Here is a 72,089-nt window from a genome sequence, read left to right on the forward strand (position 1 = left end):
GGCTGCACATGCTTTTTTGTTGGTTCTTTTTTTTTTGCTTTTGTTCAACAGACATACTGTAGGTATGAGAAATGACTCATAGTCAGTGGTAACCTGCTGTAGGGCAGAGTAATGGGACACTGCACAAAAAGTCAAACAAGCTCTCATTACCTTTTATCCAAGCAGAACATAGGGACCACCGCTGAAATTGGTCCTACAAAATGGTAAGGGGAAATATAATGTGTGCTGGAAAGCAATAGCTGAGAGAGTGTCCATTTACTAGCAAGAGCGTGTGCAGAGCATGAAGGGAAGATAGTTCTCTTACTGAGTCAGTGTGGCGAGGCGCAAAATGTCTATTTCAGGGCTTGTTTTAAGTAGGGTGAGTCACCAGGCCTTTTCACTAAAGGCTGCATATGTGTGTGTGTGTGTGTCTGTGTGTGCGTCTGTGTGTGCATGTATTTTCATTTGAAACCACCCTGCCTTTCTCACTCTCCCTCTATCTCCGTCACACATACGCAAAGACACACACACACGTGCCTGCCTGGAGGGTGCAGGTCTGTGACAGGTTAGGCGTTTTGGGAACGGGCCATCCTCTCCCTGTCTTCCCCACAGCTCCAAGCAGTGAGCTGGCTCTCGCACGAGGGACAGAGAGCGACTTCAATCTGTTTGGTAAATACTGGGATAAGGAAGGCCCACCCATCACCACGGCAGAAAATAGCCCAGGCCAGACCTGCGAGTACAAAGATAGCATGCTATGCTGAAGGCACGGAGAGGATGTACCTTCCGGAGAGAAGAATGTCATTGGCGTGAATTTGCTATTTTAAGAAATTAGAGGGTGTGAGGGAAGTCAGAGTGGCAGACAGACAATGAGAGAAAGGGAAATGGACAGACAGAGGGAGAAAAGCAAATGAGAGATGGGGGCCGCCTCCCGCTGCCAGCAAAATGTCAATGGAACCCCGGGGATGCATTGATTAACCTCTCTACTCCTAATCTGCCTTCGCCCCCGCCACCTCGCACTGAAGGCAAACACACAGACTGGTGGCACACAGATGAACCTGCAAGCCAGCTTTGCATAAACCTGCACAGAGTACTTCAATGGACCAGGCTATTAAAGCTGTTTTCAGCTGAAAACCGTCTTATTTTGATTTTTTAAATTTAGTTTGCTCAGTTGTAATTCAATATAAAGTATAGGGTAACCTGACTTTTCGCTACTCTTCTTCTTCTTCTTCTTCTTCTTCTTGCAGTTCCCATTCATGAAAAATCACCAAACTTTGCACAAAGGTCCAGTCCCATGCCAGATTTGCTCAGATGCAAACACATGCCAATATTCATCATTGATTTCCTAACAAATCAACTGTACATGCTACAGTTTTGCAACTTTGACCAAAATGTTTCCCCAATACCTTAGCAACTTTTGGACGATTAAATCTAGTGCAAATTATGAAGTCCATTACTCTGTTTTTTTTTTCCAAAACTGTAAAACATATTAAACCATTCTCCTCCCACAATTTTTGTTCAATTGAGACCACATTTGCTACACTGCATCTTCAGACTGTCCTCCACAAAAATACCACCTGGCTTTTTGATATTTGAAAAACTGAGCCTACACTGCATGAAAACGTTCGATTGTAAACAGTACCAGCCAATTCTTGCTAAATACATTTTCAATCTTCCTGAAAAAAAAGACAATATTTTGGATTCATGATAGATGAAGTTTGGCAAATATCAGAATTTTATCTCAAAATCTGAATTTTTGAAAACATTCAAACATTCAAAACATTTTGAAATCTACTCTGATGGGAACAATTGCAGTCAATGTAAGAGTGGCATTTTTATATATTATTTTTTCACATATGGAGCAAAACACTTGTTAAAAACAGGTGACCAACATTTTCATGCTGTCAAGATGGATTATTAGTATTTTCAGATTTTTGTCTTGATAACAGAATTTTGGACATTTTGACAATTTTTTAATTCTGCCTTGACACCCTGGTGACTGGTTTAGTCCATTTGTATAGCCACACACCAATTAGCTCAATGAGATGGTTCTCAGTGTTGCAGGTTGTGTGTTCAAGCCTCAGCTAGGGCAAAATGGATGTTGTAATGCTGATGTTCTCTTTGTCTCTTGTTGCTCAGAATTGCATACATTTGGCTAAAATTGCCTGGCCCTGACCACTGCTGTGAGGCAACTTTAATTAGATGATTGTTTTTTCTATGAATAAGTTCATTGTTTAGTCCATAAATCATGAGCCAAAGCTGATGTCTTTTAGTACTTAAAACCAAATAACTCTTAGTCAATACATATTTGATTCGCTTGCTGGCATTGGCATGCACCACACTAGCAAGTCCCCACTTGATTAAAAGTTTTTCCTTCATTTTTACTTACTATAATTGCCTTGGCCTTTGCTTTCAGTTTCTCTGTTTAATACAAATGTTCCCAAATCCTCTAATAAAGAAAGTCCAGAGACTAACTATCCTCTTTCTCCCCTTCTCTCTCTTTTCTTCTCTCTCGTTCACAGTTTGCTCCCAGTTCTCCAAAGGTGTGTATGCCATCATTGGTCTCTATGACAGGAAGACGGTCAACATGCTCATGTCCTTCTGCGGAGCACTGCATGTTTGCTTCGTCACACCGTCCTTCCCCATTGAGACGGCCAACCAGTTTGTCATTCAGCTGAGGCCTGAGCTGCAGGACGCTCTGGTGGGAGTGATCGACCACTATGGATGGACCAAGTTTGTCTACATGTACAGTTCTGATTCAGGTAGGAAACTTATAGTTTAAATCACCTTTTATTTGTTTTCATACATCTTTACCATACAATTGTGGCTCTCTAGGGTAGTGGAAGTTTTATTTTTACACTTATTACATTTCATATCATTTTTATTTATCTTTTAGCAACAAGTTTTACCATAGATGTCTTAAATATAAGTTAAATGTATAGCTCTGCTAAATGCACATGAAGAAAGTCAGAACCAGAACCAGTTGTTAAACCAACCCCCATTAGTCGTCTTCATGTTGTCATGGTGACAGCAGTGGGGTCAGCTGAAGCTAATGTGCAGAAATGAGCAGCCATCAGACCATTCATTGTAGTCCGACGTCTATACAGACAGCAAACACTGAAAAGAATCATTGACCTGCACTGACTAGCAGATAAACGTCACAATGGAACAAAAGATTAAGCTTTTCATCGAGCAGTCTGCCACAATAATCCATGTCACAACAGTCACTCTTACAGTGGAACACTGAGAAAGAAAGGAAAAAAATGAAAGAATGAAACAAAAAAGTGCTGTAGCGTTCAATTTAAACATCTTAAAAGCACCACCGCTGAGGCAGACTGAAATAAAGTAGCGCACCTGTCAGCCTCCTGTTTCCTCCTCTCAAGCCAATCAGCTGTACCCTTCCCATAATTCCACGCCATCTGTCCCAGGTGTTGTGGGTTTTTGGAGCATGACCATGAGTGTATTTTTGTGTGCTTGTGTCCCAAAAGCTTACAGATTTTGTATTTGTATGTGCTTTTTTCAGATGCAAATTTGCATATGACAACATGAGGGCTTACTGCAACTTTTATCTGCTGATGTTTTTGACTTGTGTGGGAGAAATAAACAGGCTTAAGTCAGCTTTAAAGGACAGATGCCATCATGTCGCTCTGCGCAGCGCACAATCAAGCATTGACAGGGGAAATTTCACGGCGGACTTCAGTCTCATTGATGTATGACGGCCGTAGCGCCACAAATGTCTCACAGATTTTTATTTTTTTCATCCTCTGAGATCCATTCATTAGCCACTCACAAACTGTTGAGCAGTGTATATGTGTGTGCGGGGTCACCCCTGTGTGATTGAGTCGTGGGATGGAGCCATATCAGTAGTCCTCTGTTGCCTGGATACTATGCTGCAGTCACCCTTCCTAAGGGGTTATTTTAAGCCTTTAAGAAAAATCATATTTAGTTGTGAGGAATTTGTCTTGTGTGTGTGTGTTCATGTTTGTGTTTTTACATATCAGTATCTCCCCATGGTGATATTGGCTTCATATTTCTAGTTTCTTATTCCCTTTTCTAGTAACATCTGTCTTGCTGTCTTTTACCTCAGCATCTGCTAATAAAGTGCCTCTCATTTTTATTTTCAAAAGCCAAGAACCTGAAAACAAATTTTATAGCCCATTAAACCTATCATAAACAATATTCAGGAAATGGTTTCCCAAAGTGTTATTTTCTCTTCTCTCAATTGCCTGGTTGCCATGTCTCCGTGTAGTGCCTGTGGCCAAAAGGGTGCTTACGACAACCAGATTCTATTATGATATTATTCTCTTCCGGATGCCTTTGGAGGGCCATTTTACCTTGGCTAGTCCAATGAGCCTCGCTGTCAGGCTGGCTCTGATTTATAAGGGAGTATTAGAGCACATAGCTACATTTAAAGAGGCAAGAAGATATTCAATGCAAACACAATGAGCCAAAAAAAAAGAAAGGGAGTGAAGCAGGGGAGGAATGAGGACCAGAGAAAAATTATGGAAATGGTTCAGTCGCAAAGATAACACTAAGGGAAAGCTGACTGCAGGTCTCTTTGTAATGCATTACAGCACAGAACATTGTCAACAGCGCTAATGAGATTCAAGCACTAGTTTTAGCGCATCTTGACTGCTGCCCAGCTGTATGCTCAAGTGCTGGAACATTGTGTACATAATGTAGAACCAGATTCATAAAACACATAAACACATAAAGAGAAAGATGAGCTATGATTAAAGGGGGAGGAACAGAAGCATGAAAAGACAGAGAGAAGTGCTTTAGACACAGCCCGGCTTTGTGGTGCTGTCCATGGTGCTGAAACGTCCAGGACTCAGCTGCAGTTGTCCATTCTCATCATGACACACTGACTATATACATGGCCTGCATTCTCATGCCTATCATCAGCTTCAAAGCTACTATTAAACCTGTCAACAACAAGGAACCATTTTTTCTCTCATCAACAACAGTGAAAGAAAGCAAAACCTTAGAAAATGTCTCATCTAGATTTGCTGTAAGACTGTGTTTCATTTCCATTTCAACATCCCTGCATTTTTCTGGTTGTCTAATTTATTTACATACAGTATTGCGGTCATATGTGCAGGTGAGACACCATCCATCTTTTTATTCTTAATGACCTGGTGTCAAATAGGCAGCATGAATTGCCTGGAGAGCAGCTGGTGTGCATTCTAATAAGGCCGGGCAATCACCTTTCAGCGGCTGTGACTGCATTTTTCATTCTTCTGTTGACAAGCTTTGTTGTTGTTGTACTGAATAAGCCCTTTTTACATTTGCTCATTGTGCATAAAATGCCTGTATGAACATGAACAAACAAGCATGGAGGATATGCAAAACACAGCAAGTACAGGCCCACGGTGGCTTTAGTACTGTTTGCCAGCTTAGAGGGGGGAAAGAAAACAATTGCAGCTACATCATGTATTAGTTTACATTTCTAAATTTTGTAATTGCTATAATTCATTTGGGTAATGGCTGCCAGTCTGCTGCTGGTGAAATTACTTTATTTACTCTCTGGAACTACAGTGGCTGCCAGCTCTAGAGGAATCTGATTGGTCTACTGCCAGCAGCAAAAGAGTACAACAGTGAGTCACATTGTAAATCAGAGCTCAAGATCAATGTGTTCTCTAATCGCCTTTTATTTCCTGTCTTAGCATGAGCCACTAACTCACTGGCTGCTCTGCCTCCTTCTCCGTGATGCTCAAGAGTCCCGGCAGCGTATCGGTGACAATGTAATTGAGTAGCACCACCTGTAATTGGTGCTTGGTCGGTGTAAAGCAGGCTGTGAGCGTGTCGTCTGTGATGATGCACGGGCTGATTATTTGTTAGTGCGAAAGTGGTGATTATTTAGGCCGGCGCTGTACGAGCTGGAAAAGCACACCTGTACATGTCAGTGTGTTTAATGGACTGTCCCACTCATTACACTTTATCACTGAAGCTACAGGGGAGATTCTGATGGATAAGCTTATCATGAGCCGTTTGGTTTTCCGCATGACTTCTGTTTTGTTCTCAAGTTGTTTTAATTTATCTCTCAGCTGATAACATAACTACCTGCAGTATGAGAGTAGCCCACACATAATTTATGTCTCATACAGCCTTAATAAAATACAGCAAATGAACACCAGCTATCATTCATCAATTCATTCATCTTCTTTGCAGAACTCTTGGTGTAAAGGCCCATACATCTAGACACATTTAGAGCTTCTCTTCTTCGGTCAAAGCTGTAGCCTACATTTCCCGGAGAGTTTCACCCCCTTTCTTTTCCTCTCACCAGGCCTGTCAGTGCTGCAGAAGGTTCTGGATACAGCGGCAGAGAGGAACTGGCTGGTGACCTCGGTTAATGTGGAGACCATGACAGAGGCTTCTTTCTTGAAAGTGTTCCAGGATTTGGACAAGAGAAAGGAGGGCCAGATCATCATTGACTGTGAGACTGAGAGGCTGACTGGCATCCTTAAAAAGGTAAAGAGCTTTTCTCTGTTTTCAGAGTGATAGGGGATTATATTGGAATTTAAAGCAGCCTATACACAGTGCTCTCCAGTAGGAGTGGTTACATGTAATCAGTGAATTTTCTTGTAAACACATACAATCTTATATATCCCAGTCATAAAGCCGGTACATTAAGTTTAAACACCCTCTTCAGGGAAAGTACCTTGGACACACAGTAAAGATCAAGGCTTTGCTTGTTTTAATCACATGAGCAAAGGAGAGAGTCAGTGGGGGTCGGCTGGGGGTCTGCCGTGGTGTTTGGTCTCTGGAGCATCAAGGACAGGAGCAATAAATAACACAGCATTGGCATTTGGAGCCGACGGGTCTTCTGTGATAGCATCATCACTTACTCAACTGTCCTGAAAGAAAAGCGTCCTCCCCTGAGCAGACACTGTCCAATCACAGCTTAGCAACAGTAACTAGGGATCGTTGGACGATGGAGCTTGGGATTTCACCGCATGTTAAAGAGGTTTCCATGGGGCTGTGGTAGAATAAATCAGTATCTAAACAACATGGACATTTTTTTGTAGCTTTCCCAAAACCAAAAGCGGAAGAGAATAGATGGAAACTAACAGCCTGTAGGCTCCACATTTGATCAGCGTGTCTGGCTGTCAAGGATCATTAGTTTATTGAGTAATCACAATCATTGTCCAATTTTCAAGACACCTGAGAGAAGTATCAGAAAACACAGAGTCATGAATATGAAAGCAAAATATTAAAGTGACGGGGTGGCAGTGGCTCAGGTGGTAGGGCGGGTCGTCCAATGATCAGAGGGTTGGCGGTTTGAATCCCGCTCTGTCCCGGTTGCTGCCGTAGTGTCCTTGGGCAAGACACCTTACTCACCTTGCTCCTGATGGGTCGTGGTTAGCGCCTTGCTTGGCAGCTTCCGCCATCAGTGTGTGAATGTGTGTGTGAATGGATGAATGCGATGTACTGTAAAGCGCTTTGGGTATCATTCAGGTATAGTAAAAGCGCTATATAAATACAGACCATTTACCATATTCACCACATGGTGAAGTTGCTAGTTTTTTTTGTTGGGTATTTTAGCCTTCACCTTTAGCTTCAGTCTTCTGCATGATTGCATAAAGTGCATTTGTAAGACTGCTACAGAGGATTTTTTCAACCACCTCATGTAGCTAATGCTAGCTGGCTAAGTGCAGCTCTTTTGGTTATTTTCAGTGGGCTATAAATATAAAACCCTCTTTTTAAATCTAAAATCAAGAGCCTCTTGCTTATTAACAAAAATGACTACAAACTAACAAGCACAAATGTAATTTTAGTAACATGTGTTTTTGCCACCTCTGCAAACTAGCCCGAGGGCTCTGGTATTTTCTATGCTGGTTCACCGGGCAGTTGTTTGGCAGCCGCTTGGATGACTATGACATGATAAAAATGTCTGTTGGGAGAAAAGTGTTATAAATTGCATATATGCTGTGTTCTGACTAAAGGATTTAACACAAAAACATATTGTAAATATTAGACAATTGTTGTATTTTTGCTTGTTGATGATGCTACTTGTATGATTTGTGATTTTCAGTCAGGATGTAATCTTTTTTTTTTTGCACAAGCACACACACACACACACATTACACAGAGAGAGCGAGAGTAGAGGGATAGTCGACTGTATGTGTACTCTACGCTCTGTGTGAACGTTATTGATGGCCCGGTGTCCACAGTTAAGGTTATTGCATGGGTTCTCACCACTTTACAGGAGCCGAGCCTGAGAAGTTCTCCATTCCGACGGCCTCCATCAATCACCCACATCTGCTCCCTGCCGCCACGCTGCCCTGCCCGTGCACCCAAACAGTGGTGCACACACACACACACAAACACACACAGCACTTCTGCCTCTTACGCCCTTTAAGCTCACTCCTGTATTCATCTCACTCTACTCGTACATTACGCAGATTCTACTATGACAATGTCAGTGACAGTATCCTTAGGGCGACTTCTCATGTAGGCTGAATGTTGATGAAGTCTCCTCTGAGAACATTTGCTGTGACAGAACATGGATCTCAGAATCTGGTTTTCCTACACTGAGACAAAATATGACCCATTCTCTTGGGCCTAAACTCTGAATGACTCTTCAAATCTGCATGTATAATTAAAAATCCACTCTCTTCCAAAACATTTCCATTTGACAGTCCACTGTGGCAGTAATGTGTGTGTTTTTCCCGGGTGTAGGATGTATTGATGTCAGTATGTGTGCATGTCTCTCCTCCCTCCCTCTAGATTTTCCTTGCCCGGGGCGCGGCTGTGGGGCCCGCCTTGTGCTGGGGTCACCATTAATAACAAATGCCACCTTCTGTCATGACCTACAGCATCATTAGACACCCACACGTAACACACAAAGAATACACTTGTTCAAGAATGTATAGGGAAAGTGCTCACAGAGAGGAAGAGGAGTGAGGTCATACATAGTGCCTCAATGAAAACTTCTCGCTTTATCCTCCATGTGAGGACTATTAACTGGATGGTGCGTGATTTTAAATTAGTGCCGCCCACTCAGCCTTATGTTATGTGATTGCCCAGTGTGTTGTGATGACACATTCGCTCTGACGTGCAGTTGTTGCACAGCACAACAGCCTCTTAATTTAGGTGCAGGAGGTGATTTTAGACATTCATCTAGAGTGCCACCAGCTTGAAACGTCCACTTCATTTATTAAAAAAATGGTTCTGGCACTACACTACACACCTCTCACTGTGATATTCAAACTGCCTTGACCCTAGGTGCTCGACCAACCTGCGACACCCGCCGTTAGAAAGTGACAGCAGTGTAGGCAGAAGAGAGATGGAGTGTGTATTAGTCGTGGGAGAGGGGCTTGTGCACAGTTCAGTCCTGACAGACCGCATTATTTGATGATATTGTTAGCCAGCAAAGGAGATCCTGGGAAGTAGAGTATCGTAAGTTATTTAATATTAGATCAAAGATCAAATCGGAGCTCTCGGGGGAACCACACTGGAAGTAGAGAAAAGAGTCGGAGAGGGAGGGAAGCAAATGTAGTAGTGTTCACGGTATTTACAAACTGACGAATAATTGCAATTTTTAGGACAGGTTGAATTGGCAATTTACTTGCATTAAAAATTAATTTGTTTATTCGTTCATTTTCTGCTGTCTTTGAAACCTGTGACAGCAGGAGACTGAAATCAGACAGAAAACTGTGCAGTCAATTAACCCAGTCTCCCATTTCATTTAATTGTTTACTTTGTGGTAAAAATTGCTATTCATTCTTTATGTGCAGAATTGGTTGTTTAAGGGTGTGGCTGCTTTTACTTGTGGTTTTGCATTATAAATGTGGTTGTTAATCATTGTGTCCACTTGTAGTGGGTTTCTAGCCAAAGTCAACAAACTCAGAGGAGAGGAGAGTAGGCTAGGAGAGGAGAGGCCATTTTCATTATAGCTGTTTCTAACTGACTTCAGAACTGTAATTTTCTTTCAGATACTTTCATAACTGTTGTGACGTTGATAATATGTTAATATGTTGCCTTTTTACACAAAGATTAAAGCTGACATTTATGAAGTTAGCCACCCTTTTATAAAGTGGTTCTTTCAATGTTCAGTGTCTCGTTGCACTGATTTCCTATGAACTTACTATGTCTGCGTTGTACAAGGTCAAGTACTATACAGCGCACCAGGCTCGCTGCTGAGATGCTGTCAACCCCCCCAACCCTCTTAGCTGTGCACACACACAAACCGACTTTATGTTTTTGTATCACAGGCATTTGATTCTCCCCTCTACTCTTGTCTTCCAGATTGTTGACCAAGGCAAGAATGCAAAGAGCTACCACTACATCCTGGCTAATCTGGTAAGGGCACAGCACTGTATTTTTGTGTATTTAGATTTCTGTGTCGTCTGTTTTCCACATGCTCGTCTGCATACTTTCAAACCTTATTTGCATGTTGAATATGGCGCTGTACTCATGATTTCCTCCATCCAGCACTTTATTACCATTTTAATAGATTTGTAAGGGCCTAAGAAGCCCTTAAACAATCAGGTTTTGTGTCTCTTATGCTTTTTCATCCCATTTTCCTCTCCAGCTATATCATATGCTTTCCCTACACTGTCAAACCTGCAGACATAACAACAGCACAGTAGCAGACTTACAGTGAGGCACAGCTGGGAAACCTGTGACAGCCGGAGACAGAAATCAATGCTCACAGTGACAGAAAAAGGTCACAGAGCCAATGTATGCAAGCTTATATCCATTAACTCTCTTTGTCTGCTGCCATTTTCTCAGTGCAAATTGTATGTAGACCCCTACAGCAATGAGCAGACTCACTAAATGCAGTCAAATGAAGAGAAAATTGACATAAACAGAAGCTGTAGTAATAACAGTATTAATATGCAGCTGCTGGCTTGAACAATTTCTCACTGCTGGGGTTTTTAGATTGGCTCAATCTCTCTTGTCTGGCCAGTTTGCCAGATTTAATTTTAAATGATAAGATTTGGACGGTAATAACAGCTGATACGCAAAGTGGCCACCATCATTTATAATGGACCCATTATAAGGTGTGTGAAAAAAAAATATATATTTTTTTTTTCTACATCCCTGCACCTTTTCATATTTTAACTACTTTACTTACTTGTGTGTAGGTCGGACTGAGTTCCTGCACGTCTGAAAAGAAACAGACCCCAGTGCAGTAGAGAGAAGAAAGAATTTGAATAAATTCTTACATGTAGTATCTGTCTAAAATATCTGTCTGAACCCCCCCCTCCATGTCCAGTGTTAGAAAGGCTAGTTTCTATAGTAACCTCTTCAGCTCACTGCACTGCATTAGCGCACACATGGAGAGGAAAAAAAAGACAACTCTGTCTGCTCAGCTGAGAAATATGGACACCTGGCAACACACACAGGTACAGTACAGTACGTTAGGGAGAAGCCAGTGAAAGGAGAGTGAGTGTGTGTGGGTGTGGGTGAGGTGTGGGGGGGGGGGGGGGGGGGGGGGGGGGGGGGGTTGAACGCCACCCCTCTTCCTTGCCTCCATTTGTCTCCTGAAGCTTGACCTAGCCTTCGTTTTGTACCAGTCCAACCTTTGGAGAAAGATAAAGGGCATCAAACAATTCAAATATTGTGCTACTTAACAGCCCGTCACTTCTTTTTGACTTCATTGGTTCTTACTGTATGGGTATGAAGATCAGAGAGAGTAAACAAGGGAGAGTTTGAGACAGACATATGGCCAAGAGAGAGCTGAACATCAAATGGCTTGAGACAAATAACATCAGAGCAGGGAAGAAATGAGAAAGGATAGAGAGGCACGCTTTGTCAGACGGATGCCTGGTGAGCAGGAGACAATCCAGTGAGGCACCTTTCCTTCTCATCAGTCAAAACTTTGCTCTTAAATCACAGCCAAATCCTCTCATCCCCTCTCCCACTCTGTCTCTCCTCCCACCCCATTCCCACTTGTCTGCCTCTTCTTCCCCCCACGCTAACAGTCGGCCTACGGAGAGACTGAAGCTGCCTCTCTTCCTCTGCTGCCTCTCTGAAAAACAGTCTCCTGCACATTATAGTCAGGGGAAAAATACAAGTAGGAGATACCATTACAGTAAATCACTTCCTCTCGCCATGCTGCTCTGCCTGAGGCATCCCATGCATTGTTCACAGTAGCCCATAAGGGTTTGATCCTGCCACTGTTAACAGTAGCCTATGAGGACAGAGTCTATCAGAGATTAGGCTGCACTTGCCATGAAATGAGGTTTTCTATTTTCTTTCTCACTACTCATGTCCCTCAGGAAACACAAGGATGGAGTCTGCTTCATGGGATAACTTCTCTAAGTGAAAAAAAAATCATTTTCATTATGCAATTAACCCTCACATTTTTGATGACTGGGTTTAAACTATTACCACAATGCACTCTCCAGAAGTATGACCCTCATAGGATTGTCTGTTTGTGTCCCCTTACCATCACTTTCATTTGTTGAGTGTTTTTTCTTTAAGAAAATCACCAAGAGGAAACAAAAGCAACAATTAAAGGAAAGGTGCAATAAACTAATATTAGTCAGTCTAGCGGGAATGTGTTCATTTCTTATCCATTTAAACATTTAGCACAGTGGTTCCCAGCTTGAGGATTGGGACCCCCTAAAGGCTCCAGTGAAAAATCAGAGGGGCTCAAATGAAATTTTTCTGGCATCTTTCTAATTTGGCTGTTTTTTTTTGTTTGTTTGTATTTTTTGGTAAACTGGATACCATGACAACTTCCTTCTGAAAATCCTGAAGAAAAAAAAACTCAAAAGATTTTTTTTACTTAGACTTTCTCTTTGAAGTGCTCACCGCTGAAGTCCACTTTGAAGCACAACCTGTGACCAGAGGTTGTAAGTAGCTATTGATTTTCTTCGTGGGGTCACAAACCAGTAAGTGGGATTGTCACTGCAGCTGACATCAAGACAGAAATCATGGTCACTCTTCATGGTGAGCATGGCTAATTGTCCCCGGTTCCCTTTTGGATTAATTCTCTCAGGAATCACGAACTAACCAACGAACCACATTGTAAATCTTACAAACTTTTCCTGCCTGTCTTTTTCTCTCTGTCTCAGGGTTTCCTGGACATCGACCTGACAGACCTGAGGAAAGGTGGGGCGAACATCACTGGCTTCCAGCTTGTCAACAACTCGGAGCCCAGCGTCAGCCGTATTGTCCAGCAGTGGATGGAGTTTGACAATAAAGACTCCAAAGTGCTCAAAGCTGGACTCAAAGTATTTACATCTCTCTTCTTTTCTTCTTTTATCTTCCCTAGTCTGTCTTTAAAGAAGAAGGACTTGGAAATAAGTACTGCCATGTTGTCGGAGTAAATTCAACCATGTTCTTTGGCGTTGTAACCACTGATTTTCTGTGTGAGTTTAGGGTTACCTCAACCTAGAAGGCTGTTATTTCCCCTGTCAGATGTTTGTTTGACTGTCAGCAGCATATTGGGAAAAGTTATGAAAGGGTTTTCATTAAATTTGGTGGGCAGATAGCCCCTGATCCTATCTACCCTTGAGTTTGTTGAATCAGATCGGGGATTTCTGCTATTAAATGATTATTGATTTTTCGCCATAACAACTGTGCAACCAGCTGAGATAGAGCATTGATTCCAAATCCAAACATTTGTGTGTTTACAGAGCCAAAAAATTAACTCAAAATGCTTTGCCTCTCTTCCTCTTCTGGACCTTCATCTTTTTTTATTAGTGTTGCTTTTGTTTGAATCGTCTGCTCTGTCGTTGCAGTACACGGGCGCTCTAACATATGACGGGGTGAAAGTCATGTCCACGGCCTTCCAGAATCTAAGGCGACAGAGGATAGACATTTCGCGCAGGGGCAACGCTGGAGAGTGCCTTGCCAACCCACCAGCTCCCTGGGGACAGGGCATAGATATCCAGAGAGCCCTGCAGCAGGTCAGCACACATGCATAGAAACCCGCCACTACACGTACACACATGCTCATGCATGGACTGGTGCGCACAAATTCTTGAGTGGCACATTGGCTAACGGCTCCTGAGCCGGGGCTGGCTGAACAAATTAGGTCTCATTCTGTCGTGTAAAGTTCACATTAAGTCGTGGGAGAGCTCTCCGGTATCAAATGTGACATCATGGGTAGTAAACAAAACCTGCGGGCAATAACACTGGGCTGTGATCATCATGGAATATGACATCAGCAATTGAGTTTAGAGATGTAATATTTGGCAGTGGAAATGGAAATACTGCACTGGCTGTGAGACTTCTTGACGGATCTAAACCAAGTATATCGGGGACGAGGGGCACTTTATGGTTTAAAGTCTGGTCTTTGCAGAAAAACAACAAAATTGAATGTATGAAATTAAAAGCCAAATATGTTGTTTATTTATTCTGAAAACCCATTTACACAGACAATGAATAGTATATAATAAATGCACTATGCATACATGTAATTGCATGTGAGTGTGTGTGTGTGTGTGTGTGTGTGTGTGTGTGTGTGTGTGTGTGTGTGTGTGTGTGTGTGTGTGTGTGTGTGTGTGTGTGTGTGCGCGCGTGTGTGTGTGTGCAGCCTGAGGCTCCGTCTGCAGAGTGGCTGTGCAGAGGCCTGCTCAGAGTCAATCTAGCCATCTGCCTGCGGATAGACTGGAGATTGAAGCCGTGTTCGCTCAATTAACTCCATCACACAGCCAAGACAAACACACTGCACTGTACAGTACACATACACGCACACAGTCTGTCACTCACCTCCGTGGGGACCCAGGCACCGTGGGTTTTCACGAATGAATACTACACAAACATGTGCAAACTACGCTCGACATGCATTGCGTGTAAGTGTGGCATGCAAACGCTCGCTGCCAGAGCAGACGTGAAGAAGATAACTTGTATGAAAATGCTTCACGGCAGCTATTATTTACCCATCTGCCAGGCAAGTCTGAGCCTCTGAGTTGCTTATACGCTGTCTGTGACTCCATTACAGGTCCGTATAGATGGATTAACTGGTCACATTCAGTTCAATGAGAAGGGCCGCAGAACTAACTACACCGTGAGCGTCATGGAACTGGCTCCATCTGGACCCAAGAAGGTAAGACTGTTGCCTGAGGCTCCAGACTCAGATATTTATCCCTGCTCCAGGACCCTGCTTAAAAACTCTGCCTGCAAGCTTATTATTATTGTTTGCTCTTCATGCAGTATTCAATATGTCCTGGAAAGGTCTGGGCCTCTCTCTATCAAATATCCAAGAATCCCTCTTAAGAATGTCTTACAGCGGCAAAGACTGCAGAAAAGGAAAGAGGGAAGATTAAGACACGTTTAACAAGCGATTTACTGCTTCTTACTGTGAAGTATAAGAGTAACCTTTTACAGCAGCTCTCCAGTGATCTCATGATTATTCATGTAAATGGCACAGATAAGGTCTTGTTACATTTGCACTATGTTCATTCTTTTAAAAAATCCTTATAATTAATTCACTTGTATGGTTTTCTTTCAAATAATAAAAAATCCGTAATACCTCTAGTGGCAGTGAAAATGTGCATTAATTTAATATTCGTATAATATGCCATATAAATGTATGAAATAAGGGAAGTGTTGTTGAAATGCAAAGCACCAGAGCAAGATAGAAGTTAAAGAGAAGGTGCATGAGAGAGAAACCTGAGTATGACTGACAATTATCTTATTCTAAACTATTCCCACAAATATCATTTTAAATATAATTTAATATAGCCATTGATATTGTATACAATTGATGTACATCTCTCTCAGTTCCTGTACTTAATTCTTCAAGCATCTGATCAAGAGACCTTCCAAAGTCTTTAATATTTTACTAAAAAATTAAATAAAAGATTGTATTCACAGACATGTGAATAGAAGAAATAGCAAAGGATTTCAATCCAAATCTTCACTTTTAACACTTAAGTAAATAGAGGTCCTGGATTGTAATTTTCTTTCGCTCTTAGGTCGGCTACTGGAACGAAGATGAGAAATACGTGACTACCGCCAGCTTCATGAGAGGCAGCAACGAGACTTACGGCCTGCAGAACAGAACCTACATAGTCACCACGATCTTGGTAAGTCTGTGTGAAACAGAGTGGTTTGGGGAGGGAAGAGGCAAGGAGAGAGACACAGAGATGGAGAAAGTCAGAGTAACATTTTTCATTTTCTTTTATGATAGAGTTCCTAAAAGATCAGACCCCTGAAAGATTTCAGCAGACATCCATGATTGTATCTCGCTCCCCTCCTTCCTTTCCCTGCTCCGTTCTGCTAACTTTTAACCTAGTGCCCACTCAGCATCTGAATCAGATTCTCTTTATTTTTGCAAATAGAGTAAAGTGCAGAAACTAGTCTCGGGTTAATCGTCCTATACTGGCATGTTGATGACTTGCAGGCTCACCACTGTGTAGATTCATTCTACACATTAAAGACAACACAAGGACAGCACACATCTCCACATTTCATGTCAAGAAAAAACAAGTAGAGCAGGATCCAGTCATTCATCCCTCGTCATTTAAGTAGTTTAAATAGCACTGGAGAACACTTATTTCTAAGAAGTGTCAATGCGTCCTTCATTTCTCTCTCCTCCCATATTCTTTATTTGGCTCCAATGTCACCATCAGGCAGTTCTACATGACTTGGCCAGGCTGTGTTAAGTGTCCTGGCCTATATAACTGAGATGGAGCTGGCAGGGTCTGTGATGGAGGTTGGGTTTGAGGATAGAGAAGAAAAGATTGAATCTGACCATTTTTCACAGCGCCTAGTGTCCCCTGACAGTGTCACAAAAGAAAAGTACCCAGTTGGCAATGCCTGGCTTATATACAGTAGAGGATAATAAAGACAGCTGCATATCTCTGCAGGTACAGGATGTTCTCGGCGTCTGCATCTTGTTGAAAATTTAATATCAGAGAATACTCCATATGTGTGGATGCCTAGAGCCAAGCACTGCTTCTTTTTGTACTCATGGTGCATTTTTCAAGTGGGAATGTCTTTTATCTCTGGGCATTACTGCCGCCATGAAATTTTGGTTGAGTGAGAACAGGCGTAGCTTCTCAATGAATGGATGAAATGTGTTAAAAAATACACACACACACACTAGCCGATTTAAGATATTCTACTGGAGACCTCAGGTCTCGCGGAGCAGTGTGTTTGCAGCTGATCTCTACTGAGAGATGTTAACGGGATAAAGGGTTTCAACTATGTGCTTTCCTTCAGAGAGATTCACTGCTCACAAAATAAAGGCCCAGTGAAGCTGATGGAGCTGAGAGACAATGTAGAATAACAGGGAAAAGCATCGGTATGCTCCAGTCTGTGCTGTTTTAATTCATAGAGAGAAGTTGTCAGTCTGACACCTTGTAGGTGTAGCAGGAAACAGAGGAAGAGAAGAATATATAGTGGCATTACCAGAGATTCATCTGATAATGTTAATTCCAGCCATATCATACTCTATATACGAGCAGCCGATTGGGAGTATCTGCTCAGCCTGATCGGCCTCCAAGTCGTAATTAAGATAAGGGGAATTTCTGACTGCAGCTGTATCTCCCGAAAGGGGGAAAAGATTTAGTGAAGTGTCAACAAATTTGTGCCGAAATGGCTCTAAATAATAGTCCAGCGTTAAAACTAATACAATCAATTCACCCAATTAAAGAAGGAGCTACATTATCAGAGTTTGTATACCATAGCAAATAGACAGAACTATGTCAGGAAAAGGAGAAAAAGGAAACAGTTTGGGCAGCTGTTTTATCCATCCATCTACTCGAGAGTGACTCAATTACTTTGAGAAAATATGAATTATTCTTTGAGCTAAACGTTATGTGTATTATCAGTTGAATCTGCTGTAAAGTGAACACCGAGTTAGACTCAAGGGATGAAAGGTATAGATTTAGTATAGAGTGAAGAGAATAGAGTGCCTGCCACTCCAAGTTGTAGACTCAATCGAATCAATCACTGATTCATCACTGTGATCAAACACTAACAGTTAAATTGTAACCACTTTTATATATAAATGGTGTGGGATAATGTGTCAATAAATGACAGGAGGTAGAATATAATTTGAGTACTGTAATTGGTTTGTGAAGGTACGTTTGACAAAAAGGTTGGCAGCCACTGATGTAGAGCAATAGCTTTACTACATGTAGTCTATTGGCATCTAATTAAAAAATATATGAAAATCCTTATTTAAACCCCAAGGTTGCAGTCTCCCAAGAGTATGGACCTAAAATAACTCTCTCTGACATAATCTCCTATCAGTGTCCCCTTTTCTAAGAAGATAAATTGGTTTTCTGTCTTGGAACCAACGAGAAGAGATAAGGTGTCAACACTTATTGGGCTGCACGGCAGCAGTAGAGTTTCTGCACCTTATAACTTTTGTTATAAGGTGTTTTGCCAAAGTGAAGGTATCACTTCATGCTCTTGCCACAATCCCTGCTTTCCCTGCATGGACGCAAAGACTAAGTCTGGGTTAACAGGAGATTTGGAGACATGAAACTGGACATGTTCAGTGGAGCACTTTAGCCTGGTGTCTCCACGATCATGGCTTTACACTAACACCAGGCCATGACTGGGATTTTAGGGGTTAGTTTCAGTAGCTTGTTATAAATAGCTTTCTTAAATGAGTGCAGTTGTTCTAATAGGCTTTGAGTATGAAGTGGCAGAATTCAAGAGCAAATTGTGTCATTCTGTTGACAAAAAAAGTGATTGTTACTATTTTACAGATACAACTAATCAAGTAAAGTAATGGCCATGCATTTTGCTTAAGTTATTATATTTTTATCGGTGTGTGTGTTTTACATTCGTAAACATGACTAAAATACACGTTTTAGTGTGTGTGTGTCTGTATTGTGTCTAACACGGTTGAGTGACAGCGGATCTCAGTGGAACAGGTCGAGGTCGATGAGTCTGAGTCCGGGAGGAATGTCTGTATTCTGTGTCATATCTCTGTGTGCAGGCATGTGTGTCTGTGTTCGAGACTCAGTGCGTCTGTGTGTGTGTGAGGGTACACGTGCATGCCCACATGTGTCTGTGTGTGTGTGTGTGTGTCTCTGTTTTTGTCTGTCGGCATGTGCACAGCCTGTAGAAGCGTCGCATGCCAGACCTTTCTCCCCGCTGTCTCCCTGGGGTGCCGTTTTTCCACCAGTGTGCCTCGGGTTTCCATGTGTAACAATGATTACCTTCACCTCAACCATAAAGAGCAGGAGAACCCAGATAACTGTAACACAGAGGAAACCCCCCCACTCCACACCGTCTCCAGACCCTGATGAAATATGGTGGCAGGATTTGCTCAGCTCAGCACAGCCTTAGCTAAAAGCGGGCACACATAACAACTTGTGGGAATTGAGGCCCTGCTGATGCTGTGGTGGACAATGCAGACTGACTGGAATTCTATATGAAACACATTTTTCTGAAAACAAAGTGGGGCCCCAGGTGTCATGTCAGTTGTAATTTCTCAGGACACCCAATCAGAGTGAGATGTACAAATGCCAATGTGATACAATATAACAAGAAGAACAGCCTGCCCCCCGAGCAGAGGTCAGCAGTATCTGCTGCACTGTGTACATAGTTCGAACATACACACATGCACACGCACACACGCACACACTCACACTCACACATCCTTTTCCCTCTCAGATCCGATGTCTTCACAGCTTTAATAACCCTGTCCAATTCCTTCGCTTCCTCACAGCCTGCTGCATGTTATCAACACTCCTTTCAACGTGACACCACCGTTGTAATGATCATACTTAGGCACCTTTTGTATTTGAATTACACACCATACCTTCAAGGAACAAAGCTAAAATAATACCTTGTAATTTCATAGAATTATCTTTCCTCCAGACCTTTCACAGCAGCAATTATATTTTGGGCCAAGTAAGACTTTTATTTTTTTCAGAGCCTCAGCTCTGAATAAGGGTATGTGTAATAATGTGTGTTTTTTGAATTGCACTGTAATGTACTAAATGTATCCATATGGCTTCCCAAAATGTACACATTATTTAACTTAACTACGTATAAAGCTTTATTATTTGCAATAACAGTGTCTATGACTCAAATAGCTTAACAAATTGTCATGCTGTAAACGTTGTGTTATTTACAGTCACAACAGCTTGTGTCAAGAAATCCGTGTCAGCATAATCGCTTAAAAAAAACTTCACTCATTTCCCGTATGTGATATGAACACTTTATTTAATGAAGAGGGGGAAAAGATCCTGCTGTTACTCATGGTTACCCTATATCTGACAGGAGTCTCCGTATGTGATGCTGAAGAAGAACCACGAGCAGCTTGTGGGAAATGATAAGTATGAGGGCTACATCGTGGAGTTGGCTGCAGAGATAGCCAAACACGTGGGCTACCAGTACAAACTGAAGGTTGTCTCAGATGGCAAGTATGGAGCCAGGGATCCTGAAACCAAGATGTGGAATGGCATGGTGGGCGAACTGGTGTACGGGGTGAGTGGACATAATTGTGTTGGACTGGAAAATAGACATAACAGGTAGAGGTTTTAATATACTCCAGTGGCAATACAGTAACAGAAAGGCTGGGACACTGAAAATGACTAACTGCAACACTTTTCACCAGGAGTGTCTTTTGTTTTCTTCAACCAAAGACTTAACAGCATGGGAATAATAATAAATGTTACTATATCACTAAACAGTGAGAGTATCCAGCTATACTAGCAGCTCTGAGGTATGAGTGTTATTAACATGACAACATGGCCATTACAACAATAGTACTGATATCTGCGAACATTTAGCAGGTATCACTTGTGTCAGCATGTGTACATTTGCTAATTGGTTCTAAACATATTGACTGTTAGCATTCACAGAGTAATGCAGCTAACAGGGCTAAAACAAAACTTTCCAAAAGGTTTATTAACCAACTCTGATTTGTCCTGTGTTTTTACCATTAACAAACTTAAACGTAAAACATGAACAGATAGATGTTGCAGCGTATCCGTTTATAGTCCTGTGTGTTTTTGGTTTCTTCCACCAGAAAGCAGATGTTGCTGTGGCTCCTCTGACCATCACCCTGGTCCGTGAAGAAGTCATCGACTTCTCCAAGCCCTTCATGTCCCTTGGTATCTCCATCATGATTAAGAAACCCACCAAATCCAAACCTGGTGTGTTTTCGTTCCTGGACCCCCTGGCTTACGAGATCTGGATGTGCATTGTGTTTGCCTACATTGGCGTCAGCGTCGTCCTCTTCCTTGTCAGTCGGTTCAGCCCGTACGAGTGGCACGCCGAGGACTACGAGGAGGGAGGCGAGCCACAGTCTCCCACCCAAGCTGCAGCGTCTAACGGAGTGCAGCAGGGCCAGACGCCAACACAGCAAAACACCAACCCACAGAGTCCTGAGCAGACCAATGAGTTCGGCATCTTCAACTCCCTTTGGTTTTCACTGGGCGCCTTCATGCAGCAGGGATGTGATATCTCGCCACGGTAAGAAACTAAGGCCACAAATTTCCATGCATTGAATCCACAGTCCTATGAATCCCCTCATTTGTTTGCTGGTACACAAAGAGGCCCTTAGCGCCACCTACGTACAATGTATTTCTGTCTGTCACACCAACGCTTCAACATGCTGTGTTGCTTTTTTGTTCAACTCAGTCGAGTATTGTTTGTTGAGATTTTAGTTCCTTGCCAGTCACTTGTCAAACTGTGAAAGTTTGATGAAGCACAGCAGAGGGAGTTTAGGATGTAGTCATTATGTAGAGAGTTGTGTTTTCATTATCCTGCCTCCAGTCTGGAGACAAGTTGCCATGACCTTCTGGGACTATGACTGTTGCTACTGTCAGTAGATTAGTCCTGTCTGTCTATCTGTCCGTCCTTACATTCATCCAACCATCCATTGATCTGTCTATCTGTTGGTAAAGGTAAATACCAGACCCTTGAAAGGCTATTATGAAGGATCCTGGTGTGAGTATCGAGTGGTATGTGTTGGCTCCCCTCGAGTGCTCTCATGAGCTGTGGCATGAAACCATTCTCAAAAGGTCACCAATTAAAAATCTCATTAAGTGTCTGAAATTAGAGACACTGAGGTCGACTTTCTGAGCTTTCCAGGGGGACTTGGAGGAGAAGATGAGAGGATAATGTCAGTATTATCACTGTAAGAACCAGCAGAGACAGGTTAGGTCATGGGGAGAAACAGAGCTTTGGGTCTCTTTAAACATTAAACTACATATATTATGTATTTGCGTGCAATGTGGTGGTGCATGTACAGTCCTGTATGCATAATGCATCTACACTGTATTTACTATACCGTGAGGATACTGCCAGTCGTCCGTTTTTTATACAGATTAAACAAAATCGCTAAATGTTAGCTAGACAAAACACGTCCTGGCAGTAACTCCATATGGGATGGATAGATTTGAGAGTGGTATTGATTTTCACATCTAACACTCATCAGTGTTGGATTATGGCTTTAAAATAGCTTCCGCCAGCATACAAAAACAATACGAAACCTTTTCTTTCTTTTTTTTTTAGATATTCATCCTTCAAATGCTTTAAGATGTATGGTGGAAGGATGAGAGAGGAGGAGGAATCCAGTAGTCACGGTTGTTAACAGAAACAATGTATGGCCTCTGGATGGTCAGACATACACAGTGACGACTGCTGCTTATAGGATCTATAACCGAAATACTCCTTGTGAAGAAAGTGCAGCGTCACTGCATCACCTAAACTCATCAGTGCTGTGCAACATGCTGTGGTGTAAGGCTAATAGATTTGATTATCACTATGTGGTCAGAAGGGTAATGCGGAGAAATAGCAGTGGTGTTCAGTCAAGCTTCCCTGATTGAGTATCTGAAGGTTAAAGAAATCATAGCAATGTGCAGCACTCAATTTTGTTTATCTTAGCTCCCATCTTGTGACATTTACAGAATGTATTTCCACTTTGCTCTTACATTACACAAATATCAGGAGGGAGAAAATCTCTGCACCTACAGGTCTGCACGCGACACATAGGTGCTCAGCAGTACATGATGTAGCTACAGGATCCCTACTCCCACCTGATATTTACCATTTTCTGCCTGGAGACTCAACTGCGCCTAATGCATTGTGAAGCCTATTGTCCAAGCGTTCTTTTCTTACGGGCAGAAAATGCATCTCCAATAGCTATTGATCTCCTTGTGCGCCTTACAGAGAGAGAGACAGAATGGTCCATGTTTCAGCAAATTGTTCTTTCCCTCTTTGTATCCTCACACTTAACTTTTTCTGTGTGTCGGTTACTATATCTGTGCTTGACCACACATAGATTCACATTTTTTTGTATGGTAACGGCATTCGTTTTGCCCCGGGGGTGTGTGGAAATCTCTCCTGATGCAAGACCTTTCACTGTCTGTCTAAAAGGACAAAACAGATCACTGCTGTACTTGCAGCAATTCTGTTGATGCCGCCACTGACTGCAAAATTAACCAGCCCCAAGGCATATTTCATCATCGGTTGTAAAATAATCGTAGCAACAAGACTGTCGGCCTGAAGTTCCATTTACCCATTTACAAAGAGAGACGTGACATGCAGTCGTAGCAATGAAAGTATGTCAAGTTCTTTTCTGCCTGGTAACAGCAACAGTTCTCACTAGAAGTATTCTGGGATACTTAACCCACACCCAGACATGTACTGGTCTTTGTTCTCATTTAAATAGGTTTCAGGTAGAACAGAAGATTTCCTTAGTGTCATCAGTGACGGTGGCAGCTTCAAGGGCTCATATCCTCCATGGACTAGAGTGAGATATCTTCCTTTACGTACAGTGTCCTTTCAAGGTGACTTGTACTGTCCCTTTTTATGTTGTTAACAAAGTGCTGTTTGGTCGTCAGTCTTGCAGATTGAAAGAAACCGAAGAAAACAATAAAAAAAAGAAGAATTATAACAAGCACTAGTGCTCAGTTAGTGTGTGCAACAGTCCAGGGTGTAGCGATCAGCATGGTGGCGCTTGCTTGGTGTCTTGAAAACCAACACAGTGAATGTTTCACCCCACTGAGTTCTGCCCTGAAGCAAACATCCTCCCCTTGAAAATTCGGGTTACCTAGTTGCTCTAGTTAGCACAGTGCGTATTCACACGTCGAGGTGCGTGTTGATCCCCTAAAGCACCATCAGTGTCTCTGCTAGATTTAAAAAGACACGTGATATTAACGCTCGTGTTTTGTCAGATGAAAAGCAGTGGAACTTGTAACCTAACATACTTTGTTGTCATGGTCACATGGACACAGTGTGTCTGCTTATTGGGCTATTGAGGGTTTTTTTGTTGTTGTTTTTTTAAAATCCAGACAATCTTTTTGTTTGTGTGGAAGCAAGGTTGCTGTGTTGGCTCCGTTCTTTAGATTTGTTTGGTTTTAGCTCATACAATCTGTATTTACTGTACGTACTTTGTTTTTGTTAAATCTAATTCCTGGTTTGTAATTAGACTTGAAGAATTTGGTTTTACAGATGAATCGTACAAGATCTATCATACAATTATAGGTAGTTAGGAGGACGTGATTAAATTAAGATGCCTTCCCATTTAGATGTGTAACGCAGGGTCCTACAAGAAGCAACATCAGGTCTTTTCTGTTTTCTTCTTGTGTAACAACACACTACAAGAAATTCAGCAAAACATCCTACAGGTTACAGTGCTGGAAGAATTATTCAGTTGAAAGTGAGAGTCAGATGTAAAAGCAGAGACATATGAGCAGAATACTACGTATATAAAGTAAAAGGGTTGGATTGGTATAGTATTAGAATTATTGATGGATTAAGATGTAAGCAATACCTTATTGTTAGCTGATTATATGCTAAAAGGTAACAGCTGTTAGATAAATGTAGTGGAGTCAAGTAAATTCCCTTCTAAGATGCTAGATAAATTGCCTTGGTCTTCACTTTGATGATTTATAATAATCTTTTTTGTCCACAGTGTGGAAATTTGTCTTTGGCTTCACAAAAACACGCAGTAAATAAATAACACATCATTCGATACACATAACAATAAAAAGGGATGCGCATGGTTCTCAAATGGTCTGGAATGTGTTTATGAATTCATTAATGTAATTGCATTCGGCATGAATGACTTTTTATAAGCATGACACCTTACTAGTAGTAGCCACCCAGCTAGGTAGCATGTGTAGTAGTGTTCTGCTAAGCAATAGCTGTGGTTAATTACTGTGTGTTTATTAACAGCAGTAGCTACTTTGTCAGTGGTATTAGTTCGACATTATGACAGTTTTTTGCTAACAGGAGCTTAGTGTTGATTTGGTAGCAACTGTCTAAGCTTGAGCTTTGTGTTTTTGTCTGCTTATTGTGGCATGGAGCATAGGGGTGGCAAGAGACTGGCAGCCTAATTGTGACAGTACAACTAACAACATGAAATAAAAGAATCATCAGGTAAATGGCAGAATAAAAATGAGCTCCAATAATTATTATGGACATACTAATTATTAAAATAAAATATTGGTTTATTCATAAAGCTCTTATTTAATATTTAATTTAAACGTAATATTGAACACTTTGTGGCTACAGTGCGCACAGTGATTGGTAATTTATTGTCTTATTGTTGCAGAAATGAAAAATGCAAGGGCATTTAATGTGTGAAGTTGCTGGGATTTCTGAGCAGGTTCTTAAAAACCACTCATCATTGTGCCTTTACCACTAATATGTGAAAACAGAATGTTCTAGGTGCAGTCATCTCTGAGGTAGGCAGCCTGCAGCACTTCACGCTTTATGCTTCTCCATTTAATAAGAGACAAAAGGCCAAGGAACAACACTGACGATCTACTCTGTCCTGGATTAATCAGTGGGCGTGTTTAATATCCCCATCTGCGTGTATCAGTGCATGTGTGTGTGTGTGTGTTTCTATTAAAAGCAAGCACTTACTGCCATTTTCTCTATCTACTGCATAACAGTGTTTGATAGTGGTCTAAAGCTATATGGTATGCATGCCACTGTGTGTGTGTGTGTGTGTGTGTGTGTGTGTGTGTGTGTGTGTGTGTGTGTGTGTGTGTGTGTGTGTGTGTGTGTGTGTGTGTGTGTGTGTGTGTGCTTGTGTACGTGCTAGTATATCGTGTATACATGCTTGTAGGTGTGGTGGAAATTTACTGACATTAGTACATTCCACAACATAGGCATGCATTCATACATTGATGCAAAGCATTAATGTGTACAGTACTTATGTGTGTGCGCGTGCGTCTCCTGTCCCCTGCTATTTATTCTTTGTGAGACCTTGTTTACTGTGCTCTTTCTAAATGTCAGCACTGTCAGTCAGGCCCTCCCATAAGCCCCAGTCCGTGCTGTTGTACCCTCCCTGTGTTTATCTCTGCAGACAGGTGGACTCTGAGAGTGATGACCACCATCCGTCCGTCCGTCCATCCATCCATCCATCCATCCATCCATCCATCCATCCATCCATCCATCCTTTACAGATTTCTACTGCAGTGGTTGTGTTTGCTCAAGAAATTATCACGTGTGACAGTTCCCTCTCATGTCATGGTTTCAGTGATGCTTCCTCATCATGTGCCTAACACACAAACACATACACAGGAGGCTTAAGCGCAATAATGTTAAAAGCAATATCCTTTGTTAGAATCTGAATGGATACATAAATGGATGTATTATTACTGTGAGGTAGCCGCAGGACAAAATGTGGTGTTTTGTTGTAGATTTGAATGTGTCTCAGCTCTTTGCTTCTAAACATCATGGTGGGCGAGCTGCCTTTATATTGTTGTTGTTATAGCACCAACAAAATACAGCGAAGGGGATTAAGTTTAGGAAGCCGACAGCAGTCTGTTGAAAGCTAAAGAGGGTAGAATTAAGAATTTATTTTAAAAAATGAATATCAAACATGAACTTGACCTGACTTGGCTCTCATCGTCCATATGAAGCTTGCTAGGTGGGAGCTCTTGGTATGGAAGACAACTTGAGTAAAAGGCCATCAGTTCATGATGTTCCTCCAGTGAGTGTGTTTTGAGATGTTTGTGTCTGTGTCTGATGTCTGTGTGTGTACCAAGGTGTGTGTCTGAACTGCAGGGCCCCGTGGAGTTGTCTCCTCTCCTCAGTGCCTGTGTTGCTCCTGTTACATGATTGTAGACTGAAATAAATCAGCTCTGTCACTCACACCTGGCCTGCCACAGCAGCAATTTCTCAGTCTGGCGGTCAGAATCATTCAATAATGGATTGTGTATGTGGTGTATTATAGGTTCAGTATTTCTCAAACTGAGTTTTTTGTCATGCAACAGAAACACAGCAGCCTCAATATACATAGATCTACTCAAGAAAATGAGCAGTTCCTTTCTCCTAAGACTTCCACCCAGACACAGCAATAAGTGTGAAAAACAAAGACACTGGGCCCTAGTTTGCTGGCGCAGCGCAGGTGGCGCAAGGTAGCGCAGCCGGTCTAATGCAAGTTTCGACCAGCGCAGCCGAGCGCAAAGTCAGATTGGAAGATTGGCAGATCGCGCTGCGCTGAGATAGGCGTGGCCGCGCAGCAGGGGGAGGCGTCACAGATTCAGCTTGGTGCAGTGGAAGTTTCGTCCGAAAATGTCCCGCCGAAGTTGCGCTGAAAGCTCGCCACCTCCAACCAGGTCTAGTCTCAGCGCAGCGCGGAGCGCAGCAGGTGCAGTGGAAGTTTGGCTGACTGACCTGCAGTGCACACACGTCACCAAGACCTCACAGGCAGATCTCCACAGTTCCAGACACATTTCAATGCAATAAATATCCACAATAACCACTATTTAATGCAACTAACGGAATCAACACGTGAATTTATATCTATATAGATTGTCCCGTCACATCTGACGTCAGATCAAAGCAGAGATCAAAGGCTGTCGGTGCGTAAAGGAAACTCCACCTGAATTAACACAGCAGGGACGAACTGGCACTGAAAAGCAGCTGTGGATGTCCCAAGCAGGACTGAGGGTGGATGACTGCATGTCGCTGCCGTGTTGAGATACCACTCTGCCCTTGTGATGATCGCTGTATTTATTTATTTACTTATTCATTCATAAGCACGTGCGACCGCATCACGCAGCCGTAATGAAAAACAAAACACAAATCATCATCTCTCTTAGTCCACCACCACTGCCTCGGTATCAGATAGTCAGTATATAGCCTACTACAGTATATTCAGCATCTCTATCACAGAGAAAAAAAGAGAAAAAAAGAGACGGACAGAGAGAGAGAGAGAGGAGGACAGAGAGAGAGAGAGAGAGAGAGAGAGAGAGAGGGAGAGAGAGAGAGAGAGCGCGTCCTTGCTGATTTCATCCACATGGTGTGTGTTTATGTTGTGATTAGTGTAGCCTACACCTCTGATCTTATACACAGGGTTTTAATAAATGTGAGTTTCTTTATTAGTTTATTAGTTGTTGTTTCTTAGATTGCGTAGGGGTTCTCAGTGTATCAGATCAATCCTGGTTAAGTATATTAGTAAACTCATTATTGGTCACTCTGAGCTCGGACCTCCGGGGAAACAGCTGTTTCCTCCGGGGAGAGGTTCGGCCTCTGGCGTCGCTGTTTCCTCCGTCCATGTCAAAGTATAAAATGACAAACTTGCAGCGCGCATCACCCGCCGCGCAGTTAAAGGTGAGGAGAGGAGCTCCTTTGATTGGTGAAGATCTGACTCGGCTGTGTCAAACCCACTCCACGCCTTTCTCTCCTCCTCCTGTCTCCCTTCCGCCCTCTCTCCTCCCTCTTTGCCGTTTGCGCCGGTGGGAGGGACGAGGGGAGGGATTGCGCTGGCGTAAGTCTGACTGCGCGGCCCACGAATCTTGCGAAATGGACCTGGGCCACACCCCGTTGGCGTGGCGAAGCTGCGCTGACGTTAGACTTCACCTGGTCGACGAAACTAGGGCCCTGTGTGAAAGTGGATCTTCATGTGCTTGGCAATTAACTATATTTCATATAATTTTACATACTATATTAATCCTGAATATTTCCCAAAGATGCATACTTTATCATCTTGGTCAAAGTTACAATATTGGCTTGTGGTAATATTATTCAGTGGCTCATTTAAAAACTGTGAAATATTTTTAATGTCAGAGTGTCCTTGAACACAACCCAGCACAGAGAGCTTTCAAAATGGTCCCCACATGCAGCTCTATTATGGCTGGGTGATAATGGAATTTGGACAAATAAAGACAACAAAATGTTCACTGTGGGAAATAATTAATCTCAGTGAAGTTTTTAGCTCTTTACAATTTGATGTTCGCTACTCGGAGGGAATGGAAACCACTGGCTGCTTGCTGTCAGGTCTGAGACAGGGACTTGTGAAAGTCAAATGCACAAGATGACATGTAGTTAATGGGCTGAAGAGTGCAAAATCCTGCATGTCGTCCTGAAAGACTGAACTTGGCACTGCAATTGCTGCCACTGTTTTAATTGGGGTTGTCATGCAATTAAAACAAAATATATAATTAATTACACGTTGTGTGATTAATTAGTCGCATGTATCAGTGTTTGCCATGAGAAGCAAGTTGAAAAGTAACCAAATAATGAACTTAAAATGTAAACATGGTGCTGTTCCATCAGTGCATCTGTCCCTGTAGTTTTTTCTTTTGCTTTGTGCTGCTGCTTTTTCAGTGGTTGAGCCAATATCTCAGCCACATAAACTGCAAAAGCCTTCCAACACAAGATTTGTCGCTTGAATCGTCCTCATTGGAAACTTTTCATTGGAAAAAAATCATAACATGATGATTGCTTTTTTGATATCACAAATGAAAAGTGATGATGATGTGATGGGCTTTGTATGATATGTTGCTTCTGAAAAGAAATGCAGCTCCTCTGATTTGGACATTGCACTTTGATAATATATTGATTACTGTAGTTGTGCAGCCTTGATCATTTCTTTTTAGAAGTTAATGAGTAGTTTGTTCCTTTGTTACTAAAGGACTGAGCAAAACCTTGAGAACTAATGGACTGGATACAGGTGGATCCCTCACAGAGTTGTCCACATCCCATATAATATGGTATCACAGGACATCAGAGAGCTTTAGAATTTGTTTTTCCACTCTTTCCATAATTAATGATCAAAATCAACTCATTATTTTGTCATTCATTCCTAATTTAACTGCATTATATTTTTTGTGGTTTCCCCTTCTTGTCACTGTGTACTGTACATAATATTTGTGTGTTATTGAAGTCCTCACCTTGTTGCACAGTTAATTTATTTCTTCCTTCTACCCATATTTTACTTAGCTCTATACATATACATACTATATATATCACTGGAAACTGCTCTTCTCCATGCAGCCCAACGCTGCATCACAATGTTGATGAAGTCATAAATGTAATGTTGTTGGTATGCTGTATGCTGTAGATGCAAGTGGCTGTTTGGTTGCTAATCAAGCCCGCTGGGACGAACTAAGTGGATCCTTGTGATCAAGGAATTATTAACCTTGCACAGGGTTCAATTAGGTATAAGACTTCGTTATTCTTGTTTTTATCTAAACAACGAGAAATTAGATCGTGTTACACGCCACTGGGTTACGTAATTGTGTAGTTAGTAAGTTTCTGTCAAAGCAGTTGGGGAAGACTTGGTAGGAAAGAATGATTTATTCATAAGAGACGGTTCAGTCTAGTTCACGGCATCATTTATGTTTTATTTATCCGGGAATTGCATGAAGGCGACTTTTGATCATACATGCATGCACGTTCACTAACAGAAACAGAAAGGCACTTGCACAAATAAACACACACATACACACTCTCCCCTCAGGATTTCACTGGGGCATCACACTTTGTACACAGACAAAGCAACCATCCCCTCAGAGGCTTATTCTGTCAAATCTGCATCTAAAACACAGTCACACAGAGGCACACATGATTCCAGCAGCGGCGAGGGGCTTTTGCTGTAATCAAGCTGTGACAGTATATGAATGTCTTTCATGCCGCCATGAATTATACACCAGATCGTGAGCCACATGGGAAATCTACCTGGACCAAGAGGAAACACTGCCGTTAGTTTGACTGGAGAGATAGCCTCTTTGTGTCTGCCAGCCTGTAAGTTGAAAGGAGACCAAATGAGAGCTTTCCCTCGGTAATGGCAATCCTATCCTACTATAGGGATGGTTGCCCTTATAGAGAGAAACACTGAGAGAGAGAGAGAGAGGAAGAGGAGGTGGAGAGAGATGACTAAAGTCTCTCTCAGCTCAGCTGTACTGTTTGGAGTGCAGAGTGTGCTGCCATGGCAACCGTAAAGAGACAGATTTTTCTTTCAGAGCAGCGCAGCTTCTCATGAAGTGACCCCGGTCTCTGTGAGACTGCACTTGAGACTGCACACGGATGTCATGTCAGTCTTATAATGCAGCTGCATTAAATGTGCCGTAAGTCCGGCGGCTATGTGTGTGTGCTTATTGATTTTCAGTGTGAACAGTTGTGATGTTTGGATTCCTGTTTTCTTGCCTGAGTGACTAAGAGGCTGCGCGTATGTGTGTGGGCGTGAAGCGAGCATTCTCACAGCTCGCCAGCACAGACTTATCTCAGGTTACATGAGGGTAAGAGACAGCATCCATGATATCATTCGGCCAGCGTGTGCACACAGATCGGACGATTGCTGTCGTATCTCAAACACATCGATTCCTGAATAGCTGGGAGCTTCATTATTTTCTGTTTATGCTCCAACCTTTCCATCGTTCTCTGCAAAACAGCCACTTAACCCAGCTGCTTCTTAACGAAACGAAACAACATGCAATAAACAATCACATACTGTAGCATTTTGGATTGTAACGCTTTTGTCTGATTTTCCATAGCGTACTTGAATGAGTGTAATTACCAGCTTTTGGTGTGGTCGCTGCAGGCTGGTAACAGCATTATCATAATATTCTCTTTTCAACTCAATGGCATGGTAATATTGACCTTTAGATGGAGAGAGGGGGGTGAGGGAGGCGGTGGTGCTTTAATAAATAATTTTCTGCTCTTTGCTTAAAGCTTACATTGCAGTTTGGCCTTGAAGGATGAAAGTGAAAAACATGCAATCTAACAATCGTGAGGGCAACAAAACAAAAGCACAAGCACTTCAAATCAGAAGTAAAGCCGCCACTTTGGAACAATACTGGCCACAACATATTCTCATCCCTCGGAGCCTCATTTAGCAATGTCGAGACAATGAAGTGGTGGAAAGCTACAAAACACACTGTCAGTGTCAGATAAGTGCGTTTTGACAAACTGTCTGTTGTTTTCTGTGGCCTGGCGTGCACTAAAAGCATTGTGTGTTGCACATCCAACCAATTTGGCGTGTCTGCTGAGCTCAGTTTTGGAGCCACAGAGGAGGACCAAAATTGCCCTTTTGCGTGTGCTTTCAAGAACCACAGTGACCTATATGGAGGCAAGAGTTACATAAAAAACTAATCACATTTATAAATACTTTATTCTAGTTAATTACCCTGATGTGCCTGCATTATTATGCATGTGTTTAACAGGCTGTTTTTCACTGAGGAGGCTATAGGGAATCGAGGGGCTTAATGAAACTTTTATCAATTCATAATATTTACAAGCAGCTAAGGCAACACTAATTAACAAAAGCCCTGTGATATATGTAAGTCAGCAAATACAGACACTTTGTACACACAAAAACAACCACAGGTAACTAATGGAGTAGAGCTTTACGTGGTTGTCATCGTATGTAAGTAGAAGGCTTTTATTTTGGAGAAATACCCAATGGGACTTGATCTCTTTATTCACTCCTCCTCGTGTTTACACGGCTAAACCTATCTTTATGTCACTTTCTCTCCTCTGTGGTCTTGTGATGACAAGTGGATGCTGCCTGATGTGGTGTTGATATAAATAATTTCCTAGTGTGAGGTTTTTTTTTTCCTAACTCTGTCATAATTTTCACCTCCAGCGAGCCGCGGTTGCTAAGGACATTTCTTGCAATTCACCGCAGCAGTGGCCAATTACTCAGTACATACTCATTCACACTTGAGACTGACGTATATGTGTATTTGTGTATATACCTCTGCTGTCGCTGGGGTTTTTTCCTGCCTCTTGTGTTTCATGTTTTTTTTTACCCCTTGCCAGATTCACTTTTCCAGCCTCTGTCACTCTCACTTTGTCTTCTCGATAGATTGGCACGGAATCAATCTTGTCCAAGCAGATCTATCAGGAGTGGTTGCGCCAAGTCATTAAAACATACATCCATCCTGCTGATTTTCAAGAAGCAAAAAATAGCAGTGTAGCAGAAAACTCCTTTTCCATCCCTGATTTGTCTTAGAATCACACCATAATTAGAGACCATTTTCTTTCTCATTTAAACCTCTGTAATTCCTAATCCATTGTAATGTGGCCATTACTGGCTCATTTTTTACACTTGCTAAAGTCATTAGTCATTGCTAATTACCATATCGAATAGAGGAGGCCAGCCAGGGGAATTCTAATGAGAGTTTAGTGCTACAGCTGAATCTCGGGGAACTGTGGGTGGAGATCATATAACAAAGGATAAAGATCTGGATCTGACAGACAGGCGATGCACAATTAATTTGGTTCACCATCATTACAAAGCACACACCTGGAAAAGTGTTGGTCCCTGACTCCTGTTATGTAAAATAAAGTTTATTATTATTATTATTATTATGTGTGACTACACAAGTATGCACTACTGACAATGATATGTTGTATAGGTTATAGATCAATACAGTCACATTCTGTGTCAGGGGAGGATTTGCAAGTTGGAAAAACACCTGGATTCTTTAAAGCTGCTGTAATTAATATATGCAGAACCTCTCCTATGAAAGCACTTCCTCACCATTGTCAGTCATGCAGATAATTATCACCTGACTGCAACATTTCACTCAGCTCTCCGTGGTGTTTCAGAGTCTTTTAGCTCATTGTTTGCAGGTCAGTCTCGCTCACCCACCTCTGTTTCCAAATGCAACAGCAGCTGTTTGCTTTCATAGCTCTCATAGAGATGACTCACAACAGGATACACCCCACACAGTGAGACATGTTGCTCATGCTGCACAGGGTGGCCTCTGGCCTCGGTGCATGCAGGCCAGCGGCGAGAAACAGAGACCAACAAAGATTTAGAGACTTGCTGTTGAATGTAGTGGAGCTTTTAGCAGCCAGAGAGACAGATATCTCCCTCAGGGATTAGTGGAGACCAGACCTTAAAGGAGAGTGAACAGTGGACACATACACAGTTGGCTCTGTGGCTTCGTGCGCTGGATGTGTAACTAAGCAACTGTTTGCTAACACTCTTGCCTTATCAGCTTTAGGTGATGCAGAGGTTCAAGCTTTTAGGGTGGGATTATACTCGTGACTCGTCTATCAAAACTGTATCATATGACGTGCTGCTCAGCCACTGTGGAAATCCAAAGTGTTTGTAGTTGTTGTTCCAAATGGCCACACTGGGCTGTGCACTAAAAAAAAAACTACAGTAGCTGTGTAGGGAGTGGCTATGATGTGATGTTGTTGTAACATAGTGAACATTTGAGTTCAAAATCAACGCCAAATCATTGATTAAAAAAAAAAAGAAATTACAGAAACTGGCCTGAAACACCAAATCCAGTGTTGGAAAGATGTGGGGAGAGGGGATTTCCAAAACTGTGAGACCAGCTGCCAAGCTCCTCTGAGGTGTTAAGAGTCTTATGATGTTTTCAGAATATTTTGACCATCTTTCTCTTTTCAAACATAATTTGGGACTCTTTCATTCTACATAAGTATTTAGTTGTGTCTATCTTACCAGGAGGATCCTTTTATGAGCACCTACTTTAGGTTAGACAGAATTTGAGTTGATTTTCCAAATTTCAAAAGATTTGATTATTTATTATGTTTGCAAATGTATTGATGGTGTTTTTCATAAGGTGTGTTATATGCAATGCACCTCTAACAGTTACTGTAGGAGTGGATCTGAGTGTGCAGTTTTTCAGAAACTGTTATACTATAGTCACTTTCTGTTGTTCATGGGCTGATGCAGTTGGTCGGCTTATAGCCACTCCTATTACGATGGCTTTTTATTAATAAAAAACGTATAGCACCAAATAATTGCAAATAAACTGTTGGACAGTGCAGATTTTTTTTAAAGTTTATTTGTGTGAAATATTGTTGACTGCTAACATAAGTTTACTTAATTTAACTTGATTTGAATGGCATCAGATTTTGTCCTGGATGAAATTAAAGATAGTACTCAAACCCTCTATCCATCCACTGGCTATACATCTTATCTCATCAATCCCAACAGACACTCAAAGATTACTCTATATTAATATTATCAAAACCTTTATTTCAACCCAGAGCCCGACTGAACATTTGTAATCTGATTTAGGCGTCTCAACAAGTCTTTCTTCGATGTAGCTGCTGCTTCTTAGATGATTTCAGCAGCCCGATCATTTCAGCATTAATGATATGCACATGCAGTTGTACTATATTCCTGTACACATCGGTGCTGTCGAGCTGGTGCTTGCTCTGCCTCCCTTACGTTCCATTTCATAGTAACGCAATAAAAGAGGCAGAGTGAATAATTGATTAATCATTGCCTTAACAAGACTATGAAATTACAGTGCTACTTGGACGATTTCCCTTACTGTAATAAGACAGCTTAGTTAATGTTTTACCACAGCACCAAGGTTGGCTGCTGCGCAATAATGTATGAGGAGCGGAAAGGAGGCTCAAAGGAAGTGAGTTCAAAAGGAAACAAACAGAGACAAACAGGTCTGTGTTTGCCAGTCGCTCTTCTCAACTGGGGAGGAAGACTGCTGCAGAAGAACCAACACACACACGCCCACACACATAGACACACACACACACACGTCCCCTTTATTCCTCCTCATCCCAGTCACACAGCAAATGGTGACCCGGTTGTTACACACAGACACACACACACAGACTTTCTTTGTCCTAAAGAAAGAAGTGTAGGCATGTTTGTATATGTGTGCGTGTTAGCGTGCGTGCGTGCATACTTGAATGCATCGGTGTCAGTGCCAAGGTGTAGGCCATTGTTGTCTTGGCTGGAAAAACAAACCCCTGTCAGCCCTCAAGCACATGAAGAGACAGGCTGAGAGCGCAGCGGAGATGCGGGGTGGATGGAGGGGAAAGTAAAAAGAAAGGGGAGGGAGAGGAGAGAGAGAGAGAAAGAAAGAAAGAATGAAAGAAAAAAGGGCGACTGAAGGAGAAGGATTAGACAGCTGTTTACTGCCATCTCTGGAGGCCAGCAGCAGTCAAAGCTAAGAAGTTTGTCAGCCTCTGGTGGTACTATCCAGTTTACTTTTCATCTCTGCCATTTCCCCCCTCTCTCTCTCTCTCTCTCTCTCTCTCTCTCTCTCTCTCTCTCTCTCTCTCTCTGTCGTATCGCTGTTTCAGCCTCACAGAACACACTTTCCCTCATTTCCCGCAGTCTTAGGTTGGCTCTCTGTTTTCTCTTTCTCACTCAAATGGCGAGTAATTGGACGCAACTCAAACAACAATGTAGTGCGCAGAATTTTGTAATCTTTATTGTGAAAGAACCAAAGAAACCTGCAGACTGTAGATTTAGACTCCCCCTGTATTAACGTTTCTGTCCTCAAAATCTCTCCAGGTAAAATTCATATTTCATCTGCTCCTGCAGACAAGAGGCATTATGGGCTGATATCTGATCTGTCATCCAGGATGAATAATTGTCTCTTCTTATGTTGTTGTGGGTGACGGCCCCTCGTCTCCTCGTCTGTCTGAGAAGTTGATTCTTTGTTTTGACAGAAAGTTAATTGGCCACTGTTTTGATAATCAAATAATGATTTCAGTCCCGGATGGAGCAGCTAAAACATGTTGACAATTTGCTATTGTTCTTTGTCCTACATATACAGTATATACTGGCTGTGGTGGGCAAAATAAATCTGTTTGAGTGTGTCACCGTGAAGGACCTTAACCTGTCTCTTATGGTTAATGTTTTAGCTTCTTTTGATTTCCTTTTGTGTGTGAGTGATAAAATGTTCTTGAAAATATTCTGTAACAGGTTAGATATCACAGAGCAAATATCAGACATAGCATTTTTTTGTCTGCACCTTGTACTGAACGTTATAGAAAAGTGTTCTTATTACAACATGAAGGACGACATATGTCACATGTTATACAGTGAGATATGTAGAAAGTGACTTGTTGCTCTACATTTGTTGCCCCACAAATACTGTATTTCACAAACATTTCTGTGACCTCGTCGTTGATATGGGTCCACAAGAACAACTGGCCCTGTTCAATAACTGTGTGGATGTGTGAAGTTAGCATGTGAATGGATGCCTGTAGTTTCAGATAGAAGCAGTGGAAACTGTCTAAGAGGGACTAAAGGAAGGAAAGACAAGGAGTAACCAGACCAGCAGAGTGCCGATAGGGGAAGTAAGGGGAAGCCAACCAAAAAGGAATAATAAATCTGAATTTATGCTGGGAGGTGTGCTTTTTGGGTAATGCCATAAATATGTGTAAGACCAGTGCTGTTTGCCTCTCAGTCCAAGGACTGAAAGGTGTTTATAAAGTGATTTTGTTTAGCTACTGGTTAACATGTTCACGCCTGACGCAGGAAATTCAACATATTGTTGATGAGCAGTTTTGCTGCAGTAATAAATATTCACAGATGTGTTTGAAAAGACATGTTGCATCTCTTACTTCACAGTCAAAAGCTTAACCTTACCCACACCCGTTTGAACAGTGATCAGTGAACGAGTCGAAAAACAAACACACACACACACACACACACACACACACACACACACACACACACACACACACACACACACACACACACACACACTCGTACACACACCCTGCAGACAGCTCTGCATTCTCCCGCCTGATTTTCAAAGGCTCTGCATCCATTCTGTGTTTTCTCTCCACACGCTCCCCGGCTGCTCTTTCATCATCCACCCGTCATCTGAAAAGCATCTTAAATTATTATGTTTTAGCTTCTCCTTTTTTTTTTTTTTTTTACCCCCCCACTCCTTTTTTTACCCCACCCCCCTCCCCCCATACTTAATCTTCCCTTCATGTTCATGCTCCATTTGGCTTGACGCCACAAAGGTGAATCATGAAAGCCTTTTTTGTTTCAGATTTGTGTCATTTTCATTGCGTAAGCCCCCGCCACTCTGTGCCTCCGCGCTTGTCGGGGACCTGATACGTAACGCAACATGATTTCTGCTGTTGCTGTTCTAACTGGCTTCTCTCGAGGTGAGGAGACATGCACAGGAGAAAGACAGGGATTTGACTCAGGGGATTTTGCTCCAAAATCATCCTGTTTCTTTTTCTGTTTCTTTTCTTTTTTTTTCTTTTTTTCTTTTTTTTGGAAAGTGCAATTAGAGCAGTGAGAAGTGTTCTTCTCTGTTTATTAATCCCCAACAATTAATGCGTGTGGTTGCATGAAACATATTGGCAACTTTCTTAAAGTGAGATTAATTTGGCAGGCAGGAAGCTGAGTGGGCCTTTGTTGAACTGGTTATCTTTCCTTAGCACATTGGACTAAGCTCTCCAAGCCTGGTGGAATGAAGAGTGTGTGAGTGCAGAGGGAGCGTGATGCAATGTAGGTCATTTGGATGGAGTGAATATCACAAGGTTTTTGATTGATTTCCTTGATTGTTGCGAAAAAATTTGGCCTGGATGAAAAAGACTAATACTATTTATTTTCCAAGTCAGCGCATTAATATGTAATTTATTCCGTTTGATATGATGAAAAACACAACATTGGGAAATATTTGAACATGATCTTGTAATACAGCGTCTTTAATGTGTCTTATTTTTGAACCAACCACACATCCTGTCCTCCTGTTTTTAGCTCGCTGTCTGGCCGTATTGTTGGAGGCGTGTGGTGGTTCTTCACCCTCATCATCATCTCCTCCTATACTGCCAACTTGGCTGCCTTCCTGACGGTGGAGAGGATGGTGTCTCCTATAGAAAGCGCTGAGGATTTGGCCAAGCAGACGGAAATCGCCTATGGAACGTTGGATGCAGGTTCCACCAAAGAGTTCTTCAGGGTGAGGAAACAATTGTTCAAGTGTGGGACAAATACACAACATTTCTGGAGACTGCTTCACATTAAAAGCCATCCTGTATTTTGCCAGTTCGGCACTTAAATCAGAAGCAAAGTACTTTTATTTGAGTACTTCACAATTTGTATGTATTATTTTTGGATCTGTACTGTATAATACTTGAGAACGTATGACTTTTGCTACATAAAAGAAAAATATATTGAAAGAAATATTGTATCTTGACCCCACTACATTGCTATGCAGTAGGCTACTCATTATTTCTGAAGCAGAGATTTTAGTCAGTGAATGAATTTTCTTTTACTTTGAAGATATGATAGATCATACACTGTGCGTGGTATAAAACACACACACACACACACACACACACACTCCTACACTGTCATCCATGTTTGAACAGCTCAGGCTGAACCTGTCAGTGTCTGGATTTTTCACCCAAGACCATGTCCATATCTCAAGTCCATATTTAAACATTTAGATATAAAGATTTCTTTTGATTTAAATGTTTACTGTGTTTACCACAACAAAACCTAAAAAAAAAAAGAAATATGAGAATGACTGTTAATTCAGTTGTGTTTTTATGGTTATGTCTGCAGACTCCTGTTCTACAAGCTTTTTATTCAACAGGTTCTACAAAGTCAGTTTGTTCAGTAGGTTGTTTCCCAGTCATTAGACTCGGAATGTGAACAAGAAAAGATAAAAAAAAAAGTCCTTTTGAATACAGATATTTTTTAAATCAATTAAAAATTATTCTGGACAACACTGATTTGTTGTGGAATAAATTTTAAGGCGGAAGATGTACACTTTGTCTCAAGTTGTAGAGCTGTCTACTTTATCCAGCAGGAGCATTAGTACTGTAGGTGTTATACATGATGTCTCTTTCTCTGTTTCTCATTTCCACAGAGGTCTAAGATCGCTGTGTTTGAGAAGATGTGGTCCTACATGAAGGCAGCTGACCCGTCCGTGTTTGTCAAGACCACAGATGAGGGTGTGATGAGAGTCAGGAAGTCCAAGGGGAAGTATGCCTACCTGCTGGAGTCCACTATGAATGAGTACATAGAGCAGAGGAAACCCTGCGACACCATGAAGGTGGGAGGGAACCTGGACTCTAAAGGTTATGGCATCGCCACGCCCAAGGGCTCCCCCCTCAGGTAAACATCTGCCACTTCGGAGTGGCCCGGTAAAAGCTTTCAAGGGCTTTTACTGGAGCTCATGCAAGAGCGTCATATTTCACCTTTTCATTTGTCCATTGAGCTCAGTTCTTGCAGCGTGTGCTCGTGCATGCACACATGCATGACCTTAGATTGGTTGGTTTCATCCATTTTGATTTAATTTTTTTATTAATTTTTTTTTATGTCATAGAAATATAAGTCATCAGTATTAACATTTTGTTCTTCATACTTTCATTACTTACTTAATTCTGATCACATGTAGAAGGCATGCTCGTTTTACATATTTTACTTTTACAAAACTGCATCAAACTTGTTCAAAGTTTTCACATATGCAACATTTACAACTTCATCATGCCAGTCTTCATTTTTATTTGTGTCTGCATATGTATGTATGCAGCTGTTCTGACTTGTGAGCTCTAGCCGAAGTGGAAAGTAGGATTACGAAATATATCCCGCACTTGTTTTCCTGCAGCCCCCTAATTACATTCTTTTTCATGAGTGTTTGGTTTTCTCGCGGTGCGCTTTGAGCTCAAGCATCCCCTCAAACACACACACAGAAAATGTAAATGCACCTCTCTCTCTCTCACAAACCAGCAGGGCTCTTGAAGCTGGATCACAGCTACAAGCAGCACATCCCATATGGCTACTTTCCCACTTACGCCAGGGCTCACACCTTGAATGTAAAGTCAGCAGAGTTGAATTTATATTTGCCATATTCGATGTGATAATTGATGTAATGAATGTTAATTCATACTTGATGCACTTCTGCCATCGATGTCCAAGAGCAGCAGCTGTCTTTTCACATTACATTACAGTAACATATTAACCAACTTCCCATTCAAATTTCTCCTGCAAATACAGAGAGAGAGTACAGGAGCTGGTGGCATCTGAAGCTTTTAATCTATTGCTAATAGGCCCCATTCATTTTAATGAAAGGAGCCATATGGGGGAGATTTCATTCAAACTCTCTGAGGATTCATTCGGCTTCCACCTTGGTAGACAGCCAAAGGTCAGAACACGCTGACAAGCCTTACTCAGTGGCTTCTTATAAAATTCAGACAAATTGGATTTCATACTGCCAGTAAGTGCTGTATTAGTAGTAAGACAAGTGGTGAATTGAATCTGCTTCCAAGTCTTGTCGTCAGGTCTAAACCTTGGGCGGAGCAATAGGATGCAGTGTTGAACAGCCGAGGATGGCCCCCTTTATCTCCACTCTCTTTGTGTTAATTATTAGCCAAGCAATGTGCATTATTCTCAGGTTGCCACTCCTGTCCATTCACAGATGTCTGATACTGAGTCTCATTAACAGATTAGAAATGTTCAGAATTGGACGTTTTGTACGAACTGTTGGAAAACAGGAATGATTCAGATGTTGTTCGGGGAGAAGTTGAGGGACTAAACTGCTCACCTGGAATCAGACATGTGTGAATGTCCTGTCAATTCAAAGAGTTCAGTTCAGTTACACTTGCAATGCATTGTTAATACATTAATTTGTATTTCTGAATTTTCAACTTTCCTCAACAGGATGCACATATCTCATTCTCTAGATACTGAGTCACATACCTAAACTCAGAGTATCTGTTCAATCAGAAACCTGGAACTTACTGGGATAATGATAAACTTTACTTCACTAATGTGAAAAACTCAATAGATTACATTAGTTTTTGGTTGCATTAACTAGCTACAAACAGTAACATCAACAGTTGCAGTTTCACTGTTGCCACATTAAAATGCTGTTATTGTGCTTCACAAGTGCATTTACTCAGTTACTGTACTGAAGTTCGAGGGATGTGTACTTAACTATAGTATTTTCACGCTAAGTCATTTAAAAAAAGCTGCACTTTTTACTCAACTTATCTGACACATGCAGTGACTAGTTACTTTTCAGATAAGATTTTATCACACAGATTTAATAGCAGCAGATGATTCCATCAGCAAAAAAAAACACCTGCATCTCAACCATCTATAACAACAAAGACAATAGCCTATGTGTAATCTGGACCATCACTAATGGCCAAAATTGATCTCACAAAACATTTCATTTATTTACTGTATGTACGTATGTTGTTGCAGTGCAGGTCTAATTGAACATAGCTCTTTGAAAACAAGGATAATCAAATGACTCTTCAAATTACAGGGCTGTCATCAAAGAATACTTCCTGATAAGTTTGGTTAATGTTGTGTAAATATACTGTGTTTCCTGCTCCATTTCTTTCATACAGTGTCCAGCCCACCACCATTCCTGCCTGACTGTTTACCCCATCCCACCTAACATACAGTCGCCTTCCTGACATCTGCTCACCTTGATCCAACTGACCAAACTAACCTAATGACCTGCAGGTCTCCAGATCATTCATGTCCACACACTTTGACTTCTTTCTTTCTGTCTGAGTCCACTGGGCTAAGAAAGAATTCAGAGGTTTTACCAGCTCTGTGTTCCCTACAGCTGTGTTGTGAACTCAAGGTTGGGGATAAAGACTCTTCTGCGTCCGCTGAAGAGAAAGGTAGAATAAAACCGAGCTAAACTGTTGCTGCTGCACAGACAGAGTGGCACTGATTCGAGAGAGAAGACAATCTGCCAGAGACTGTGATCTCTACTTCTTTTATCCAAATTATACTGTCAGATTCTGCCTTTCTGTGATTTGCGGATGGAGAGAGTCTTTGTTCTTGGCCAGTCAGCTCTAGGAAATACACACACACACTCACCAGAGAGAGCGAGCAACCTTTGAGGAGATGCTTTGGATGAGATCACATGGTCTCAGGACTCCACCTATAGTTGGTCCAACAGTTTCCTTTCAGCCTGTTAAAGACAGAAAAGTTTTTTATCAAAGTGAACCTGACAGTTAAGACATTCAAAGCCCCAGCCTGTAGCCGCTGATAGTTATAAATGAATCAACACAAGCTTCTATCCACCAGGATGCAGTTATGGGCTGAATATTGATAGGTTAGTTACCATAGCAATCTGTATGCTGGAGCCACTGAAAGGAAATTACCATCTGTAGACAGTCCTCTGTTTCCAAGTCATCTCCATTTATAGTGTCTGCTCTGCCTCGCTCTGAGGCCCCTGCTTGGTAAAACCTGACTTTACTACAGTATGGGTGCTCAGCACTGTAGCCCCAACTAACATATATTGAACATGTGCATCTAAAGCCAGTACTCCTGCTTCATATCAGTAGTCATCAGCAGGAGGGTCTCAAATAGAAAGTCAATGTTGCCATAATCACCACCACCATGCGACCAATCTTCTTATATCTGTCCCATAGAGTGTCTCCTAATGGCTATCATTTCATATTATTTTCAAGAAACCCAGTAAACCTGGCAGTGTTAAAACTGAACGAGCAGGGCCTCTTGGACAAATTGAAAAACAAGTGGTGGTACGACAAGGGAGAGTGCGGCAGCGGGGGCGGGGACTCCAAGGTCAGAGCCAGTTTGAAAAACCCTACGGGTAACCCACCACCACTGGGAGTGGAGGGGGAGTTGTGGGGAAGTGGGTAACCGGCAGGCCCTCACTGCATTTCCACTCAGGCAACATTTGATCTCTCTGTGGTGTGGGGACGAGTGATGGGACAGTGCCAAAGGGAGGGATTATGTTATGTAGCTCACGGGGACTGAATCTGTAAACCACAGAGGGGGGGGCAATTTGATATCATCTCCGTTGCTTAAACAAAATGAAAACCGATCAATGTGTAATAATTAAACCAGCTGGGTCCCTCATGCTCAATGGCACTTTTAAGCCACATGCATCCATTTTAGTGGATGTGGATTATTTTCATGTTTAGTTATCAAATGTGGCCATTAAGATATTTTCTTTTGACTAAAGATACAATTGAGACATTTGTGTTGCATTAATGAGGGTAAGCAGTGTGCCGGTTACCCAAAGTGATATAGTAATACACATCTACTGCCTTAGGGAGCAAGCCAACAAAGCTAGATGGAGTATTAATGCATATCACTTTGCCACTAATGATTTTTATGCTTTATATATGTGTATGTGTGTGCGCGTGTGTGTGTTGAGTGTGATAAGTGATAAGTTGTTTTTTTTGTTTTTTGACCGATAAGCCAGCTCAAGCATTAACGTGTGTATGTATTTGCTGCTGTGTGTTTCTGAATTAATAACATAAAATAACATGGTATAATATGTTATTTATGTTATTTCCTTATGGTTGGAAGAATCCCAGTAAACCTAGCGGTGTTGAAACTCAATGAGCAAGCCGTCTTAGACAAACTGAAAAACAAATGGTGGTACGATAAAGGGGAGTGTGGCAGCAAGGACTCCGGAAGAAAGGTCAGTCTCCAACCCAAACCTGTCACCTCACAGCACCTTCCAGCACAACCCTGCCCTGATCCTAGACCAGCCCCACGTCCAGCCCCCAGCCTCTATTACACTGAGCAATCCTGCCCATGTGGCTCTGGCAGTGTCACCATATTGGCCTGAACATAAGATAAACCTGCATTTTGGATACTGACTTTTGTTAAGATGAGAAACACTAAATGCAGCAGAACAGGCGGTTCAACATTATACTGTGACATTACATTTAAATAGAGGATCGGTACATTATTAAAAACAAAGTAATCAACTTAAACAGTTACATTCTCAAAGTAAGTGATGCATTGGCGAAAAACAGTGCAGTCCAGGATACAAAATAATGAAAAATATGAAAACAAAATAATTGATTGAACACTTTTGGCTTCATAAAGAAACATTTTGAATTCCAATAATGGAATCAATACAAACCTCCACTTGCTATTGTCACTTCTACTGTTACTATTAGCATTACTATTACTATCACTATCAATATCACTGCTCTGTCAGTAATATTATATTTTATAGCTATACAGCTACTACAACTACCACAATGTGTAATGCTGCTGCTTTTAAAACTTTAAATGAAAACAGATGAAGCACAATTTTCCTCCGACATTTTTAACTCTTACTGGTCTACCCATAAATACTTGTAACACATTTCTGCTGTAGCATTAACATGGAAATCCATGGAGGAAATGTTTTGGGTAGATCAGCGCTAGCAAGTATTAGTGTGTAGTATGCTTAGCAACACTAACACAAGCTTAACACAGCTCTTTTTTTTAAATTAGCAGTTCTTTGGCGACCCACAATTTTGTAAGTGCATCTTCCTAAACAAAGCATTGTCTTATATTCAGGCCAGTATTCTGGTGGCGCTCTTGTGTCTGTTCCTTCCCACTGATGAGCTTGTGTTGTCAGAGATTTAATGTTCATTACCAGCGTGTAAATAAATATTGTGTGGTGGATTAGTTATGATTGTTATTTATACTGTTATACACAAAGGGACTACAGTTACCATATAGGTGAGATAAATCCTCTTAAAATAGATTGTCCAACCCCTCTCCTAAACACACACAGACACATACACACAGATCAAGTCCTTTGATAACCTTGAGTTTGTGCTAGATTAAATATAAATTACTCTGAAAGCAATTTGCTGAAATAGATCTTCTTCCCAAGGAGGAAAAAAAAGAAATAAGAAAAAGAAGCAGAACATGATGGAGACAGATGATGACATTAAGCTATTGGAGTTTACTGAACTGTAGCATCCCCGGCTAAATGATGGTCGAACTCTCAAACTGATGGTTCACAATGTTTTATTCCTTGGACCGTATTCAATGTAAACACACCGTAAGAGCTATGAAAAGAAGAAAACAAAATACAGTTACCTTTACTCTTACTTGAAATTACCTTTAACTGCCTTTATCACAAACAATCATGTAAGTTGACTCTCTTTTTATCTAATAAACTTATTGTAGACTCACAGGTTTTACTCCATGAATTTAAATATATATATTTTAACTGCTACGATTGATGTTACAGTCATGAGGGAAAATTCACATTTTAACTGAAAGACAACCTCCCATAGAGTGCAATATAAAACAATATTTGACATGAAACTAGCATTTTTAACCGTTCGTTTTTAACCCAATAAACAGTTTTTAAACCTTAGCAGACCTCATATAAAACAGACAAAATAAGTCCTGTTGCATTACCAAAACAACCTACGAGTTAGCTTATAGCTTCATCTCACTTCAATACAGACCGACACGGCAGCTCGCCGATGCTAATAGTAGCTACCGCTAACCACAATACGCTTTATGCATGAAAATATCCACGGCAACCAAACTCGAGCCGGACATAAATACAGCATGAAATGGTAACAAAACAAACCTTGTGCCCCTTATTAGCCAGGTGCTAGGGCGTTCCATGTGGGTTAGACACACTTTGCTTGCTTTTAGCATTGAAGACACTCTTTTCCTACTGCCGGTAAACTCCGAAGCACCGGATGTGTACGAGGTCTCAGCGAGACGCTTTCAAAATAAGAGCACTGAATATCCGTCTGCCTAATGTATAAAAAATAAAAGCCTGGCTTTAAAGAATGTTACTAAGTAAACATAAAAACACATTTATGAAAATACTATGCTCATATTAAAGGTCATTTACACTCCCACCAAATCATTACTGGTTTTTCATCCCCTTATTAGATGTAAAGCATGAATGATTTCTAAACCATGTGACCTTTAACCTTTAGTGCTTGAGTCAAAAATGTCCATAAACTCTTCATACTGTAAAGGATAGGTTGTGGAGTGAAGGGGGTGATTAAACAGTCTCTAGGAGCAGGATCAGCTTCTGCACTGGACGTTCAACGATGGATGGCTTGCCAGAACGCTGTCCCTCCTTTCCCATCTTCTGATCTCCAACACGAATCTTCACTCTCCTCACTAGTCCATCTTTATCAGTCACTGTCTCTACAACTTTAGCCAATTTCCATTCGTTGCGAGGTTGATCTTCTGTCTTTTCCATCACAATGTCACCGACTTTGAGGTTTCTCCTTGGGGTATGCCAGCGTTGTCTGGTAGCAATGTTGTACACATACTCTCTTCTCCACCGGCCCCAGAACTGCTCTGCAAGGTACTGAACACGGCGCCACCTCTTCCGAGCATACATGTCCTCTCTGATGAATCTGCCAGGAGGTGGTAAGGCTGCAGTGGGTTTCATGGTGAGCAGGTGATTGGGCGTTAGCGGCTCTGGACTATCTGGATCATTTAAGTTGTCAACGGTGAGTGGACGACTGTTCACAATAGCTGCTGCCTCATAAAAGAATGTCCGTAGAGAGGCATCGTCCAGCCTGCCTGATGAGGGTGAAAGAGTTAAACGAAGAACATTCCTCACCGTTCGGATCTGTCTCTCCCATACGCCTCCAGCATGGCTTGCATGCGGAGCGTTCATGCTGAAGTCACACTGTTTCTCAGCCAAAAACGTAGTCAGACGATCAGCATCCAATTGCTTGAGAGCTTCATTCAGTTCATTTTTAGCTCCAACGAAGTTCGTTCCTTGGTCACATTTTATGTCACGTACTGCTCCTCTTATTGCAATGAAACAACGAAGTCCATTTATGAAAGCATCTGTCGACATGTCGTCTAACATTTCAATGTGGATAGCTCGACAGCAAAGGCAGGTGAAAAGCAGTCCGTATCTCTTTTGTACTTTGCGTCCTTGTTTGGTGAAGAACGGACCGAAACAGTCCATTCCACAATAGGTGAAAGGTGGTGATGGATCCACACGCTCAGACGGCAAATCTGCCATTCGCTGCTCCTCTGTGAATCTTCTGAGTTTTCGACATGTAACACATTGACGCAGATGCGTTGCCACAGCTCTGTTGATTCCTGGAATCCAGAATCCATTTGATCTGATCTCATTAATAGTCAAGCCTTTTCCTTGATGTTGGACTTTCTCGTGACAGTGAGCAATTATTGCCTTGGTGATGGGATGACTCTTTGGTATGATCACTGGATGCTTCAGTGAGGTAGGGAGTGATGCATTTTTCAGTCTTCCTCCCACCTTGAGGAGTCCATCCTGATCAAGAAAAGCATCCATCTGAAACAGTTTACTCTGAGAGGGAAGTTGAGTTACCTTACTGAGCAACTTTAACTCTTCTGGATATGCGTGTCTCTGTAAGTCTCTTATGATGATGCAGCGTGCGTCTTCTCGTTCTTGGACGGTGCTGTGGTCTGTTGACTTATCATGTCTGACACGACGAATGAGACGAGCGACAGCCTGAGTTGCTTTTGACCACGAAGAAAACTTTGACAGGCGGTCTGAGAGACTCAGCTGTTCCCGTGTCTGTGTGTTTAGAGTCTGAATCCTCTTGACTTCAGGATCTCCAATCTGTATTTCTGCGCTAACATCTGTAGCTGGAGGTATCTCTTTCTCCCATAGAAACTGAGGTCCTTTGAACCAGCTTGATGTGAGAATCTCACTTACGCTTGATCCCCTAGATGCAATGTCTGCGGGGTTATCAGTGGTTGAAACATATCTCCATTGTTGAGGAGAAGAGCTGAGATGTATTTTCTGTATCCGATTTGACACGAAAGTGTGAAAACGACGTGCCTCATTGTTAATGTATCCCAAGACGACTTTTGAATCAGTCCAGAAATACTCAACGACATCTGTTAAACCAAGCTCCTCCTTTAAGGTGTTGCTTGCTGTGGCTGACACAACAGCGGCTGCCAGTTCTAGCCGAGGGATTGTCGTGACCTTGATTGGAGCTACTCTGGACTTTGCCGTAACAAGAGCACAATGAACACTTCCATCTTCATTCACTTGTCTCAAATATGTACACTGTCCATAACCACATGTACTTGCGTCGGAGAAATGGTGTAGCTCCTTTCTCACCACTCGTCCGAAACCAGGAGGCACATAGCAGCGTGGTATGGTGATTTTGTCCAAATTTGCAAGATCATTTTTCCAGCGTTCCCACACTGGTTGCAGTTCACTGGGAAGGGGATCATCCCAGCCTGTTCCGTGCCTGCACATTTCCTGAAGCACCCTTTTTCCCGTGAGCAGGAAAGGGGCAACAAACCCCAGCGGGTCAAAAAGGGATGCGACCGTAGACAAGATACCACGTCGTGTTGCTGGCTGGTCCTTCAGGCAAACACGAAATCTGAAGGTGTCTGATTCAATGTGCCAGTGGATTCCCAAGGCTCTCTCTAACGTCACATCCTTGAAGACCAGATCCAGAGACTTCACTTCAGCAGCACGCTCAGATGGGGGGATACTCTCCAGCACAGATTTGTTATTACACATAAACTTGTGCAGTCTCAATCCACCCGCAGCACAGAGCTGCCGTGCTTCCTGTGCAAGCTGAATAGCATCATTCACATTTTCTATACTAGTGACACCGTCGTCAACATAAAAGTCTTTCATGATGAACTTTGAGCCGAGGGGAAACTCACTTTCATTGTCCGTTGCAAGCTGCTTCAGTCCGTAGTTAGCGCATCCTGGCGATGACGCAGCACCGAAGAGATGCACTTTCATTCTGAACTCCTGCGGCTCTGCATTAAAGTTGCCGTCTTTCCACCATAGGAAACGTAGATAGTCTCTGTCAGCTTCATACACGTAGAACTGATGAAACATTTTTTCAATGTCGCACATCAATGCGACATGGTGCTGTCTGAATCTGAGAAGCACGCCGTTCAGATTGTTCAGCAGATCTGGGCCTGACAGGAGATGATCATTGAGGCTCGTTCCCCTGTACTTAGCCGAGCAATCAAAAACCACACGGAGTTTGTCAGGTTTTTTCGAGTGATACACTCCGTGGTGAGGAATGTACCACTTCTCTCCTTCCTTCCCTTGATCCTGAACTTCCTCTGCCTCACCCTTTTCAATGATTTCATTCATAAACTTCACATAATGTTCTTTGTACTTGTCATCCTTCGCCAGCTTTCTTTTAAGGTGACTGAGCCGTACCATCGCCAGTTGTTTGTTGTCAGGGAGATAGGGTCTCTCTTTAAAGGGGAGTGGCATCTCGTAATGTCCATGAATGTTCCTCTTGATCCCTTCCTTTAACACATCCAGGAAGCGGATGTCATCCTGAGACACAGTCTTTCCGTCCTTATTGGCATCTTTAAAGTCAGACTCGAGAACCCTGAGTGCCTCAGCTGGGGTCACTGGAGGAAGCTCTCTGACTGAAACTCTGTGACACATGTTGGTGATACTTGGTGAGTTGTGGTGAGGTGAACAGCCTACGATACTCCACCCCAAATCCGTCTGAACTGCATATGGTTCGCTATCTCCTCCAAGGATTACCTGCCGTGGTGCCAGTGCCCTTGAGCAATTGTAGCCGATCAGCAGACCGACTTCACATTCCAGCTGTGGTGGGATTTCATCTGCTATTTTGATGAGATGATTCCAGTTCCGTGCCGTGTCACAGGTAGGAATGTGTGTTCGATTCACTGGTATACAGTCCTTGGTGTAAGCAGGGGGGAGATCAATGTGGATAGCAGAGCAGTAACCTCTCACTCTCAAACCTGACACTCTTTGACTATGCATTAATGCATCCTTTCCTGTCATGGTTGTTAGTTTCAGTCTTACAGGATGAGTTTCAGTCTGTAAACTATTGCTGACTTCTTGGTCAATGAAGACTGTATCGCTTTGGGTATCAAGCAGCGCATAAACAAGTCTTTCCGTACCTGGATTGCTGACAGAAGAAACCCACACTGGCACTATCATTGAAGTGTTGGTAGATGGCTCCTTAGTTGCCACACTGAGAGCCAATGTGGTTGCTGTTTCCTCTGTGTTACTTTGATTTGAGACCGACGTGGGCTTGGCCTTGGTGTAGGTGTCATCATGGAGAAGCGTAGGATGTCTTGCTTTACATTTGTCGCATGAATGTCTATTGCGGCAGTCCTTGGCGTTATGGCCCGTCCTCAAGCAGCCATAGCAAAGCTTCTTTTCTTTCACATATTTCCGTCGTTCCTCCAGAGCTTTCCCTTTAAACTCAGGACAGCGATGAAGTTGATGTTTACTGTCTTGACAAAACACACATGGTGGCTTTAAACCTGTTCTTAACTGTCCTTGTGTATCATTCTCTGTAACTGTCTGTGTGTGATAAACACTGGATTTACATTTCTTTTCTTTCAGATGACGTGATGACTTAGCCTCTGATGAGTGGAGAGCGTGGAATGAAGTAATAGGATTACATGCAATTTCTGCCTCCGTTACAATGAAGAAGACAAACTCCTGGAAGCTGGGAAACTCCTGGTCAACTCTCATGACTTGAGTGACCTTGCGGTTCCACTGTGATGCTGCCCAATCAGGTAGCTTTTGGACCAATTTCTGGTTTTCTTCACAATCGTTCAAAATGTCCAGACCTTTAACATAAGGCATGGCTTCCAGACATGAGTGTAAGAAATCAGCGAATGCTCTAAGTCCCTCAGCATCTCTTGGATGGACCTTTGGCCAGTTTGTTAGTTTTTCCCTGAATGCTTTTTGTATAACAAACGGCTGACCATACCTGTGGTTGAGACGGTTCCATCCATCTTTGTAGGCTTCATCATCATTTCTATAAAATATGCCATCAAGTGTCTTTCGAGCTGGACCTCCTACATATTTTTTCAAATAATGTAATTTGTCAGCTGAAGCAATGTTCTTTTTGTCTATGAGGGATGTGAAGGAAGCCTTCCACTCAATGAACTGGATAGGGTCACCAGTAAATACAGACGGTTCTGGCATTGGGAGCCTGTTCAGAGCTATGCTATCTTGGACTGCCTGAGCCAGATAACTTACATCTGTCCTTGCAGGTGATGCTGTCACTGTGATATCAGTGGGCTGCTGGATGAGAGCTGAAGGAGGACACACAAACTGATGTTCTCTCGTTCTCATCTGATCTACAGAATGAACACTTGCTTCCTGCATTACTTCCTGATCATAAGTTGTGAACCTAGCTCGTGCAGCTTTAATGTCCTTCTCTGCCTTTAATCTTTCCAACTCACGTTTTTGAGCTTCAAGTTCTTTCCTTTGTTGTCCCTCTAGGAGTCGAATCTTTTCTTTTTGTTTCTCCTCTAAGACTTGAATCTTTTCTTTTTGTTTCTCCTCTAAGACTTGAATCTTTTCTTTTTGTTTCTCCTCCTTCAATAACACTTCATACTCTGCTTCCTTTGCTGCTAATTCTGCTGCAGCGTCTGCTCTTTTTGCTGCTATAACAGAGTGTTGACTTGAACCTTTACTTGAGTGTTGACTTGGAGGTGAAGCTGTGGATCCGTAGATGGAGTGAGCATAGTCTCTGTTAAGAAGCTCATGAAGACGCTGCCTTACTGCTTCACTATCAAATTCTTCATCTATGCCTGATATCCTTTCAAGAGCAATTTTAACAATGTCCCTTGTAACTGCCTCACAGGCATCAATACGACGTCTTGTCTCATTAGATGGAGTGAGGTGAGCTCTGATGTCTATGTACAGGTTTATAACACAGTTTTTTCCTTCTTCTAGTGTGTCTATAAGAGTTGCAATGTCACTTTCAGGAATGTCAAACTTTAACTGTTTTCTAGCCTTACGTGCCTGGATCTTCCATTGTTCATAAATGTGAGTCAACCTTTTCTCCTTTTTGTGGGCCTCCTCCTCATGAAATGCAAGCATCTTTTCCGTGGGATTCCGTAGGCGACCAGAGCGACGGAGATCCTCCTCTTCAGTATCCTTATCCTTCATCTGTTCGGAGTCTCTGTCGTCTGGAGGCGTCTTTACTGATGCTTCCATGTTGTGAGCAGGTACCACAATCCTTGACCATCACATCAGGTCCCTCTACAGTTGTCCTTGGTCAGCGGCGTGATGTGACGGATGAGGTGAAGCTCTTACTAAGCTCTTACTGTAGCATCCCCGGCTAAATGATGGTCGAACTCTCAAACTGATGGTTCACAATGTTTTATTCCTTGGACCGTATTCAATGTAAACACACCGTAAGAGCTATGAAAAGAAGAAAACAAAATACAGTTACCTTTACTCTTACTTGAAATTACCTTTAACTGCCTTTATCACAAACAATCATGTAAGTTGACTCTCTTTTTATCTAATAAACTTATTGTAGACTCACAGGTTTTACTCCATGAATTTAAATATATATATTTTAACTGCTACGATTGATGTTACAGTCATGAGGGAAAATTCACATTTTAACTGAAAGACAACCTCCCATAGAGTGCAATATAAAACAATATTTGACATGAAACTAGCATTTTTAACCGTTCGTTTTTAACCCAATAAACAGTTTTTAAACCTTAGCAGACCTCATATAAAACAGACAAAATAAGTCCTGTTGCATTACCAAAACAACCTACGAGTTAGCTTATAGCTTCATCTCACTTCAATACAGACCGACACGGCAGCTCGCCGATGCTAATAGTAGCTACCGCTAACCACAATACGCTTTATGCATGAAAATATCCACGGCAACCAAACTCGAGCCGGACATAAATACAGCATGAAATGGTAACAAAACAAACCTTGTGCCCCTTATTAGCCAGGTGCTAGGGCGTTCCATGTGGGTTAGACACACTTTGCTTGCTTTTAGCATTGAAGACACTCTTTTCCTACTGCCGGTAAACTCCGAAGCACCGGATGTGTACGAGGTCTCAGCGAGACGCTTTCAAAATAAGAGCACTGAATATCCGTCTGCCTAATGTATAAAAAATAAAAGCCTGGCTTTAAAGAATGTTACTAAGTAAACATAAAAACACATTTATGAAAATACTATGCTCATATTAAAGGTCATTTACAGAACCTTTCAAATAAGTTGAGCTTTACCCTTTGCATTCTGGCCCTTATGTTAACTCTGCCTCGACTCTCACTGCAGAATGTGCACGTATGGATGCAAACCCTGTCAGTCCGCCAGATCGAACCCCCGAGTCACGCCATGTCTGCTACTGTGCTTGCCTGCATCTGTGGTTTATGTTATCCACTGTCTCACCAAGCGGCTCTCCCCGACAGAAAAGTCTTTGCTCTTGAGCTTAGCTACCTCTGAATGCAGTTGAGATGTCAGCTGGCCTTCTGATCTGTCAGCACAAGAGCTTTTTCTCCTCCTTTCCCCTGCTCATATTTTCATAGTTTAATGCTATAGGGTGTCAAACTATGTACTATGATGGGCCCTGTCTCTGCTAAGCTACTACAGATGATATGAAAATATTATGTATGTAGAACTCATAGCTAACGGCTCAATAAATATGTTTGCTGACAGAAGTCACAACAGAGCAATTTATTATGCCAATTTAAATATCTCTGTACTTACAGGGACTTTCTACAGGAACTTAATGAGTGTCTGGCGATATGACATCACTAGAAAGAAGAAATAATAATAAGAAAAAAATTGAAATTTTTGAAAATATGCTCGATCCTCTTCTTCAGGAGACTTTGATGATAAGATTGATACCACTCTCATGTGCACTAGCGATGTAGCTACAGCTAGTTAGATTAGTTTAGCATAAAGAGTAGAAACAGGGTAGCTGCTTAGCTTGACTCTGAAAATTAATTTGGCAACAACAACATTTTTTTTATGTTATTTGTTTTGTCTGTGGTATTTATTTCATACAAAAAAAAAAAAAAAAAAAGTAGCCAAGAAACAATCTGGAACTGAGCTGCTTTAGTTCAATGTTCACCTTAAAGGGATAAGAAGTTTAAATCTTCTTGCCTGATGAAGATGCCTTTCTTTCAATGATGAGTTGCTTTTTTTTTTAATTTTGCAACAACTTTCTCCTATGTTTAAAGAACTCCCACGGTTTCTCTAACTTCATACATTAAACATTTATTAGCAGTGTGAAGTGATAAGACACTTAATTAGTATCTTTTGTATTTCTAAGTAGAAAGTTTGAATGCACACACATTGACATACACACCATGCTAGGACCAACACAGCTCCAGGTGATGAACATAATTTCAACCTGAGAGGAAGAATTAGTCTCTGAAATCTACAGACTTTCAGTCCTTCATAGCTCATACTTTGACACCCTTGCCAGAGTATAAAAACTTTATTTACACCACATACGTAATTACAACTTTATATGATAGGGTTTATTCTAAATTATGCTTGGCCTCTAGACAGACTAAATAAGTTAAAATGCAAATGTATCCTTGGAGTTAAATTCTATTTATCTAAATGAACGGACAATTAAAAGCCAGAAAATCTGTGGTGGCTAATAACCTCTGCTATTTTTAAGCTAATTTCACATCAAAGCATCACAACATGTAACAGAATAGGTTTCCATGTGGCATTGATCTCAAAGGTATTCCCCAAGTGGATTTACATGAAATAACATCCTCAGTTAGCCCTGATTGTTCCACGAATTAAATTGGATCGACTGATTCAAGTTTTAATCTTAACGATATCATTTAATTAGGAACTACTAATAGGTGTAAATGTAAGTAGGGAAGTAGGGAATCGCCATTGCAGTAGAGAATAATGACCTATAATTTAAAGCAATGTCAAACTTGTCAGAAGACTTGTTTGTGCTGTTGCTGCATGAATGCATGTGTTGTTAGGGGTTAATGCACTTGACCTGTACCCACCAGTTCCCCCATGAGATGTTATTTATAGAAAACTGCTGTGTGTGTTTAAATGTAAAGAAATGTATGAAGTAGTCAAACATTTTTAGATCAGTATCTGTTCTTAATATCTGGGGCCTGTCTCACAAAGCACATTCAACACAGTGAGAATATCTTTCAATTACTATCTGGTCCTACTAATCTAATCCACTGGTGAGTCTGGACATCTGGTCTTCAAAACAGCTATGAAGCTGCATATTTGCAACAGGAGGGTCTTCAAAGAAACATAAACAACTTTGTCCTCTCTTATAAAAAACAAGAAAAAAAATCACAAGACTTAATATGAGAAACAAACAGAAAGTGCAAACGTTTCATTAATGAAGCCTCTGTTGATGTAGAGAGGATCACTGCAGGAGCATGCTTTGTTAAATTAAAAATGACTTGATGAAGGCCTGTGACCAAAATGTGGCTTGAATAAATCACTGGGAGCTAATTTTCACTGTGCAGACATTCTTCTTTTTTTTAATTAAAAAGTCTGATTACTTCTCGTCATTAAGGCGCAGTCACAATACGTCTTATTTATGTGATAGTGTCATCATGAAGTTCTGTTTCTGCAGTGATGAGATATGGGTCCAACTGTCTACACTTGGTCAGTCACTGCAAGAACCTCAGGACACTTAATACGCAGCAGACTTAATTCAGCTACCTACTGCTCTTGCTGTTCTATGTGAAGCTCGGGTTTATTCCCACAGAGGAAGACCAGCTGCACTACAAATTATTTATGGTCATTTTTTTATCAATATATATTGTAAAATGTGCCAAAGGTTGAGTGAGAATTTGCATTATTTGTGTTAAATGATGGTTTGACCTGTCATTATGCTTTTCAGTGGGTATCATAAATGTACTGAGCTCTCTTGACAGGTGACGACATCCTCTAACCCTAACGTAGTGGTCAGCTGCCTCCTGCAATAATGTTTAGCTCTAATCCCTGTTTTGTACATACAGTAAAGACAAAACTAATAATTTCACAAATCTTTAATATATTCCTGAAATAAAATGTATTTTAGGTTTAATAAAGCAACTTTATTCAAACTTATTTTACATTATTATTGTTCCTCTCAAAGTTGCCTGCCGACAAAAACGTCTCCCTGCATTGTCATGACCATTTACAATTAATTTATCAGATCAAACAGCCAGAGTTAAATCCAGAGTTATTCAGTTTAATCCAACTTTGCAAGACAGGCCTCTGAAATGTCTTTTTACAATTCATGTTTTGTGTGGTTATACTGTATGTGTGTCTTTACATGTATGATTGCAGCGTGTGTGTATGTGTGTGTGTGCGGAAACTTTCAGTATGCGTGGGTCTGTGTGAATATATTTGTCAGTTTGTTGAGGTCCTTGATGAGTTGAAGTCCTTGCACTTGTGCTTCCTGTTTGTCAGACTAATGTTTGTCTTTATGTACAGCGGGGAAAATAAGTATTGAACACGTCAACATTTTTCTCAGAAGATATATTTCTAATTGAGCTATTGACATGAAATTTTCACCAGATGTCGGCATCAACCCAAGTAATGCACACATACAAAGAAATCAGAACATTAATGTCCATAAATTAAGTTATGTGTAATAAAGTGAAATGACACAGGGAATAAGTATTGAACACATGAAGAAAAGGAGGGGCAAAAAGGTATGGAAAGCCAAGAAAGCAGCTGGAGTTTGTCAGTATTTAGAATGTAATCCTGTCTCCTATCAGTGCAAAGTAATATCTGCTGGTTTAGTCCTGATTGATGCCTTTTAAAAAGGTTTCTCACCACCAAGGTGTCAGACAATAAGTATTGCATGATGGGCAATGGCAAAGAGCTGTCTAAGAGCTGTCTAAAGACCTACGCAACCAAAGATTTCAGACAGAAGAGTCAAAACAATATTCAGAAGGGTTCCCTAACAGTCCAGGACACTGGTGGAGAGCTTCAGAAAGACCTGGGATCAGCAGGTACAGTTGTTTCATAGAAAACAATAAGTAATGCACTCAACTGCCATGGCCTCCATGCACACACACCATGCAAGCCATGGCAGTTGAGTGCATTACTTATTGTTTTCTCTGAAACAACTGTACCTGCTGATCCCAGGTCTTTCTGAAGCTCTCCACCAGTGTCCTGGACTGTTAGGGAACCCTTCTGATTATTGTTTTGACTCCTGTTTTGCAATAGTAAGGTTGTGTAGGTCTTTAGACAGCCCTTTGCCATTGCCCACCATGCAATACTTATTGTCTGACACCTTGGTGGTGAGAAACCTTTTTAAAAGGCATCAATCAGGACTAAACCAGCAGATATTACTTTGCACTGATAGGAGACAGGATTACATTCTAAATACTGACAAACTCCAGCTGCTTTCTTGGCTTTCCATACCTTTTTGCCCCTCCTTTTCTTCATGTGTTCAATACTTATTCCCTGTGTCATTTCACTTTATTACAAATAACTTAATTTATGGACATTAATGTTCGGATTTCTTTGTATGTGTGCATTACTTGGGTTGATGCCGACATCTGGTGAAAATTTCATGTCAATAGCTCTATTAGAAATATATTTTCTGAGAAAAATGTTGACGTGTTCAATACTTATTTTCCCCGCTGTATGTGTGTGTGTCATATGTGTGCATATCTGTATACCTGTACATACTCAACACTTGGCTCTGCCCCCTTTTCTTCCCCCTCCTCCCTCCAGGACAAGACGAGCGCTCTGAGCCTCAGCAACGTTGCAGGAGTCTTCTACATCCTGATCGGCGGCCTGGGCCTGGCCATGCTGGTGGCGCTGGTGGAGTTCTGCTACAAGTCCAGGACCGAGTCGCGCCGAATGAAGGTGTCCACCGCGCGAGCCGCTGCCGCCTCAGCCGCTCAGGCCTTTCACTGCTCAGCCTTAGACAGTGGTGCTAGCGCCCCCTACACAGAGCTGCAGAGCTACGGCTTGTACGCCAACAACACTGTTAAGATATAAGGGCAGAGCACAGCCACGGGGTAGGAAACGCTGTGATCCAGATGATGATGATGATGATGATGATGATGATGATGATGATGATGATGACATCCGCCTCCTCACACCTCTCCGCCCATCTAACCGTGATCACAGTAGGGCCTCTCAAGGCTTCCACCGCAGTGCAACCGCTCTCCTGTACCTCTCTCTCCCTCTGCCGCTCCCTTGCTCAGTCTTTACGTCACTGATCTGCAGTTGTCGAATCACTTGATTTAAAATTGCCCTTATGCCTCTCTCTATATATATTGTATATACACCTGAATTTATAAACATTTTTCCTGTGTTCAGCACTAGAGGCGGACACTACCCCTCACTCTGCATTATAACCCCCTTATCTAAATACACAGTCACTTTTTCTGTTGGACAAATTTCTAATACCCATTAAACTTTTTTATTTCAGTTTACAGAAATGTTCATCACAGGCCTCTATTTAAATCAAATTTCTTCACTCATTACAATAATCTCTTCACAAGAGGAGAAATTTCACTTTGCAGCACAGGTGTAAAGGCAATTTGAATCACAGTGGTACATCTATCTACCTCTGTCGCTCTGAGCAAATCTCTCCCCTGCTCCTTCCTCTCTTTTTGCTGACTGTCTCGCAAATGCAGGGCCCATTGTGGTGAACATCCTTTATATGTATACCATAAGGCAGGCCCGGTGCGGCTCACATGTTTTTTCATCACTGCTTTAACCCCCGAAAGGTCTAACTCAAACTGTTGTATGTTCAGAGGTCTGAGCGTCAGGACTTGTTGCTTGATACTTTATTTGGAGATGTGAGGTCTGACCTCCAACAGCTGCCTCATGGATCAATTTACAACAAGCAGTCTTTGATTCATTCTTCCAACATCAAAGCCCCTTGTGGCCCAGTGATATACTCTTCATGTAAACAGCAAAAAACAACGAGGCAGGGCCAAGACAAGGACTGATCTTCAATACAGATCTCTTATGTTTTAATCAGCCCACGAAGAGGCACCTGATCAGTATGCTGATGAAACTGGCGAGGAGCCTATTAGTCCAGCGGTGCCTTTATGCTGTTTGGCTTGAAAGAAACAACAACGCTGTTCCAATTAGAGGGTGGTGTAATTCTCCAGTCTCCATGCAGCACTCACCGGTTGCTCCAGGTTGCACTCGCTTTGCCCAATTTAATCAGCTATAGAATAGGCTAGGCAGGCAGACACCAAAGAGGCACATGTGCGCTCTCACACACGCACACACAAGTGCATCACACATCATTAGGTCGGCTTTTGAGCCCAGTGGCTTTTATTGTGCCAGGCTGGAGAATGGAGCTATTAAACCAATGAGTGAAGCCTCAGCTCTGCTCTTACTGCCCACACTCTGCTCTGCTCCTCCTGTTGCAAATTAGGACGTCGATGCACATCGGCCAGTGCCACGGTTTACCACCCGCGAACAGCACTCAGGTCCAGATAAAGAGGGCGAAAACTAGTACCCTATGACTCCTAACAGCCCATTCTGCCCCCGAAATTCCTGGTGTGCCAGCACCACATTCAGATAGTGACATCAACAGATGCTTATGCGCATATATTTGTATAATAAAGACCAGAGAAATTGCATCCTGCAGATTATCCCTCTATAGCTGAAAGACCTTTTAAAGAGCATAACTGTGCGCTGCTAGCTCTAAGTGTTGCATAAGCTTTCTCTGTTGTCATTAGGATATACAATACATAGAGCGAGATATACAGATATCATGTGTGCAGACTAACTGTGGTGTCTTTGTTTCTGCAGCAATCCATCAACGACGCCATGCGCTGCTCCACCCTGACCAGGATGAGCGGCAACGGGAGCGGCGGAGAGAACGGACGAATCCTCACACACGACTTCCCCAAGACCGTTCAAACGCTACCCTGTATGAGCCACACCGCCAGCATGGGACTGGGTGCCTCCGGCATGTGATCATCACATGACTGTGCTGGCGGCGAGGAATAGGCAGGGTGGGGCAAAAGAAGAGCACAAGACTCTAAGGACCTCAAAAATCATGGCTGTCCAGTTTGACCCATCTGTTCTCCTGGCTGTCAACGCGCCCAAAATCCTTCAAGACTTTACTTACTGCCAAAATGCACTCTCAAACCGCTCCTTACAAACTACGAACAGAGACTCGCAACATTTTTTTTAAATAAGTGGATGTTTGGAAAAGAGATACGGTAAAGAAGAAGGGAAATGTGCTGCAATAAAGAACGGGGCGTGTTTTTGAATTTTTTACAGTGTTCATTTATGTGGGGAAAAAAAAACACTTTATTCTTCAGTGTGACACCTGCGCTGTGCCATTGCGATGGAGCTGTTGACGTTAGTCTGCGTGTGCAATATCTTCACCTCCACTGCTGACCTTGTACTACCTAGATGCTTTGTGATGGCTGACGGAATGTGTCTTTGCACAGATGTGGCAGAGGAGGAGGACGAACACTTGTGACTGCTACGATGAGTCGATATTGTTTTGGGACATTCCCGCTCTCCCTCTCCCTCACTCTCACATTTACACACCATTTTGGAAGGATAAAGTGCTCTGCGTAGCATAGCCAGTTTTTACGATATGGTATATAGTTTACACTGTTGTAATAGCATAAAGAGCTTTGTCAGAAGTAGTTTGATTTGACTTATCCTCAACTAAAAGGTCAGTGCTGGGTAAATCAGCAGTTTAACCAGGCTACAACAAAACATGCATTGCTGCTACACCTCATTTAACACATCATGCCTTGTCTTTGTGCCATATGACCATTATCACAAATGAACACAAATACATTACACACTTGTTGCTGCTGGGTCATTTGTTTCGGCCAGCATATAGATAGAGAGTTTTAGTATTTAATAACCACAGAGCTCAGAGCGCAGAGTCAGGCACGCTCACTTTGACCCGTGTCAGACAACACACTAACACATTACTCTGTGGCTATGTACAGTACTGAGTGACCTTACACTGTATTCTACTGTTGTGACATTCATAGCATATCCATTGATATACTGGGTGGTGGGGCGGGGTCTATTTGCAGCACGTTCACGAACAAAAATCGACATATCCAGACATAATCTGGAGAAAATATTCCTCAAACTATTGTTAGAGCGGTTGCTGCATAATTCACTCACCCCTGTGATGTATTTTCAGCCATATTCAGTTTTAATGAAATGGGCAGTGCAGCTATTCACTCTCAATTTATTGAGAGTGGCATATCCCCTGCCGATTGTGCGTGGCCTATAAAAGGAAAGTTGGCCTCCTCTCACTGTTGCTAGCTAGCATAAAAAGGAGGTTTCACAGTCGCCATTATGTGTTATTTATTGGAAGTCAAGGTTACGGAGGTCACTGCACGGCCCTGCTGTGGAGCTCTCCCTTTCAGATCATGTCACATAAACAGAAACCAGAGTGGCAGGCCCTGGACAGGAGAGGGCAGAGATGACAGTGGGTAGACAGCCTGGGATTGACAAAGAAAATTTAATCCCAAATGTTTCTGCACTGTAAACAAAAGGACTTTGATGATGTACTTTGCATTTCTTGGTCCGTTCTGTTGAATTAGTACCGCGAGTTACCAGCCATCAGTAGAAAGCTTCAGCTAATGTTGTGGCTTACATTCATATTGAATAAGGCTGGTGTCATGTTTTTCTAATTGTCCTTAACACTAAAGCCAGCTTTACTAATATGAGAGTAAATATTAAGTTTATTGGGAACTATTTTAACACACATTTTCTGCACTGTGTACAGCAGCCTGGTGGTGTGTGGGATTTATTCCAAAAAAAACAAACTGTAACTGTTAACTTCCCACACTGATTCACTTTTACAATTTGTTAGTAGTAACAGAGGGATAAATTACAGTTTATCAGCATTCAAACACACAAGAAATACTTATCTTAGATTTATTCTGGTCTTCCCATAGTATTTATTGACAATAAGAAAAACAAAATACTGGTAACCTTCCCCCTTAAACTTCATCCAACCATTAGCTGTACTGATTTCTGACTGGCAGGAGCCATTCCCAGGGTGACAACACAGGGTGAGTGCGGGGTGCACCCTGGACAAATTTGGTTAAACTCAACAAGTGAAAATTGTTAAAGTGCGACATAAACCAATAGCATCACATCACTGTCGGAAGCTATGTAAAGGTTACATCATGTGCCTTCTCAAAAACCTGCAAAATCTCCCTCCTTCTTTCTTGCCCGTCTACCGTTTGCTCTCTCCACCCCCGCAAATATTCCACAGTTAAAAACAGTCATTTCAGGTCCCTGGATTGTCACAAAGATTGTACTGAAATATGGGAAACCCTCAGTATATGGCACAGGTGGAGCAGACAGCAGGTACATCAAAATGCCAAATTATAGTAATTCAGAATAATGTGTCCTGAAATGCAACATCATCATCATCATCATCACACATGGTTGATATCTAAGAGTTTTAACAGTGTTCAAAGGTGTGGTTTTACTTCAAGGTGACCATAAGGTTGTTGCTGCAAATGGGATTTTCACTGCTGTAAGATGCCAGAGGTCACTTTATATTATGTACCGCGCACTCTAGCTGACCTCAAATGTCTGTATAAAGGCGGCACCGCTCATCCTCTGCTTCCACAACTGGCCATCTATTATTGTTTCTTCTCCTCTGAGTTTCTGCTTTAAAAGAAAAAAAAAAGAAAGAAATAGTACCAAATCTAATGTATGATGTTTCTCTTTCCTTACATCCTCATATGAGCAACAAAAGTGGGCAGTCAGAGTTTACTGAAATCATACATATCGCCACCTCTTATGTATATAAAAGGCTTTTCTCTTCCCCCAGTGAAAATGTTTGTTCTCCTACAGATCATGCCTCAGTGTACATGGATTAGTTACTGTACCTACTGCGTGAGTACTTTTACTTTCTTCCTTCATCTATGCGTCCTCTTTTGCTGTTGTTGTATTAATTAGGACACAGCACAGCACTCTACAGTGGAGGCTTTACCTTCAGACAGATGTTTTATATGCCATAACAAGATTTGTAAAAAAAAAAATTAAAAAAAATAAGACGCTCAATGTTTGTATTATAAAGGAGAGCTGGGGTGCCAGGAAAGTGTTATACACTTGGAGGGGTGTAAAAAAATAAATAAAAAAATAAAAAAGAACACACTCACACTGATGTTGAATAAATCTGTAGACGCTAATGTTGTTTAAAGCCAGTTTTGAGTTAGTTTCATTTTAATTTGTCGGTGTTCTTTAAGTGCTTGAAATTTAACACCATTGGAATATTTCTTTGTCGTTTTCCTTTTTCACAGTATTTTACTATTGGAATCTAATCACAGTTTGTTCACCAGAAACTTCATTATTGTTGTTTTCTTTGTTTTGTTTTGTTTTTTTAATTATGAAAAAGGTGTTGCTGAGTTTTAAAATGAAAACGATGGTCAATAAATGGATTCTCAGTTTTAAAAAGTTTTTAAAAAAAGAAAAAAAAAGAATACAGCTATTAGGAGTCAAACTTTTGGAGAAATAAACCTTTTTTTTTCTAACCAAAGTGTCCTGGAAGGAAGTCATCATGCTTTTGTAACCGAATAAAGGAATCAACTATGTCTATTGGTTCAGTTTTATTTCCATGAGAGTCGTGTCTCTCCCTCTGTGCTTTGGGCAAATGGGATATGACTTACAGACTTTAGATATGACAAGGAGATAGGAATAAAAGTAAAGGAGGAGCAGTGATCCAACAAATAGCCAGTCTGTCCTATGTTGACAGAGAAAGAAGCCGTTGTTAAACAATTAATAAGAACCCATTTTTGCTGACTTCAGATTAATGAGTGCAAACAACATATAATTATGCAGTATGTTCACATGCATGTCCCTCAAACTAATTTGCGTCTGCATGAATACTCTTGCTTGTATAAACACAGGTAGATGGACCTGCACAGACAGTGAGACAGAAATGGAGAACAGAGAGAAGAATACATGTCCTTGGTATTTTGCCTTTATAATGAAGAGATACAAACAGGAAGGGAGAGGAGAGAGAGAGAGGGGCGTTTATTGCATGCAATATGCAAGATACTCAAAATGTGAACGTGCAGCTTGTGACACCACCGACAGGCAATTTTAAATTGGCACGTTTGGCACCATTTTGAGACAATAGAGCTATCACTCTGGTGTTCCGATTACCTCCTATACTCAGTCTTTCTCTTTGACTTCAGTTCTTTTCCTTCTTCACTATGTTCGATGACCTTTGAGTCCAGTGTCTGCATTCTGGTCCATTCCTGCTGTTTCATTCAACCATCAGATTTTACTTTTTCTCCCATAATACCTCCAGTGTCACCATCATCCAACATATACAGTTGCTGTTAAACCTGCAATGATTTATTTCCTGGCCACTTGGGGGCAGTGTAAGGGGCTGTGAGCACAACACTTATTTATATAAATAGGTTTTGAGGATATGGAAACAGCACAAGGGTGCTAGAACCACAGTATCATGTAGCTTTAGATGATGAAAACTGATTATTTTAAATACATTTTACATTTAAAGCCCAACCAAGGCTTACAATTAATAGCTGCAGAGTCTGCTCAACACATTATTCTATGTTTTGTATTGGCCATATCAAATTGTATCATCAGTACTGAATGAATAAATACACATTTTATGTCTTCCACAATATCACACAACATACTGGACACTGGATGCATGCCTGATGTGTGCCTAATGCACAATACTCATATTAAAGATGACTGCAGCATAGCCAGGCAGAGCCACCTAGACAGGATTCAATCAGTATTATTGATGAGCCTCACAGGAACTCTCCCCACATCTGTTAAATCTTGCCCAGTTTAAAAATGTTAAGCACAACCATGCCACATGTTTTCCCTCAGTCTGCTGCTTTATCAGCTGTCACCTCTTCCCAAACTGAAAATCTGATCACACAGATCCTTTGCAATATACATCAGCCTTTAACACACAGTAACAATGTGAGCTGTTGCTTTAAATCCATCAAGTTTATTCCATCAGCCTTCATAACACCTCTGGCTCTGACCATAGAAAGTGGATAGTTGTGTGATAATTGTCAGCATATTCATCACGATGAGAGGCCTCCTGGGTGCCAATAAGTGACAGTGAAAAAGAGTTTGCCATTCTGACGCCCTGAACCAGCCTGCAGGCTTTTTCTGCACTGATGCTGCAACAGGAAATTAGCTTTTTTTTTTTTTTTTTTGGCTCAGCAATTTTCAAAATTGTACTACAACTTCTGAAATCCCCTTGTGCACATTTAGTGCACAGATGACGACCACCCAAAGTACTGCAGCTTTCAATTTGAGACGGTTATATTGACGACCATTTTGAGCCTCGTCAAAGCAGTTCCTCTCCCCTCTTCAGCCCTTTTCATTATGGAACATCTGTGGCACAGCGTTTTCTTTATATCGATCAATCACAAGAACGTTATTACTCCACACATGAACTGACTGACGTGTTATTGAAGCTGCTGATGGTAGACAAATCCTCAGTGTACCTATGTGCGCACTCTGCCTGATGATCCATTTATTTGTTTGTGCGTTATCTATCCATTCCCTTGCCGGCATCATTTAAATTCATTGCAAATTCCATCTGTGTGCATAAGGGGTGAAAGCGAAAAAAATAACTTTCATTACCCCCCCAAACATTTTACGCAGCAGCCGTCTCTTATATTATTGTTCGGCCTCGAGGAAGGAATTATCGCTATGATGAAGCTACAAATATAGAATGTGTCATTGTGTGCTGCCGTGCTCATTGTGTACATGGTTGCTTGTGTGTTACATTGAGATAGCAGGGTGTCATGCTGTGTCACACCCTATGATTAGTGACATCCACAGCCAGAGAGGCCCCACTTTCTCTCTAACTCTGACAGCTACAGGCCTATTGTATAATTAATATCACTCCTTTCTCTTCCTCTCTTTCCAAGATACAGTAGGTGTTTAAAGAATTGCAGGATTTTTGCATTTTTGTTTACTGCTTCATCTCACCCTGCAAATCCTATGATTCTCATTTATGAGTTTGAAACAGGGTGTTAGAATAGACTTGTCAAACAACTTCAATGTGGTTTCCAGTCATTTATTCATCAGACATAGCTCTGCACAAATGTCCTGTTGACACTATAAGTCTGCACGGTGACTGTCCTGGGCTGCCTGCTGGCCTTAAGGAGACACCGTACTCTAACTCTGAGCTCACACCTCTGATGAAATTTATATTATGAGAATAAAATCATGTCCCCAGGTTTTAAAAGTGCAGGTAATTAGTCTTTATCTAAAATTAAATCTGGATACATCACCTGTCCTGGATCTTTGAGGACCAGTAAATCATATCCCAAAATTATGATGTCCTTTGAAACTATAATGTCTTCAGGAGTAGGAGTAATAAAAAAAAATGTTCGACAGGGTAGTAATGAAGATTCTCTACGACTCCTACAGGTGTAGTGATGGTGGTGAAGGCAGCAGACACTGATGTCTGGGTGAAGAAAAAAACTTTTGATGACAAAAATGGAAAGCCAGCAAAATAAAAGAGACGGGGAGAAAGAAAAGAGGAGTACATGGAAGAGTACCTCTTTCCAACATGGAGTCATTGAGACTGAATAGTGGTTGATTGTCTCCAGGTGCAGATTTGTCACACACTTGTAACGTGTGTCTCATTAGAGAGCTGTTGATGAGCAGCGGCAGCATCCACAAGTGGACAAACACTCACACTTATGGTGACAACATATTCACAGGTTTTCTGACAGGCACAGTTGATTAGCTACAGGTCCAGTTTCTGAAACACCTAAGCAGGTGTGGAGTCGCATAATCTTTTAGAGTTGTGAGTGAATTTGTTAAAAAAAAAAAAATTAAAAAGTCATCAAGTAAAAATAACGAGAGCCAAATATGTATTTTTTAAATAAAAATTTTAACTCTCCACTTCCATTTAATTAGCTACATATGCTTTTGTCTGCTGGGCTATGGCTTTCCATCCTCATAATAATCCATATGCAGTTTACATTGGTAATGTGGAAAATTAAAGCCCAAACTCCTGTCTAACTTCTGAAATAACTATCCAATTTTATCAGCTGTAGCTAGCTAAACGTGGCCTGAGCCAACTTGTCTGCAGTTTCCTTTCTTGTGACCTTGTGCAGCCTCTGGTGTGTGTAGGCTACTGACAGTTGTTTTTGATTTTTAGATTGATTACCTGTGTACTCAAATTGAAACTGAAGGGCAGAAATGTTTTTCATCTTGCTGCTCTGCGTCTTGACTTGTACATGTGGGTCCACTTTGCCCACATCTGATTAAAAAAAAAATACAACTTTATAGTGGAGGTATAATTGTAAAGGGCTTTGTTTAAGCTACTGTAACCTAAAATCCCACAAGATTATTGTATGAAATCCTATAGGCCTCATAAGTAAATCTAGACTGTAGTTACTGTTGTTAGCCTTGCATGCTTAAAGGGATAGTTCAACATTTTTGAAAATTGGCCCATCGCCATGATCCCCCTAGTAATAGCAGTAGGTTCGTTACCTTTAATTGTTGGTCCAAGCTGCTTTTAGATCGGGGGAGAAGAATACCGAGCGGCGCAGCTACACTACGGAGGCTAATGGAATTTCTTGGTTTTGCTCATCAAACTCAGCAAATACACAACCAAAAAACTCAAAAACGCTGTGGTGGACAAGTTGTGACCTGCACATTCACCACGCTATGAGATAATAGCGGAAAGTTGCGAGATGGAGTTGTTTTAGAGGCAAAGTCGGACTTTACACTCTAGACAGCTGCTCGGCGGAGTGATTTCAAAAGCGCCTGTTTACTGCAAATACGTCCGTATACTACGGCACTGGCTGAGGTGCGCACACTGTGTCCCTCCGACCAGTGGTTCACTGAAGAAAGTAGTTCCGAGTATTTGCTTCACTTCTCTTAACTTTCCGCTATTATCTCATAGCGTGGTAAATGTGCAGGTCACAACTTGTCCACCACAGCGTTTTTGAGTTTTTTGGTTGTGTATTTGCTGAGTTTGATGAGCAAAACCAAGAAATTCCATTAGCCTCCGTAGTGTAGCTGCGCCGCTCGGTTTCTTCTCCCCCGATCTAAAAGCAGCTTGGACCAACAATTAAAGGTAACGAACCTACTGCTATTACTAGGGGGATCATGGCGATGGGCCAATTTTCAAAAATGTTGAACTATCCCTTTAACTTATAAGTTACATAAACCAGAGATTATACAATAGGTGTATGATAAAATAACAGCTGAAACACATTTGTATTCATTTTTGGGAGGCAGTCAGATCACGTGTGGACACCTGGGACCAGGATTTATTGAGGTGAATCATAAAGGATGTTTTGATATACTCCAATAAACTTCCCTGACTCAGATGCTGCTGCAAGCTCCAGTTTCTGTGAATGGGTCAACATTTACATCATTGATCCATGACCATTGAACTCTTAGATGTGACCTGTTGTCCTGTGTGCATGAGCTGTGAGAATATTTGCTTGAAGTCATAAATGTGGTTGGTTTCACTTGTTTGTTTGTGTGTGTGCGTGTCAAGGCGGTGCTTATTGATTTTCGCCATGGGCGTTTTTGTTTTTCTAAATCAGGTGTGTTCCCAAACTCTCTCTTTCTCTTTCTTTGCATTTCAATAATGTTGTGTTATGAAGTGAGGTAGTCTAACTTTGTTGCAGTGTCTCCTCCTGGCATGTGAGCCATGTATTTCCAAATAGAGGAGAAAGGGAAATCAATAGTGGTGAGCACGCTGCTGCCAGCTTGTGTTGGAGGAATGGAGTAAAAGTCTCGCAGCCGACAGGAAGGAAATGCTCGCTCTTCATTCCAATAGTTTCAGTAAACCGCCTCAGTCTGTTGCAAAAGGGCAGAGTCACACACAGCTTCATGAATGTTGACTCTTATCTTTTAAGTCACTTGCAATTCACCTGTCTCCCCCTCTGTTGTCCTCTCTTGTGCCTTCTCTTTGCTCCTTCTTGTGTGTTGCATACACCCACCAGCAGCTGCAGGCAGGCAGTGGCTGCACATATTACTGAGTGGGAGTTTTTTTCCACACATATACACAAGCAAAGCCATATACACACATGGACATGGGTGCATATAAGCACACACACTCTCCGCCCACAGAGATGCTGCAAGACAGAGGCCCTGTTCAATAGCATGTAGCACCTCTCGCCTCTCATTCATCCAGCCCTCGGGCCGTTTCGCTCTGTTTGAGTGACTGGCACTCGCTGCAGGATGAGATCTGAAGACAGCATCTAACAGCACACTGACAATACACAGACATCGCCACAGGGCAGTCTTACACTGCTTGTTTGATTTCCAAACACATAGACCAGTATATACAGTTCACATGTATGTCTTTTCATCCACAGACCCACACTGTGCAGGTCAACTGCTGACTGCCAAGACTTTGCTGCCTCATTTACACATTGATGTTCAGTGTTAGGAAAACAAGTATTTTAGGTACAAATACTGTAACAAAGCCCTGCAAACACACACACACATAATTTATTATTATTATTATTATTATTATTATTATTATTATTATTATTATTATTATTATTTCCTTTACTGATACCCTCCTCTATTTGGAAATACATGGCTCACATGCCAGAAGGAGACGCTGCAATAAAGTTAGACTACCTCTCTTCATGACTGATACCTTTGGTCAGGTGTGAGTTGGTTCGAGCTGTGCTGCCAATTATGCAATGTCTGCAAACACTATGTACCAGAAACAGTGGTAACAAGGTCAGAGAAGAGCTCTAATTAAATCAACATAATATAGGTGTGAAATATAGATGCACAGGGGATGTATATACAAACAAAGTAAGCTGTTAGCATTTGTTCTAACATGACTAACACATTTCAATGCACATTGCTCTTCAAGATACCAATTACTTTACACTGGCTCGAAGAACTCCAGGTTTCTCTTGTGATAAATCTATCTAACACTGCTTAAAAACAGAGTTTAAACTGTAGAGAAAATTATCACAATGTCAGTAAAGATGTGATGCAAAGTGACTGCAGTACATAAATACAAAAAAAGTGTCATGACAGCAAAGGAAAAAAAGACACTAATTTGAGCTTTTTCCAGTGTGCATACATATTGTCAGAATATGTGGGAAAATGCAACCAATGTTAAAGCAGAAGTAAGCGATCCAGTCGTTTTGGCTAACTTCTTGTCAGCCGATGGAGTTAGCAGTCCTCACCCCGCCCTCACCACATTCACGCGTTCACAGCATAAAGGGCTGCACACACAGCCCTTTATGCCGTTCTCTCTCCTCATTGGATACATGTTGTAGGATACAAGGAAAGTTTTCTCCTTGGCTTACAGCAGAGCAGAGTGACTGACAGACCCGTGTTTCGGACCAAACACTCTATATAAGTGATTGCTGTCAGAAGATAGAACTATTTATGACTTATATTAACACAAACATTCTGCTTACTTCTGCTTTAACTTTGTTTTTTGTAAAATAAATAAATAAGTGTAGCACACTCTAGAGTGTCACATATTATTTTTCACTTTACACTTTCAGTGTTTCGCAACTCCCAAAAGAACAATTGGTGTGTGTTACCTCCCTCTCCATAACTTCGGTTTAATTTGTATGCTTTATCCACATATTAGCTGTGACCATTGAACAACACCTGCTCTTGGCCTTTGCACAGATTAAAGGGACAACGAGGAGTTTTGGAAAAGCAAAGTGTTTTCACACTACATTTATGAGCCTACGCGCGCACCGTGAAATTCTTTGACCGGCGCAAGACGGACTCATGTTTTCATTCAACAAGAATTAAAGTCAGAGGTTCGAAGACGATCACATACCGTCGTAGTTCCGACCATAAACGGCGATTCAGTGGCGTTATTCTCATGACTCGCCGCAAAACCGAAAGTAAGGAAACGCTGGTCGGCTCGCCCAGCATTTCCGCCACCACTAATAATAACAAAATAACGATAGAGACAAAACAATATATTTATCGAAAATGGGCCCAATAACAAGTGTGGGTAACGTAGATTCATCCACATTAATATGAGACTTTTTTATTGTTGCGGAAGACTTATTAACGACTTGTACAGTAGTTAAGCTACTAGTTTATTTTGATGTAGTTCACTTCCAAACACTGTCAATTAATCAGTGGTAACAACCTTTCTTACATATGATTTTTTTTTTTAAAGTTCACCATTTTTGAGAAATATAGTTATTTTCAGCACTGGTTCTTGCTATAGAATAAATGTTACTTACATGAAGTGGCTTTGTGCTAATTTGTAAAAATCAATTTTACCATCTAAAGGTGTGGATAAAAGAGAGGCACAGTGATAACAGTCTATGTGATAATCTCATGTGGATTGAAACAGTTTAAATTAAAGCTATAAGTCATTGTTTCCTTTCAAAGTGATGCTGCACAGAAAAAACAAACCAAAGTGTTACCTTCTGACCACACTGTACAAAGGCAGACACAGACACTACACTTGGCCCGAGGCAGGAGAGACTTAAATATTGCTCCAGCACCTCAGTGGTCAGTACACACATCACGGCTCACAGTTGGAGGCCTCACTTATCCCATTAGCTGTTGATTTATAACTGGTAATGTGATTATATAGCTCTGTAAATGAAAACGTATGAGGTTATGGTGAGTTATTATCCAGTTGCAGCTTTATTGGGCCTCCCACGTCTCTGTGGCATTGAGGGTCACCCAGGGACCAACTGAAAGGGACAGTCAATCACGAGACAGAGCCTGTTAGTCCGATGCTCAAGATTAACTGTCCCTGTTTGAGATATGTGCCTGCCCATTGTTGGGGGGGAACAGAAAAGTTGCTCTGCTGCCAGCCCTCCTGAAGTTAAGGGAAAGCGTGCGCCTTG

General features: G+C 41.6%; 1 protein-coding gene across 1 annotated transcript; it reads left to right on the forward strand.

Annotated features, from left to right (window-relative positions):
* Window positions 1–2,548: 2,548 nt before the first annotated feature.
* Window positions 2,549–60,222, forward strand: gria1a (glutamate receptor, ionotropic, AMPA 1a; the record flags this gene model as incomplete). The annotated part of the gene is made up of 14 exons (XM_083980906.1): window positions 2,549–2,738; window positions 6,263–6,447; window positions 10,228–10,281; window positions 13,008–13,166; window positions 13,677–13,844; window positions 14,882–14,986; window positions 15,858–15,968; window positions 20,131–20,337; window positions 20,882–21,327; window positions 38,570–38,768; window positions 39,684–39,931; window positions 43,255–43,369; window positions 58,006–58,140; window positions 60,055–60,222. Exons 1-14 carry the CDS (start codon window positions 2,564–2,566, stop codon window positions 60,220–60,222), a joined length of 2,475 nt encoding a protein of 824 aa, XP_083837032.1. The 5' UTR covers window positions 2,549–2,563.
* Window positions 60,223–72,089: the final 11,867 nt, after the last annotated feature.

Source organism: Trachurus trachurus, assembly GCF_905171665.1.
Source record: "Trachurus trachurus genome assembly, chromosome: 10".
Taxonomy (NCBI): domain Eukaryota; kingdom Metazoa; phylum Chordata; class Actinopteri; order Carangiformes; family Carangidae; genus Trachurus; species Trachurus trachurus.